We start from the raw sequence: 72,089 nt of genomic DNA, 5'->3' as shown, positions 1-72,089 counted from the left end.
TAGAAATTTATTATAAAAAGAAGAATGTCAGCAACAGGGAAAAGTAGGAGATACCAGCCTTAGTCTTGGAAAAACAACTAGACAGTTACTTATAAAGGTATATATCCCTGGGAAGGCTCAAGTGTTCAATTAAAAACAACAGTCAGGTGCCTGGGTAGCTCAGTCAGGCAGCTGCATTCATCCCAGGGTCCTGGGATGGAGCCCCACATTGGGCTCTCTGCTCAAGAGAGCCTGCTTCTCCCTCTCTCTGCCTGCTGCTCTGCCTGCTTGTGCTGTCTATCCCTCTGTCACATAAATAAATAAAATCTTAAACAACAACAACAAAAAAACAACAACAATGCAGTCACCCACTGCATTCAGTAACAAAGAAAAATCACCTGAAAAACAAAACAAGTACACAAAACCTTGGAATTTGCATGACGTTTCAGGAGGTGTCCAAGAACAAATTTAGTGTATCATTTTATCATTAATTAACAGATAGAATGTATAATATTCACAAATATACCACAAACGTAACTATATTGAGGTAAATTTGCAAGGAAATTGTTGAAGAAAGACATGATTAATATTTTTCAAGTTTTCTAAAGGGTATCAGAGACCAGATATTAAAGAAGCATATGATTAGACAAATGATATTCATTGTATTAATTATATAACAAAAAAAGCCATGTCCATTTTCTTGTGTTTGCCCCTTAGGATGCCCCTTCCTCTTGCATTTTGCCCTTTAGGAGGGGAACCAGAATATGGACTTTATTTGCGGAGCTTTCTTACCCAGCGATTTCCGATTGGGTTTAGCCAATAAGAAGTGCTGGCAGGGAAAGCGTCAGGGAAAGGAGAGCCTTAGTATGTATTGCCTTGACCCTTCCCAGCGTACTCACCTTAAGTTGGCTTTGAACCCCAAATGGATGCAGCTCACCTCTCTCTGAGGATGGCAAGCCTTACCACTACCGTTTCCCAAAACCCACTCTTCTTTGTGTAATCCTTAGTCTGTAAAAATTCTTCACAATATCTTTTTCTAGGCGTGTCATCTGCTTCCTATGAAAACCCTGACAGATTCAAGGACAATTCTCTGTAAATAAATTTATAACTTTATCAAAATTATAAACTTTCAAAAGTTGTTAAATCTCCAGGAGAAAATGTGTTTTGTGTTTTTTTGAAAATGTGATGTTTATAGAAATTTAGAATTATATAGCCAGACTGGCACTAAATATTTAATGTTTAAATAATTAATAATAAATAATAATAATAATAATTTATGTTTAAATATTAAACATTAAAACGATGATTGAAACAGTGTGGTAATGATTTAAAAATTGCAAAGATAAAGGGCACAGAATGTGCCAGAAAAAACCCTAAATGTGTCTATGTGTGTGTATCTATATGGTGGAGAAGAGGAGAAACAGAGAGAGATTATAGTATCACAGTACAATTGTTTCCAGATTTTTCCCATAATCAGTATTTTAGGAAAAGCCTTTAATTTGAGTCATGCCTCCTCAACCAGTGATGAAATAGAAATAAGAGAATAGAGAAACAAATTACAGTATATAATATGATTATATTTGAAATCATGAGAAAAACACTGAGCCTTGGGCATTCACATCATAAGAGGATGGGGACATGAAAAGAAATCTGCAAAGGAATCTGAGAGGGAAAGAAAACAAGATTTTATATCAGAATTGGTGTAAATATACAACAATGGTAATTGTATAAATAATTTGTAATATAGTCAGTTGAGATCATTGTAAACAGTTGATAAAAATCAGGTTTAGGAAATAATGATAGGGAATATAATTTAAATAAATAAAATAGGTGACATGATACATTGAATATACTTTCATTTTTATTATTCTCTGTATGTTTGCATATAAATATATTTTGTATTATATATAAATGTTATAAGATGGATATAATCGATTAATATATGATGTTGATGTTTATACTTTTCCATATTTTTTTAAAGATTTTATTTATTTATTTGACAGAGAGAGACACAGAGAGAGAGGGAACACAAGCAGGAGGGAGAAGGAGAGGGAGAAGCAGGCTTCCCATTGAGCAGGGAACCCGCCCGATGTGGGCCTGGATCCCAGGACTCTGGGATTATGACCTGAGCCGAAGGCAGCCGCTTAATGACTGAGCCAGGCGCCCTGTGCTTTTCTATGTTTTCAGAATTACCCACAATAAATACTCACTATTCTTATGATGATATAATAGATGCAACAAAATACAGAATTCAAAAATAAAACCCAAAACTAATTGACTAAAAATCAGGTTTTGTCCAGAAAAAGTTTCCTAGAACTATCTAGACCAGAGCAAGATATCAGAAGCCTAGAATAATGAACATTTTTTTTTAAAGATTTTATTTATTTACTTGACAGACAGAAATCACAAGTAGGCAGAGAAGCAGTCAGAGAGAGAGGAGGAAGCAGGCTCCCCACTGAGCAGAGAGCCTGATGCAGGGCTTAATCCCAGGACTCTGGGATCATGACCTGAGCCGAAGGCAGAGGCTTAACCCATTGAGCCACCCAGGCGCCCCGAATAATGAACATTTTGAAGTCAAGTCTTAGTTAACAGGTAAATGAAAATCATGGATATTGTGTTCCTGATGTTTTACAGGGAAATTCAGTTCAAATTTTCTTTGTAATTCGTCAGTCATTTGAAAGAGAGGAGGTTCCTTTTTTAGGACCTAACTTATTATAAATGTGTTGGGAGCAACTGATTCCTCAAAACTGTACAATAAGTTTTTGAGAATTTTTTTTATTAAAGTAAAACGATTTTTAGGAATCTGGTGAAGTTCGCAGCTTAATGCAATATAATCACAAATATATAACCATGATCCAATTTTCCAATATTTTGTAAATAAAACCATACCACCACCACCGAGACTTCCTCTCATGCTCTGTCTCAGATGCAAATGCTCCCAAAATAACCACCATGCTGACTTCTATTATCATTGGTTAGGTTTTTTATTTTTCCCCTTCCTGTTTGGGACTTTATGTAATGAAATCATAAAATCTGACCCAAAAAAGGGTCACAACCGAATTTGTTGTGTTTCATAGTAGCTTGTGAATTTACCTTGCTCTGTAGTATTCTGCTGTATGGATATACCAACATTTGTTTATCCATTCTGTTGTAGATGTTGGTCCCGGCATAGGGTTTTATAACTGCTGCGAACCTCCTTGCCCATGTCTTTGGTGAACTCTTGTACACATTTCTGTTGAGTATAATCCTAAAGCAGAATTGTTGGGCCATAAGACATGTGTTTTCAACATTAGCAGATACTGCCAGTTTTCTCGTGTTTCTATGAGATTGTGACCTCATCAGCAGAATATGAGAGTGTTTTAGTTCTTCTGTGGGCATAGAGGGGTAGCATATTGGTTTAATTTGCATTTATCTTGAGATGAATGTGGTTAAGGAGATTATGCTGTTTACAATTTGTGTATCTTTTTTCATGCGGTACCTGTTCAAGTCTGAGGAATTTATCTCTTGGGTTTCCTCTTATTCGTTTATCGATTTGAACATGCCTTGTGGATATGATATATACATTTTTTTCCACTAAAATGTGGTTTTGTTACTTGCTCCCTGGAGGGTATCATTGGAAGTACATGGATTCTTCATTTTAATAAAGTCCCATTTATCATTTTTTAAATAAATATGTTTCGAGGTACCCCTTAAATATTCTTTCCCTGCCTAACAATCATAGAAATATTCTATATTTTTATCCAGAAGTTTATTAACACCCATATCTAGAAATAATGCTTAAGTATGAAATCTGTTTATATTCACTTTTTTTATGATACAAGAGAGGGATTGAGATGCATTTTTTCCATATGACCATTCTATACCTCAGTCCCTTGTTTTTTTCTTTTTGTTTTGTTTTCAGTCCATTGTTTTTAAAGTATTCATTTTATACTTAGATAGAGATGTATATACACAAAGATCTCTATTTCTATCAATCTGTTTTTGTGTATATATGCATCTTTATGTTTGTTTGTATGGATATACAAGTTCATACACAAACACATGTATGCATATTAGCATATATGTGCCATATCTGAATATACAGACACTCATATATAGCTTATTTCTTGCTAATTATGAATAAGGGGTTATTCTTCTTCTCATTACTATAAAATGCTCATTTTTAAGGTGCAAAGTACTTAATTACTGATGAATAAATGTATTTACTAACAGGGTAGAATAAACACTACTCTGTTACCTTTTAGAGATTTTGAGTGTTTGAATATTTTAATCTTTGCCACTACCGTGTACACTTGATGGGACAGATGTATTGAACATGCTGAGGAGATGACTCTTGCCTATTCGAAGTCCCATGACATCTAAGACCATACAAGAGAAAGACAAGGGTCTAATTTGTTCATTGGACTCTGATTCCTCTGCTTGTAATCTCGTTGGTTGTAACATGAAATGTTAAATTACTCATTTCATAATAATAACGAGCACACTTAGGAATTCAATCAGGATAGTAGGTACAGTGAAGTGAGTATGAGCACACATAGTGCACCAGAGTTTTCAAAGGTGTTAATGAGTGACAGACTATTGCTTTCTTTACAGTGTTTGACTTTGAAGAATAGTAGACACAGACAAGTCAAGGCAAGCATTAATTATTCTAGCAGTGGAACAAAAGTTAATATTAGGATTTGGGTCTTAGTCGTTGAACTTCACTAACCTCTAATGTCTTTTCAAGCTAAGAACGTGTAAATAACATTACACTGAAAAATGTAAGCCTCAAAATGAGAGAATGAGGTAAGTTATTATAACATTACTGTAACATTACCATTTCATAGAAAGTGAGGCTTAAAGGAAAATAGGCATACTTTAAAAAATTTATTCAGGACTACGAAATATTCACTAAGTGGCAAGACAGTTGCTTATATAATCACGGCAATGTTGAAGGAAGGTCAATGTAAAAGGATTTTTGAAATTGTAATTATTTGAATTTTGGACCATAACAATGTTTCTTACAATTACATACAAATAATACTCTTCAAAATGATATAGATATAACAAGGTCGAGAGAAGAGTCAATATTTTTATACATCAACAGTTAATTGCTTTTGCCTGTACTCTGATCTTATTTCAGTCTTATTATTAAGCTCTGATTAGAAAGCATATTTCATATCCATCTTGAATTATATCTTGCACTTAAACATCTACATCAGTATGTTCTTTCTTTCTTTCTTTCTTTCTTTTTCTCTATTTAATAGGCTACATGTTAAAGAGGTGTCTCTTGATGAAACACACCTATTCATTTTGAAAGGTGACTTTCTTGACAATATCAGAAAAATAAAAGACTCTCATCATACATGAATTTCAGACCGTATTTTATTATCTTTCTCAATACTTTATCAATCTGACCTTACTCATCCTGACAATGTCTCATTTTTTGTGTAAAATAGAAAGAATAATAATGATATATTTGAATGAAATAAAAGATTCCATAGATTGAAGAGAGCTATGAATCCTTGTGTAAAATTTTCACCAAAACATACAATAAACTAACACCATGAATAATTCACCACTGATTCCAAAATACGTCCCATGTAGACTTTACTAATGAGTTCTCTTACTCTATATAAATGTTATTCTTCATTCTACTCATTATTCTTTTTAAAGATTTTATTTATTTATTTGACAGACAGAGATCACAAGTAGGCAGAGAGGCAGGCAGAGAGAGAGGAGGAAGCAGGATCCCTGCTGAGCAGGAAGTCCGAAGTGGGGCTTAATCCCAGGAGCTGGGATCATGACCTGAGCCAAAGGCAGAGGCTTCAACCCACTGAGCCACCCAGGTGCCCCCATTATTCTTTATTCTATTAAGTATATTTCAGTCTTATGAATGTTATTATCAGAACATACATTGTTGAAAAATATTTTATCGAGGTATAATTGACATATAGCACTATGTAAGCTTAACCCATACAGCATAATGATTCAATTTACATACATTATAAAATGAATACCACAGTAAGCTTACTTAATAGTCATCATCTCATAGAGATACAAAAAAAAAAAAGAAAGAAAGAAAGAAAGAAAGAAAGAGACTTTTTTTTCTTGTATTGAGAACCCTTAGGATTTCTTAACTTTCAAATGTACCATGCAGTTGTGCTGACTGTAGTCATCACATTGTATATTGTATCTCTAACACTTTTTTATCTTATAAATGAAAATTTGTACCTTTCACACCCTTCATCCATTTTGCTTCCCCACACCCCACTCCAATAACCACAAATTTGATCCCTTGGGGTTTGATTGTTTTAGAGGGCACATATAACTGAGATCATACAATATTTGTCTTTTTTTGACTTCTTTCACTTAACATAATGCCTCCCAGGCCCATCCATGTTGTTGTAAATGGCAGGATTTCCATTTTTTTAATGGCTGACTAGTATTTTATTGTATGTATATGTGTGTGTGTAGCTAGCTAGCCCATATCTTTATCCATTCATTCATTGATGAGTACATGGACTGTTTCCATGTAAATAATGCCATTATAACCATGGGGTGTAGATTTTTTTTTGAATTCCTGTTTTTGGTTTCTTTTGGTAAATATCCAGGAGTAGAATTACTGGATCATATGGTAGTTCATTTGATTAATTAAGAAGCCTCCATAATGTTTTTTACAGTGGCTGCTCTAGTTTATGTTCTCACCAACTCTCACCAACTGCACACAGTACCCTTTCTCCACATCTCACCAGCATTTGTTCTCTCTTGTCTTTTTGATAATAACCGTTCTAACAGCTATGAGGTGGTAACTCATTGTGGTTTTCATTTGCATTTCTTTGATGAATAATGATGTGGAGGACCTTTCCATGTACCTGTTGTACACCATATATCTTCTTTGGAAAAATGTCTGTTCATATTCTTTGCCCAGTTTTTAAGTGGATTAAAATATTTATTTATTTATTTATTTATTTATTTTGCTATTGAGTTCTATTAGTTCCTTATGTACTTTGGATATTAACCCCTTACCAGCTATATGGTTTGCAAATATTTTTTCCCATTCCATAGGTTGTCTTTTTATTTTGCTAACTGAGTCTTTTTTCTTAGCATTTTTTATGTACAATCTTACATTCACTCTTTGCAAAACATTGGCTTTTAATTTTAATAAAATATATTTTCAGATCTTCTATTGTAGTTTTCAAATTCTATGACACAAGAATTTGGTTTCAATGTCTATGACACATTCTCTCTAACTCCCTGTCATAATCCCTGCATGCAGTTAAAAGACACTTACTGAATATACTATATGTCCTGGACAAAAATGTAGGCATACTAGTCTCAAGAATGAGCCCACCAAACAAGTTCTGGTTCTCCTAGAGCTGATGTCCCTTGAGGAGAAGCAATGATATTAATAAAATAAGAAAATAAGAAAGAGCCTAATTCTATATCTTGAGAAGTTCTAGAAAGGTAATCAAATATGTTAACAAGATAGAAAAAGAGAGAAGGAAAAGAAGCCTCTTTGAGGTGATATTTGAGTTGAAATCCAAGTAACAGGGGTGTCTGGGTGGCTCAGTTGGATAATCATCTGCCTTTGTTCCGCTCAGGTCATGATCCCAGAGTCCTGGGATCAAGTCCCACATGGGGCTCCTTGCTCAGTGGAGAGCCTTCTTCTCCCTTTCTTTCTGCCCCTCCCTACCACTTGTGCTCACTCTCTCTCTCTCTCTCTGTCATAATTAATTACTTAATTAATTGTTATAAAAATCCAAATAACAGATAAGTCACTCACATGACATTTTGGAGACTTCATGTAAAGAGGTGGGGACTGAAGCAGCCTTGTATCAGAAGCCCACCTGGTGTGTTCAGGAAATAAAGGGACCAACTAGGGCTGGAACCTAATGATCAAGAAGGAGAGAGAGAAATGAAATTAGGGAGCTCATGAGAAACAGTGGCAAGAGGTTCCGAATGAAACAAAGTTGCATTCAAATTTAAGTTTTAGAAAGGCACTTTGAAAGGGAAGGAGCTGAAAATCTTAGAAAGAAAAATATATTTATCAAAATTAAAAAGCAAAAAATAGAATATATAATGTAACTATTAGATTAGTTAGTATTTATGGGGATCCCACTGATTATAATTAATGTGCTAAAATACTGAAGCAGGAAAATTTCGAGATTGTAATATGGATAATCAAAAAGAAGGAAAATAGGAGGGCGATGTAGAAGATAGACTGAGAAATCGAAAAAATGGTCCTACAAGAAATCCAGAAGGAAGAATAGAGCTCATTTGTGTGTTAAGGAATATAGTTGATCCTCAAAACCAAATCCAGACAAAAATTGGGGATTAATAAGATCCTTGTAAAATGCATGTGACTATTTGGAGACTGTTCTTGCTAATACCAGGTTAAAAAAATACCTCATTCTCACTTCTGCTCACCACACTACCACTGTCCACAGACTAATTCCTGGGTGAATTGGCCTTTATTCTCTTCACAACAATTAATGATGCTGTGAATCAGAAGCAAGTAAGTGCTGGTAACCCTCTCTTAAATCTACATAATTCTGACCATAAAAAAGAAAACTTTGGGGGCTCCTGTGTGGATCAGTTGGTTAAACAATGGACTCTTGGTTTCAGCTCAGGTCATAATCTCAGAATCATGACAGAGAGCCCCAAGCCAGGCTCGTGTCCATTGTAGTGTCTGTTTGTCCCTCTCTCTCTGCTCCTCCCCCACCCCCAACGTGAATAAATAAAATCTTAAAAAAAAAAAAAGTGGAAAACTTTTACTAAGAAATCTTTGCTTTGTGTGAAACCTCCAACTGATGTCATCTGACAAATATCGTTGCAAATTTGGGTGTGACGGACTGTTTTCTGCCTTTCATTTAACTGGCTGGTCATCTTATCCAGGGAGTCTCCAAATGGCAAAGATCATTTCCTAAGTGAGGTTAAACTATCACGGATTTTTTTTCTAATTCAGATAAAAGGAAGCCAGCTAAATTCAGGGTGTTACAGGAAGGCAAATAAAGAATGAGAGCATGAACAAATCTCTCTCCTCTTCTACTTCTTCCTAAGGGTATATTATGATGGTTCCTGATTGGCCAAAATATTTAACTTAGAAAGAAATCTAAAAATAAAATGTCTTGAAGAAAGTGATTTTATAGTCTTCATGCTTTTAACCCAAGTTCACAATTACTGGAATGTATTTCTATTAATACATTGTATTTAGTTAACATGAGGTAGACTACATTTCTCTTTTGTCAGTTGTTTTAAGTTTGGTAAGCAAAAGGGCTTTCATAGTGGTTTTGCCTTAGATAAAACTTGGAGCCCATTAGACAAGTGTGATTATTTTTAACACCCTTTGTTTTACCAGGTGGATCAGCAAACGTTCATAATTCTTCCTAGTCATCCTAGGAAACCAAAAGAAGGCTTAGTTATAAAAGATGCCAAAAGAGTTTATTATTCTGAACCTGGAGTTTGAATTTGGGAAAGACACAGTGAGGAGATTTTAAAGGAGACAAGATATGCACTTAAGTCATAAATATCTAAAAGAAATAAATGAGGTTCACATTTTCATAATGCACAGTAATGAAACAATTATTTGCAAAGTTTATCTTTAAAAAATATAGATTCAAGAACCTACTAAAAAAGACTAGAAAGTTAATATTTGGATGATAAAAAGTAAACTCTACTATATAGGCAAAAAGTAAATAATTATTTTAGAAAAGTAGAAACTAAAATTCTCATTTTCTTTTTCTCTTTTTTTCTGGGATACTATTCAAGTAACAATTTGCATAAAAGGACTTAAAAGCCACCTTTACTAATATTAATCACATAGACCTATAAACTGACACACACATTCAAATATATAATATAGATATGTAAATTTATAAAAATATATAAACAGATAATCAAGTTAAAGCTTCCAGCATTTTAAATACCTAACAACTGTATCTATCAACATATTTAACAACTATTTAAAATAAGGCAATATTATTTAATGTATTGACTGTTTTAATGAGTTATGACTGTTACTTCAATAAGGAGATAATTTTCTTGCATACATATTTATAAGTTTCTACTACAAATGTATCCTGTGGTTTTAACACTTGTGTAGTTTCAGATACTCATATTAATTAAAATCTTTAACCCAAAGCAATTTACTTTGCTTTATCCAAACACAAGAGAAAACTAGACAGGAAAACCCAAACATTTTTTTCATGAGCAAACATTTCACATCACTTAATTTTAATGTGGTAAAATAAGCATTATTTTAATACTATTCAAAGGCATTTGTATAAAGTTTTATAGCCTTCCTACTAAATAAGGAGAAATTACAACCAAGTTCAGCAATCACTGATTTGTTTCTTATTCTTGCTTAGAAATTGGAAAGCTATCCTAAGATTACATTTTAATTAAGTCAATTGAACACTTGTCTAAGATTTTAAAGTCAACAAAAGGACCTGTATACACAATTTCACTAACAATTTATTTTCTAATTATTTGCATTATTATGAAATTTTATAAGCTTTAACTTTTCAAAATATCCTTCATTGTAATTCCCTATTACTGAACATAAGTTTATATGGTTTTTAAAACATTAAACATAAGAAAACAATTATAGCATATTTGACTCATAAAATCAATACAGTTTGGAAAGTGTTCATAAATAATTTAACTCTATTCATCTTGTAGTAGAATATGGTGATTATGTTATTTTTACATAGTAAAACCAAGGTAGAAAAATAGAATTGTCTTTGAATCAATACCGTTAACTTACTTTAATTTGCCATGTTGAATATATAATATCTCAACTATTACATTTAATATTATTTTAATATAATTTATAAACTTCTAAGTTAATGACCACATTTAAGGACTCTGAATCGTGCCAAAATCTGCATGCCCTGCTTTTCTTAGGTTGAAATCTAGTAACCAAAGCTGTAATTAAAAAAAGAAAGAAATCACAATTAACCTCTTTTTTTCTTTCAGTTAAAGCTTTTAGAAGGAAGAAATTGAAAGAGGAACAAACATACATACACTATTATAAATTTAATGTTTTCACTTTACTTTAAGCAAGAATGCAACAACTACATTTGTACTAACTCTTCTGTTTGCAGTACGAACAAATATCCACGTCAAAAAGACGAGGGTTTTTTGTTTGTTTCCTGTTAAAGTTTTGTTAACTTCTAAATCACTTTCATGACCTTGCCAACTAGCCATTTTCAGCAAAATTTTTGTATCTGCTAGCTCCACTAAAAGAATAGACATATGGTAAGAGAGAAATGAATTATCAAGGACAAGTCTGAAACTATCAATATCAACATTTCTTTTTGTCCTGGGAACTGGGAAATTTTTAGCAATGACACACAGATCCAAATGTAACCCAGATTTTAGGTCCACATGAAGTAATGTTTCCCTTAAATAGAGATTGCATTCTTTGAAGATTTTATTTATTTGAGTGAGAGTGAGTGAGAGAGAGAGAGAGAGCACAAGCAGAGGGAGTGGCAAGCAGAGGGAGAAGCAGGCTCCCCACAGAGCAAGGAGCCAGACGTGGGACTCGATTCCAGGACCCCAGGATCATGACCTGAGCTGAAAGCTGACACTCATCTGAGTGAGCCACCCAGGTGCCTTTAAGTAGAGATTGAATTCTTAAGAAATACTGGTTTTATATTTTGCTAGGGCAAACAAAATAAGACCAATTATGATGGTTTCAATGAAATCATCAAAACCAGGCAAATTCCCTTGAAGTTATGGGAAGGGTGGTTTTACCTTTGACCTAGTAGAGGTGAAAGGTCTCAGATGTATGCACTATATATTATCGAGCATAACATCAAGTGTTTCAGACAAATCATAGTGGAAACTCTAGTTTTGCTAAAGTCCATCAGTCAAAGAACACTAAGAACTTCCTTGTAGTCGGAAGAATTCATTAACCTGCCATAGAAAACAAGAACTTACGAAAGGATGGAGTGTCTCAGTAAGAGAGAGTTATGAGGTGATTTTTATATAATTATGACTCAGCATAGTTACGTTTTAGTGGAATTCAAATTCAAAAACAGAAGGAAACCTTTGCTGGGTTAGGATCTGTTGGGAATTACAACAATTAAGAGATGGCATGTATTAGTAAATTTTATCAATAAGTAGTAATAACATTGTAATAGGGTTTCAGAAATGAGAGTAGTCAGACATATTACCTAGAAGAGGAATATGTTTATTTATATGATGTCAGTGTTCTTGGTTCTGTGTTCAAACATGATTAAAGAGTCATCTTGTTTTTTTCGTGTTCTACCGTGGTCAAAATGGGTCTGATTATTGCTGATATTTTTTAGATAGAGTTTTGATTAAGAGGAAACATCATGGCCTAGGGACTACTGTCTTGCTGTTGGCTGTCAAAGAGGGTGTTGTCATTGTTCTTTATGTGCTTTGTCTTTTTAGTACTGTTGTTGTCAGACTATGGACTGTGTTTGCCAGATAATATAAATGATTAATATGTTGCTTTAAACTATAACTCAGTTTCTTAGTGGAGAAAAAGAAGATGCAAGTGTGAGATGGATAAGATTTGAATTGGAAGTACCAGCATAAAACCCCAATGTATTTCAATTAAAAAAAAAAAAAAGCTATGTATTTCATTGTTCTATCCACTGAATAAGAGTAGAAACAAGGGTCAAGCCAGTTTTAATAAGCTCATTTAGTGACCAGACTGTGGTTTATATATACAAGCTTCCAATTAAAGAAAGCAAAAGTTTGGGGTTTTTTTTTTTTTTTGTAGATTTATCCATTCATTTGAGAGAGATTTTATTTATTTATGAAAGAGAGAGATAGCATGAGCAGGGGGAGGGGCAGAGGGAGAGGTAGACAAGCAGACACTCAGCCACTGAGTGCAGAGCCCGATATAAGGCTAGACCCCAGAACCCTGAGACCATAGCCTGAGATGAAACCAAAAGCTGGACACCACGCTAGCCACCCTGGCACCCCAAGAAACCAAAGGCCTTGAGAAACAATTGACTCCAGACTTGGGGCAGAAAACAAAATAAACACTGAATTTTTTGTCATATCACATAGCAAAGAAGCTATCAATGACAACTGAGGGTTTGTCAAGAAAAAAAAAATTTCCATCTTGATGTCTGACCAAAGAAAGACCATCAGATTTTAGGTTCTTTAAGTAGAAGCCTCTCCCACAAGTTAAGTCAGCTCAACCGGCTTTATTATCATCACCTGAACCTTCCTTTTAGAAAAAGAAACCATACTTTATATTCAGCCAGATTGTCCATATGTTCTAATATCCTCCCGTCTTGGGTTGCTGCTCCTGCTGCTGTTGCTGCTGCTGCTGCTGCTGCTTCTGCTTCTTCTTTTAAATTTTTATTTATTCATTTGAGAAGGAGAGACAGAGAGATCGTCAGCGGGGGGAGCAGCAGAGGCAGAAGGAGCAGCAGACTCCCCTCTGAACAGGGAGCCTGACGGGGGGCTCAATCTCAGCACCCTGAGATCATGACCTGAGCTGAAGGCAGACACTTAACCATCTGAGGCACTCGGGCACCCCTTGGTTTGCTTAGTCTCAGAAGGGACTGAGGGGTTTGATTGCAGGAGAGCTACATTTCACTGGGGCACTTATTGAGGAAATTTTTAAAGCCTTGACTTTAAATCCAAAATACTCATTATTTGTAATCGTCTTCAGGAAAAATACAAGAAAAGAGTAGAATTGAAACTAAAATGTGCCAACGTTCCCAGGTGCTCTAGAACTCTGTGGCCTAAACCTGTTAACCTAAGCTCTTCCTTTGTGAGTTAATAACATGCTGAACCTTGAATTTGGGGATTTCACTACTGATCTTTGACTCCCCTAATGTAAACTAGTATGAGTAACTCCAGTAAAAACTCATATGGTGCATACAGGTTTATGATCAGTAGGCAAAGGAGCATTTTCAAGACACCCAATATGATGACCTAACCAGGTCCTAATAGCCTGAAACCAGGAGACTTAGTCCCATGATAGAAACATCCCCGAGGTCATTGTAGAGTCTCAGTGGAAAAGACCTTGTTGAAAACTGTTAATAATCACAATAATATAGCTCCAGGAAACCAATCCTTGGATTCCCACTCCCTAAATTAAAAAGTATTTGCTCTTCTCTATAGATCTGTGGCCTTTCATTTCTTCATGAAAAATTAAGATGAAGATTCTTAGGAATCCTCCAGAAGCCTATAACCTTTGGGAGAAAAAAAAACCTAACCCTGAATGATTTTATCAAGCAGATGTTGACATGACATAAACAGATTTAACCCAAGATGATGGTACAAGATTCCAGATTATATTTCTGATACATCGTCTCCTTGTTTTCTTTTTTTCTTTTTCCTCTTTGGTTTACCACTAATCTTACCTAGTATTATGTGATGGCTACTCCTCAGCAATTTCCTAAGTTTGTTTCCCTCACTTTATTTATTAATCCAACACTTTACTATTGTAAAAATTTTGATTACAAGTCAAAGTATTTCTGCTAAAATCATTAAAGCAGAACCAGACTCACCTAACGTGGGGACCCAAATTGGGTCATCTGTTGTGTTTCCACTGTATTCACTCCAGAATTTTGATCAAAAACTTTTAAGGGCACTCAGAAAATCTAACTGTTTAGGTAAACAATATTTAATTCATTTTTGTTATGGTAAATGATAGATATATGGCCAGCATTATCTGTGACCATTAACCCACTAATCCACTGTTTCTTTGGTAAATAATACTTCTGTATCAAGTAATTAAAATTCATTTGCTTAAGTACTTTGGTAAGCAATTTAGAAAAGTAGATGATTAGAAAGATAGATAGATGATAGATGATAGATAGATAGATAGATAGACAAACCGATCATCCATAAATCAAATGAAATATCTATATTAGATGAAAAGAAAAGTCACCTCTCTAGAACTGTCCCAGAAAAACTGTGGGATATCTGTTCATTTTCATAACTTGGCTTTCAGACCCTTGGTTTACAGGCTCTTATGAATACTAATAATAATTTTGCTGAGGTAATTGCTTATAATGGTATATACTTTTTTTTAAGTCTTAAATGCTATTCGTCAAGAACTGGAGAATCTCAGATTTCCTCCTACCTGTAAGCTAACCAGGATAGCTCACCACGGTTCTGTGGATACTAGCAGAAGACGCGAGACTCCCAAGTCAGAGAGGAAGGACTTTATTATTCAGGACATAGCACTCAACAAAAGTTTCACTTTCACATCCCTTCCCTTTGTACCCAACTTATAGAGATTGGCCCACATGAATGGTACACACACCCCTGGTTTGCATCAAGGCTGAGAATCTTTTTGTTGCGGAAACACCAGACATTTTTTAAGAGTCTTCAAGCAAATTTTCAAAAACTCTGCCCTATAAGGAAACATCTTTCTTAATAGTGGAGAGTGTGCTGCTATGGAGGTAGACACGATCTCTATATTTAATTTCAAGGCAATACGCTATACAGATACTCTTTTTTTCACTTATTTATAAAAATTTTTTAAAAATTTGTACATTTAACATACACAATATGATGACTGACGTACATATACATAGTGAAACGGTTAATGCAGTCCAGCTAATTAGCGTGTCATCTCACATGGTTACTGGTGGTTGTGTGTGATGAGTGCACCTGAAATCTACTCTTTTAGCATATTTCTAGTATTCAGTACAGTACTAAGTACTGTACTGTACTGTAAGTCATCATTAGACCTCTAAATGTACTCGTCTTCCGTAACTGCAGCCTTGTTCCTTTGACCAATGTCTCCCTAGTTCTCTGACACCCTCGCCCCCTGGTAATTACTGTTCTACTTTCTGCTTTTATGAGCTTGACGTTAAGTTTTAAGGTCCCACATGTAAGTGAGGGGACACAGTCCCTGTCTTTTTCTGTCTGGATTATTTCATGTGGCATAATGCCCTTGATGCCCTCCTACGTGTCACAAAAGGCGGGATTTCCTTTTTCTTTAAAGCTGAACAATATTCAATTGTTTATATTTATCACAGCTGCTTTATCAGTTTGTCCATTGACAGACACTTACATGGTTTCTATATTGTGGCTATTATGCTATTATGCTTCAATAAACTTGAGAATACAGGTAATTTTTTAAAAATTTTTTATAAACATATAATGTATTTTTATCCCCAGGGGTACAGGTCTGTGAATTGCCAGGTTTACACACTTCACAGCACTCACCATAGCACATACCCTCCCCAATGTCCATAGAGAATACAGGTAATTTTTTGAGATCCTGATTTCATTTCCTTTGTTTATATACCCAGCAGTAGGATGGCTGAATCACATGGTACTTCTATTTTTAATTTTTTGAGGCACCTCTGTACTGTTTTCCATGGTGGTTGCACCAACTTACATTTCCACCAACAGTACACTGGGTTCTTTTTTCTCCACATCCTAACCAACACTTGTTATCTCCTGTCTTTTAGATAATAACAGTCCCAACAAGCGTGAGGTGATATGTCTTTGCAAGATGTTGAGCATCTTTTCATGGACCTCTTGGCTATTTTTATATCTTCTTTGGAAAAGTGTCTAAACATGTACTTTTCTCATTTTTTAATCAGGTCATTTGGTTTCTTGCTATTGATTTGAGTTTTTTATATATTGTAGATATTAACCTGTTATCAGATGTATGGTTTGCAAATTTTGTTACTTTCCATAGGTTGTCTCTTTATACAACTATTCTTGAAAAGAAAGGACAGAAGTATAAAAACTATCCATGCCTCTTCTTAAAAGACATGCAGAAATGAAAGGCACCCATGGAAAACTGTCTCCCAACGCCTTAGAGCAGACATTACCACATCAGACTATTCAAAAGAAAATCATGCAATGGAAGAAACAAGGTGTAGTGTAGTGTAGTCTAACTTCATATAACATATGAAGAACATTGTTGATCTGAGCTCTACAGAAAACTCCTCTGCCCCTACTTGATTAAACTAGGAATTACGAGAGGGGGGATATTTATCTAGAAACCAGCAGAGGGCATCTAGGCCATGATCTCTCACCCTAAAGAGGAATAATTTTCAGAGAGCATTAACAATATCCAGACAGCGTTCCCTACTTGATCATGCAAGAATGAAATGGAAGTAAGATTGTTCAATAATGACATCTGAACAAAGTCCGTATATAATCACATTAATACCCTAGTATTTCCTTCCTCCTGCTCATGTAAGTTACTGCTGACTTATTAACAATGATAACCTAGCCAGGTGATATTCTTCCAGTCTTTTAATAAAATGTTTTAAGAAAACCAATCATCGAATTGTCCTACCTAGTCAGACAACATCGAATTGTTTTCTTGGATGTCCTCCAAAAACTTGAAGAAAATACCAAATCATATAATAAACATCACCCAACTCTCTCTTGCTGAGATATTCCACAGTTTGTTCTAGTGTGTTCTTTCTTCTGCAGCAATTTACTAACCCTAATTTTCTTTGCATTCGGGGACATCGTTGGTAAAATTTGCCTAGTGGGCTTCCAAATGCAGGTACTATCAGCAACATTATAATAACTAAACCAAGTTAAAATGTGCGTTTTAGAACTTAGCTCTTTTTAACATTTTCCCTCTCAGTGAGCATCTATCTCCTTGTGGATATTATGTCATTTTACTGGGTTATTTAAGTCATCTGAAATAGTTCCATTCTGTTTGACAACGCTGTGAATTTACCATATAGTTGGATTCTTTGGTTTTACTTTGCTTTTAACTTGTAGGCATTGCTTTTGTAAAAAAAAAAAAAAAAAAAGTCATTAATATTGTATCATAATTTTGTAAAATATTATTATGGTTCCCAAAACAAGTTTAAGAGAAATATATTCAGAAGTATAGATCTTATATTTTTGTGCACTCCATCTAGTTCCCTCTTTTACCCATATGTAAGAATTAGAGCATACTTACGCACTTTTCACCATTTTGCATTTTGTACGTATGCTCTGTTATGTTACTTTCCTTCTGATACCATTCCTGTGGTATTTTGTTTGGAACTTCATAGTGCTCCACTTTGCTTACTATGGTGTATCATATTTATTTAACCAGTCCCTTAATGACCAGTGAGGGTTTTGTCCTATGTTGGGCTATCACACTTAGGACAGCAACAGAAAGACTGCATATCTCTGCTTTGTTGCAGATTAGCATTCAGAATAGAAAGACAAGAATAATATTAGTGGGTCAAGAAGTAAATGTGTATGACATTTTACTATTTCTAAATTTCCTTCCATAGAAGTTGTACTACTTTAATAGGAATTTTACTATTTCATGCAGGCATTACACCGTGGTACCCAATAATACTGCAAAAGAATATTGCCTTCTCAGGCCCTCACCAGCAGAATTCCATGTCAGGTTTTTGGACTGTTGACAAAATGACAGGTAAGAATTGATACTTAATGGAGTTTTCTTTTATTATGCATGTGGTTGGCATTTTTATAGGTATAAGTTCTATTTTCATTATTTTTCCTATAAAGAGTCTATCTATATATGTTCTTTATTTTCTGTTAGATTTTATCCTTTTCCTCTATATTTGAGGCTTTCTTTATATTCAGGACATTAACTTTTTTTCTGTTGTATAAGTTACTTGTATCAATAATATTTTGATATCACACATCTTTTGTAAAGTTGTATTTTACTCTAACATTTTTAAGCTTGAAGTATTTTATTAATTAGTCTATTTTGTTTCTCCACAACAAAATGAAGCATAAATTATATATTTTTATAAGTAATTATTATTTTTTTATTTTAAGTTCTCTTTTTTAATGTGAAGTGTAATTAACATATAGTGTTATATTAGTTTCAGGTGTGAAATATAATGACTCAACAAGTCTATACATTACTCAGTTCTCATCATGATAAATGCACTCTTTTGTTTGGTTTTTTTGTTGTTGTTTTTTGTTTGTTTGTTTCAAGAGAAGAATTTAGTGACTCATCCCATGCGACTCCTGGTGCTCATCAAAACAAGTGCCCTCCTTAATATCCATCCCCCACCAGCCCATCCCCCACCCACCACCGTTCATCAACCCTTATTTATTCTCTATAGTTAAGTGTGTCTTATGGTTTGCTTTGCTCTCTTTTTCCCCCTTCCCCTGTGTTCTTAGTTTTGTTTCTTAAATTCCACATATGAGTGAAATCATATGGCATTTGTCTTTCTCTGACTGACTTGTTTTGCTTAACATAATACTCTCTAGCTCTAACCATGTTGTTGCAAATGGCAAGATTCTATTCTTTTTGGTTGCTGAGTAATAACCCAGTGTGTGTGTGTGTGTGTGTGTGTCTGTGTGTGTGTGTGTGTGTGTGTGTCCCTCCCATATTCTTTTTCCATTCATCAGCTGATAGACATTCGGGCTCTTTCCATAGTTTGGCTATTGTTGGTAACATTGCTATAAACTTTAGGTGTATGTGCCCCTTTAAATCTGTATTTTTGTATCCTGTGGGTAACACCTAGTAATGCAATTGTTGGGTCATAAAGTAGTTCTATTTTTAACTTTTTGAGGAATCTCTGTGCTGTTCTCTTTCTTTTTTTAAAAAGATTTATTTATTTATTTCACAGAGAGAGAGAGAGAGAGATCACAAGTAGGCAGAGAGGCAGGCAGAGAAAGAGAGGGAAACAAGCTTTCCTCTGAGCAGGGAGCCTGATGCAGGGTTCGATCCCAGGACCCTGAGATCATGAACTGAGCCGAAGGCAGAGGCTTAACCCACTGAGACACCCAGGTGCCCCCCGCCATGCTGTTTTCCACAGTGGCTACGCCGGTTTGCAATCCCATCATGATGAGACACCCCCACACACCTTTCAGAATGGTTAGCTAAAATTAGCAACAGCAACAGCAATAACAGATGTTGATGAGGATATAAGTCATCAGAAAATAGTAAAACATTGCTTTTTGAAGAGCAACTCATAGTAAGATTGTCAAGGGAATAATTAATCGTGCCTGAACCAAACCAAACCAAAACCAAAGCAAAAAAACCTTCTGTGACAGTAATAGTTCTATCACTTTGTTTCACGTTTACATCTCTAGGAAAGTTATCACAATAGGATTTAAAATGCATTTAAATTTTAAAGAGTAGGTAAAGGATGGATGTGAACTAAGAATGAAAAAGGAGAACCCTCTAAAACCTTGCTCAAACATATGTTCTAAAGCAAATGAACTTCAGAAAAATTATACATTAAAGTTGAGAATCTGGCAGTTTCCACAGGAACGTATGTCCAGGTACCATTGGAATATGTCCGTGAATGACCAGATCACACACACTTCCCTCTGTAGTTTTCTAACCTGGTTGGTCATCTGACAAGGGCTGAGTAGTTTGGAAGAATCTGAGAAGTTCAATGTCCTGGAGCATAGATAACAAATGGAAGGATACTTGAAAAAAAAATGGATAAAAATAAAATGGTCTAACATCTAAATAACACAAGTTTAAAATAAGATATTAGAAGGAATAGATCTAGGGGTATCATTTAATCAAGTTAATGATTTCAAAAAATGAAAGAAAGAGGAAGAAATTATTCATCTGGAAAAGCATGATGGAACTGCTGTGAACCAAAGAGAAAGAGAGAAAGCCTTGACAGCAAATGGCCCTGGATAGAGGTTGCCTGCAAAGGAACTTTAATTAACCTAAGAGCTGAATTTTCAAGGGCAAGAAGGGAAGTAAAGGAAATTGTTATATCTTTAATGTGCTGAAAGAAAACACATTTCAACCTAGAATGTTGTAAGCTGTGAAATTATCTTTCAAGAGCAAGAACAGAACAAGGACAGAACAAACACAGAATAAAGACATTATCTGACAACCCAAAAGTGAGATTTTTTTTCCCATTTCAAATAGCCAATAAAAGTGAACAGGGACAATTACTTACAAAATAGGGCAAAAATAGTTTAAGAAAGAATAATGAATCTCAACATTAAGCAAAATGGAAAAGAATTAGAAAACAGCACAAATAAGATATTAGAAAGAAGGCAAGGGCCTTCTTTCTTTCTTGGGTGGCTGAGTCAGTTAAGGGTCCAACTCTTGATTTAGGGCAAGGTTATGATCTCCGCATCATGAGATCAAGCCCCTCATCTGCTTCTTTGCTCAGCAGGGAGTCTGTTTGAGACTCTCTCCCTCTCCCTCTGCCTCTCTGCCCCGCTTATGCATGCTCTCTCTGTCTAAAATAAATAAATAAATCTTTAAAAAAAGATAAAAGGGCTGAGTTCAAGAGATATACCTGAAACACAACATCAAAAACTTTAAATAAATTCTAAATAGTATTAACCTAGATATATATTAATGAAACAAGATGGGATTGGGAGGGAGACAAACCATAAATGACTCTTAATCTCACAAAACAAACTGGGGGTTGCTGGGGGGAGGTGGGATTGGGAGAAGGGGAGCGGGCTATGGACATTGGGGAGGGGAGGCGAACCATAAGAGACTATGGACTCTGAAAAACAACCTGGGGGTTTTGAAGGGTCAGGGGTGGGAGGTTGGGGCAACCTGAGGGTTTTGAAGGGTCAGGGGTGGGAGGTTGGGGGAACAGGTGGTGGGTAATGGGGAGGGCACGTTTTGCATGGAGCACTGGGTGTTGTGCAAAAAGAATGAATACTGTTACGCTGAAAAAATAAATAAAATGGAAAAAAAAATTAATCCTGATACATAACTAGTAACAGCAAAATAGAAATTAAAGCAAAAGTGTCAGCATCATGTGTATTAACATCATATGAGATTAAAAAAAATTTAAAACTGCAGGAAGATATAGGAATGTAATAGTATTGTTATCCTAAAGCACGTGATCCTGCAACAAACACATACGTAGAGAGATCGCATTCATTTGAAGTATAGAACTCTCCTAGTTCATAGATCACAATACAGTCATAATGGAAAATGAAAGGAGTCAGAATTTAACAATAAAGGATGGGATGCCAATTAAAACATGTAGAAAGTTTACCAAAATGTCGATTGGGTTTTTTTTTTTTAAGTTTTTATTCAAACTCTGATAGTTAACATCTGATTAGTTAACAGTGTAGTTTGTTTCAGGTGTACAATATAGTGACCAGCCCCTCCCAACCATCAACCGTGCTCATCACAAGTGCCCTCCTTAATGCCCATCACCTCTATCTCACCCCCATCACCATCAGCTTATTCTCTATAGTTAAGAGTCGGTTCCTCAGTTTGTCTCTCTCTCTCTTTTCCCCTTGCTCATTGTTTTGTTTCTTAAATTCTGCATATGAATGAGATCATGTAGTATTTGTCTTTCTCTGACTGACATTTTTCACTTAAAACAATACTCTCTAGCTCTGTCCATATTGTAGCAAACGGCAAGATTCCATGCTTTTTTATTTTTATTTATTTTTTTTAATTTATTTGACAGACAGAGATTACAAGTAGGCAGACAGGCAGAGAGAGAGAGAGGAGGAAGCAGGCTCCCTGCTGAGCAGAGAGCCCAATGCGGGGCTCGATCCCTGGACTCTGGGATCATGACCTGAGTGGAAGGCAGAGGCTTTAATCCACTGAGCCACCCAGGCACCCCATTCCATGCTTTTTTAAAGGACAATACCTAGAGATGTTTAGAATCGAGATAACTTGACAAAATGTGTAGTGAAAGAAGCCAGAAACAAGAGAACATTCCTTGGATATTAAGGAATTCCTTGGATATTGAGTCCCAAATAGTCGTTCCTTCAGGCATTGTGGATTGGATGTGAGAGGGCCAAAGGGGGCCTGCTGGTGAAGGTGTGTGGTCCGCGGTGGTCTATATCCTCAAGTACTGTTCAAACTATGCACCTTAACATCGTGCACTTGCTTTATAAAATTCTGTCTCAATAAAAATAATTAAGTGAATAAATGTAAATGACCGCTGTATAGCGGTCTTATCCAAAATTTGTGAAAAAATGTAAAGCAACATAGAGGAAAATGAAGGAAACATATATGAAAAGAGAAATCATAATGAACTACCCCCTTTTAACAAAAAGATAGAAAACAGAAGAGTAGGGAAAACTGAAGAAATTAAAGGAAAGAAGTAGTAATGGTGACTCAAACTTAGTGAAAACACATGGAAATAAAAGTACGGATTCTTTTCACAAAGACTATGCAAATAATCTTCCATGATTAATAAAGAAAAATGTATATAAGGTACAAGATATGTATTTTAAATAATATAAAAGGCTTCAATGTGGGTTTATAATTATTAGATCTTGAAAAGAATATTTGATTTTTATCAAATTGAAAAGCTAAAATGGGAAAAATGTAATTCACTCAAACTGACTCAGGTGAAATAGAAAAGCAAATAATTTTATAATCATTGAGAAAATTGAACTTCATGTCAAAATCTTTTCACAAAGAAAAGTAACGGGTCAAATAATTTTAAAGACAAGTTTTACTGCTCATTAAAGTAATAGATAATTCTGATTTTACTGATCTATTCCTCAATGTTATGAGATTAGTATATTTTTGATACACAAACCAGACAAGAACATTAAAACACATACAAATTATAACCTGATCTCTTTTGTGGATTTAAAGGCAAAAATACTAAGGTTTAACCATTAGCAAATGAACACAGCAGATATTATTTCTGGATCGATTTAGAGTCCTACCAAGAAGGCAAGTTTGGTTTAACATTTCAGAATAAAATGATGTAGGTGTGCCTGGGTAGCTCAGTGGGTTAAGCCTCTGCCTTAGGCTCAGGTCATGATCTCAGGGTCCTGGGATCAAGCCCCCCATCGGGCTCTCTGCTCTGCGGGGATCCTGCTTCCTCCTCTCTTTCTGCCTGCCTCTCTGCCTACTTGTGATCTCTGTCTGTCAAATAAATAAATAAAATCTTTAGAAAAAAAAAGAACAAAATAAAATGATGTAAGCAGGCAGATTTAAAAATTAATAAGAAAAATATAACTAACATAATAGGTACTGAGCAGGTACTGAGAAAAGGATAATGAAATCTAATGTCCAATCTTGATAAAAGCAACAAATACAAGTTATTTATTTACAAAATACAGGCTGTATCACACAATTTACTACAAATGTTATACTTACTAGTTAAATTTTACTGCATTTTTTGAAGATTAGGATTGAGACACAGATGCAAACTATTTACACTTCTGTTCATCTTTACTCAGGAAATCCTAGACAGTTTACTTAAAAAAAAAAAAAAAGATTTACAAGAGTGAAAAAAATTATAATTATTTGCAAATGGAATTCTTGTGTACTTAGCACATGCAAGGAATTTATAGATTATTTGGGTTAATAACAAAGTTTAGCATGGTTGATTAACAAAAAATCAACACGTGTCAACAATTATTTATTTTCTAACATTTCCAAAGTATGTTTTGATACTTGCCAACAATCAATATTTTTTACAACAGAAATAAAAAATAAGAAGTATCTAGGAGTAAATCTAGCAAATGATGTGAGAGGCCTTTAGGAACAAAATTATAAAACTTTATTGAACCATATGAAAGCGAAATACCATTAACTATCATAAAGATGACAATTTTTTCCCAATTGAATCAAATAAAATAAAGTGAATAACTGTAATGTAGTATGTTTATACAACAGGATAGCATATGGCAATAAAAGTGAAAGAACTATAGATGCCTACATGAAAAATGTCAAATAGCAAAAATATAACTTTGAATAATAAAAAAAGCTTCAGAATGATCCATTTTACAAGTATTTTTGTAAAGTGAGAAAACAAGCAAAATTTTAAAAAATGCACACGTTCCTTAGGACTATAAACCTGTTATTAGTTTGCTTACTTTTAGCTGCCCTCAATACGCAAACTTCGAGAATTCATTTCTTTCTCATGTTAAGTGTCTGGAGCCTGCATTGCTCTTGGACAGGTAGCTTTACCTTGCATGGTGACTCCATTTACATGGTGACTTTATCATCCTCTAGAATCACGTATTTCTTTTCATCCATCTGGTTGATGGGGAAAGCGAACATGGAAAGACACCCATTTCCTAAGCACCAGATTCAGAAACGACCTGTATCACATCTAACCACATTGTATTTAGGCAAGGACTTGTCGTTATCACCCACCTACACACAAGGGAGTTGGGAGATAGAGTCCTTGAACTGACAGCCACTTCCTAGAGGTAACTTTACACCAAACAAGGAAGCACACATTCTTGTGTAGGTCAAGGCTCTTTGTTATAAAATGCAAATGAAAATCTCAAAAGAAAAAAAGATAGTGGGGTGCTCGGGTGGCTCAGTTGGTTAAGCTTTGGGACTCTTGGTTTCAGCTCAGGACATGATCTCAGGATCACAGGATGGAGCGCCCTGGGGGCTCTGCATTCATCTTGGAATCTGCTTAAATTTCTCTCTCTCTAGGGGCATCTGGGTGACTCAGCCTGTTAAGCGTCTGTCCTTAGGCTCAGGTCATGATCTCAGTGTCCTGGGACCGAGTCCTACCACATCAGTCTCCTGGGGGAAGCCTGCTTCTCCTGTCCCTCTGCCACTTTCTTCTGCTGATTCTCTCTCTCTCAAATAAATAAATTAAATATTTTTAAAAATAAATAAAAAATAAAAATATTCTCTCTCGCCCTCCCACTGCCCCTCACTGCCTTTCGTTCTCCTTCACTCAAAAAAAAAAAAATTTTTTTTTAAAAAGAAAAACATAGGGATGAATAATAGAAATATAAACATTGTGGGTATTTTGAGACAAGTTTGGAAAAGTAAACATAGTGGGTCCCGTGGATTTTTTGAAGATACAGATAATATACATTATGTATGGGGTAAGTACATAAATGTTCATATTATTAGTATTGAAAATGAGCATAATTTCTATGAATACTATATATTTGTTTAACTATATATTTGTTTAACTATACCTATATGTATATATACTATAACTATATGTATATATCCATAAACACATAACTATGTGTTTATGGATATATACACATACGTGAGAACAACAAAAAATGAAAGATAGGATAGAAGCAAATATAAAAATGATAATTGTAATAATAAATAACATTGATTAAGACTTACTACAGTAGACTGAGAGTTGTTTGAAGCACTTTAAATGTTTGGTTTAGTGATCATAACAAATCTATAATAGCACTGTAATTCCCTCCATGTTAAAGATAAAGTGAGGGGTGCCTGAGTGGCTCAATGGGTTAAGCCTCTGCCTTTGGCTCAGATCATGATCCCAGGATCCTCGGATCGAGCCCCACATTGGGCTTTCTGCTCAGCGGTGAGCCTGCTTCCCCCTCTCTCTCTGCCTGCCTCTCTGCCTACTTCTGATCTCTCTCTGTCAAATAAATAAATAAAATCTTTAAAAATAAAAAAGATTAAGTGATGCAGAAGGAAAATTACTTGCCAAAGTCACCCAGCTTGAACGAGCCAAAAATTGCAAAGCTAGTAAAGTGGCAAAGGAGATCCTCCATTATCTCTCACAATTGTAACAGTTTTTCTAAAAGTGCATTAATGAAGAGACAAGCCTTATCAGAGTAAAGACTTTCTCCACTTGTGCTCTGAGTTTCTCCCTGTTCTCTGTCCACTCTTGGCTTCTCTGAGGACTTTCTCATGCCCTCTCCCCTGTATGGCTTATCAAGTCCTGGTTACCGCCTCCCCATATCACATAGAATCTCTCACATTCAGCCAACCCAGTTCTTTACTTTGCGCCCCGTTCCACAGTACTCTACGGAATAGGAATAATCCCCATTTAGAAAGAAGGAATAGACACGGAGAAAGTTTATTGGGCATGAGAAGGATCTCAAAACTGTTAGATTATTTAGCCCGGACAGAAATACGAGTCAGATTTCCTGCTGATTCGGTAGCTATATCCAGCCAGGGTTGGTGAATCAAAGGATGTAACATGAGGTATTTGCTTGGGTCCAAATATCACCCACATGAGTGTAGTTAACAGGTTGAGGAGAATGTACCAAGTTCCTCTGCGCATCCCCTAAGAGGCTTCCCCCAAAGAAGAAGTTATAATTTTACCAAAACCCAAATCTGATTACGTCATCACTGTTGTCTTAGCCAACACACTGAAATACTTAAGTCTCTTGAACAAGGACAAGCCTGGGAACCCTCCCCAACACCATCAGAACAATGGACATTTAATCACTTTTGCCAATGGTCACTTCTGATGATCTCATTTGTTCTACCATTTTGTTTCTGTTTTCCTTCAAGCCACAATATTAAAACACAAACATAACTATTCTTGATTATAATTTTGTAAGATCTTTCAAACTTTCGAACTTTCTTCTGTTTAATTAGAATAATATCCATAAAACAAATTAGACTTCTGAAGACACCCACAAAATATTAAATTTATTTCTTAGTGTGCTACAACTATTTTCAACATTAAAATACACGTACTCATTGTTCTTAACCTTCTTTTTCCTATTTGAATTTTTTTCCCAAAACTATGCTCATGATTATGGATTGAAACAGAGAGAAATCATGAGCCCAGATTGAATAGTCTCATTGCTGAAAAGTCTTCATGATTAAAGCAGTCTGGCATCACTAAGCTTATATTATCAACACAAAAAGCTAATTTTCAAATATAGAAGATATCACTTCAAATATTTCCAGTCATCCATGAATGTCACTCTGATTACTTAACAAAAGAAAGTTAAAGTTTAGAATTTTTACTAATGAATAATGTGTAAAAGATATTTCACTATTGATGATAACAGCTATTAACATTTCCATAATAAGAGACAGCTCTGTGTGTGACTGTGTTGGGGGGAAACTTGTAGGAAAAAATATGTATTGCTGAAGTGAGGAGTATTTCCATGAAACTTTTTTAAAAAGCTCTTCTAAATCTCTAAATGTAAATTATGTAAATAATCCCACCACATGAACCAGAGGTGAAGATGATCTCAAGAAACAAAAACATTAGAAAATAAAATTTTAGCTTATTAAATATTTTTATGTCTCTCTTATGATCTTAACTGTCCTTTAAATTAGATTTTCTCCACTATATGAAATGTATCCAGATTTCACTAGAAAACTTATATTCTTATTTGTTAAAATGTTTTTATAAGTCAATTGTAAATAATTTAGCATAACTAGAACATGGGCAAAATGTCTGAAAATACATTAATGAGTTAATCTCTCATATATTTACTTATTTTTAGTATCTCTATTATATATTTCATAAATCCAAACTTTAAGATAAATGAGTGTTTTTGATAAACTTGAAAAATATCAAATAAGAGTGCCTTAGATATATGAATATATTTCAAGAAGTACTTATAGGAATATTTGCTACAAAAAAAAATCCACTGTCTTCATATAAAATAGTATGTTTATTATACTTAAAGTATTTTAGAACTAAGAAAATAGCTTATAAATATTAAAGGTAAATAGTTTTACAGTATAATCCAATTTCAACAAATATTATAAAGAAAAAGAAATTATGACAAGCCGATGGATTGTGTGAAGCTTATACATCTTAAAAAGCTGAATTTCACATTGCATTGATAGGAGTATAAATTATATTTGACCAATATAAATATTTCCTTAATGAGTTAATAATATAAATTTCATTAGTTAAAATGGTTCATTCAGATGTCATAATATTCCTTAAATATTATTTCTTCTCTGTTTACATTCAAATGATAAGATAAACTAATATTTCATACATTCTCTCCTTTCATGGTGACAAATTTAAAAAAGAAAAGTCCATCCACATCCCCTCTAGTAGTCATCAGTTTGTTGTCTTGAATTAATAGTCTGTTTCTTGGTTTGCCTCCTTCTCTTTTTTTTCCCCTTTGCTTGTTTGTTTCTTAAATTCCACATACGAGTGAAATCATGTGGTATATTTCTTTCTCCTCCTGATAAAATTTGCTCAGCTTTATATTCCCTAGCTCCATCTATGTCATTGCAAATGGAAAGATTTCATTCTTTTTGATGGCTGAGTAATATTCCACTATATATTCCATTTCTTTAGCCATTCCTCATACTTGGGCTGTTAGGAGATAATTCTGCTGTAAACATCAGGGTGCAAGCATTCCTTTGAATGATATTTTTGTACTCTTTGGGTAAAGAATAGTGCAATTGCTGTATCATAACGTAGTTCTATTTTTAACTTTTTGAGGAACCTCCATGCATACACCAGTTTACATTCCCACCAATAGGGTAAGAGGGTTCCTTTTCTCCTCATCAACACTTGTTGTTTCTTGTATTTTTTATTTTAGCTATTCTGACAGGCATGAGGTGATATCTCACTGAGTTTTGATTTGTATTTCCCTGATGATCAGTGATGTTAAGCATCTTTTCTTGTGTCTGTTGGCCATCCGAATGTCTTCTTTGAAAAAATGTCTATTCATGTCTATTTCATGTTTTCTGCCAAGTTTTTAATTGGATTATTTGTTTTTTGGAGGTTTGTTTTTTATATATTTTGGATACTAACCCATTATCAGATACGCCCTTTGCAAATATCTTCTCCATTCTGTAGGTTGCCTTTTAGCTTTGTTGCTTGTATCCTTTACTATGGAGAAGCTTTTTATTTTGATGTAGTTTGTCTTTGCTTTTTTTTCGCCCTTGCCTCAGGAAACATATCTAGAAAGAAGTTGCTACAGCTCATGTCAAGGAGGTTACTCTCTGTGTTCCCTAGGATTTTTATGGTTTCAGGTCTCGTATTTGACCCTCAATCCATTTTGAATTTCTTTGGGTGTGAGAAAGTGGTCCATTTTCATTCTTTTGCATGTTGATCTCCAGTTTTCCTAACACCATTTGTTGAAGAGACTGTCTTGTCCCCATTGAATAATCTTTTCTGCTTTGTCAACGACCAATTGACCATAGCGTTGTGGGTCCATTTCTGGGTTTCTATTCTGTTCCATTGATCTATGTGCCTGTCTTTGTGTCAGTACCATGCTGTCCGGATCACTATAGCTCGGTAATATAACTTGTGATGCTTCCAGCTTTGCTTTTCTTTTTCAAGGCTGTGTTGGCGATCAGGGTCTTTTGTGGTTCCATACAAATTTTAAGATTGTTCTAGCTCTGCGAAAATATGCTGTTGGTATTTTGATAGGGATTGCATTTGAACCTGTATTTAGTTACTTGTGCTGGTGTTTATAGGTTAAGTTCAACTACAATACTTTACAGTATCCTAGTTTACTCATAGTATGACAATACCTCACCTTATTTAACTGTTCCTTTAGGTGGGTTTTATGTTTTCTACCCCATTATAACTAATATTACAGTGAATATTATTGCACATGTCTCCTCGAATACGGGTCTCAGTGTTTATCCAGAATCCATATTTTTGAATTATATCTAATGCACTTCTTCAGCTTCCTTAAATATTGCCAATTGCTTTCCAAAATAACTGACCAATTCATATTCTAACCAATGTGAGAATTCTTGTGTCTTCATGCATTGGGATGAATCACATTTTTAAATTATTCCATACAAGAGGGATTTGATCTTCTAAAATATACAATTTCTTGATCAGTGATGAAATTAAGTATCACTTGCGTACTATAACCATTCAATTTTATTACTTTACCTGACTTTTTCATATTATTTGTCCATATTTCTGTAAGTATGTATGTTTTTCTTATTACATCTTTGTAATTCTTATATTCTGCTTCCTGCTTTTCTATCAGTTACATGTGTCATGAATGCTTTCTTTCAAGTTCTACTTGATTCTCACCTTTTTATGGTGTCTGAATTTCATAATACTAGTCTTCCACCTTTCCTTCGGAATACATTTGCTTATCAGTGTGAAAGTACTATTTTTAATTTGAGCATTTGGTAATAGCAATAACTGCAGACACTCCATAATGTAAATTTCAAGCACCACAGTCTGACCATGACCTTCGTTTTCCAATTCAAACCCGAATTTCAAGGATTCACTATTCCCAGTGATATCCCTCCATCTCTTTCCCTTTATGTACTGTCTTTTCTTTCTCACATTCTTTAATTTCCAAGGTCTACATTTATAATGAGTCTCTTAAGTATACAGCCTCCATAATCTTGTTTCTCTCTGAGAAACAAGTTGTTTTAGTAAAATACAACCATAGTTAAAATCCAATTCTATAGTTCTGTTTGGCTAGAGAAAAATAATCATGCTCAACATCCTCTCTTTAAATTTATGGCAAATAAATTTTCTCTCAACTTTCACTGTCTCACTCAACCTTCAGTTGAGTGTTATGTAATGTCCAAATAATGGCTGATTTTGTAGATATCTTTTTGTGATTGATTTACAATTTAGCACAGGTAGTCAGATAACCTACTTTGTAAGAATTATATCCTTTCAAAAATATTGATTTTGTGGCCCAAACTAGAATCTGTCTTGGCAAGTGTTCTGTATTCACTTGAGAAGAATGTGTATCTTGTGAATGTTGAATGAAGCATTCTAAAAATGTCGTGAGGAAGTATGGTTGATAATGTTTTTCACATATTTTATATCCTTACTAATTTTCTGTCTATGTGTTTTATCAATTATTTTGAGTGAAATATTGTGGGTTATTTCTCCTTTCAGCTTTATGAGTGTCGGTTCATGTATTTTAAATTTCTATTACTTGCTAAATGAACGATTAGATTTGCTATGTTCTCCCAATAAATTGACCATAATTTTATTACTCTCTTTACCTCTACTATCATTGTTTGTTCTGAAATCTACTTTGTTATTAATAAAGTAATAGAGAACACCTAAATTTTATTTTTATTGATGTTAGTATGGTGTATTTATTTACATACTTGTACTTTTAACCACTTTGTGACTTTATAGTAAATAGGCTTCTTACTTGGCAGCATGTAGTGGGTGCTTTTTTTTAAATTTCAATATGACTGTCTTTGCCTTTTAAATAAATTGGTAAGACCATTTACATGTAATGTGATTATTGATATGTTTGTGTTTAAAACTACTGTATTGTCATTCATTTTCTCTCTCTCCCATCTATTTTTTGTTCCATTTTGTCTTTATCCTGCTTTCTTTGGAAATAATTAGTGATTTTTTTCTGATTCTTCTTTATTTCCTGTGTTGATTTATACCTTTCTGGTATTATTTTAGTTGTGCTTTATGGTATTTGTGATATTTATCTGGTATTTAAATCTTTTTTTTTTTTAAGATTTTATTTATTTATTTGACAGAGAGAGAGGTCACAAGTAGGCAGAGAGGCAGGCAGAGAGAGAGGAGGAAGCAGGCTCCCTGCAGAGCAGAGAGCCCGATGCAGGGCTCGATCCCAGGACCCTGAGATCATGACCCGAACTGAAGGCAGCGGCTTAATCCACCGAGCCACCCAGGCGCCCCTTATCTGGTATTTATATATATTATTTATGATATATATATGCTATTTATGGTATTTATAATATTTATGGTATACATTTTAACTCCTCAAAATTTATTTTCAAAGGCTAGTATGCTACTTAACATAAAACACAATATCCTTATAAGTATATACTTCTAATTATCCCTTCCCAGACTTTACTCTTCTGCTACCATATATTTTTTTTCCCAATCATTAAATTTATTTATTTATTTTTTCAGCGTAACAGTATTCATTGTTTTTGCACAACACCCAGTGCTCCATGCAATACGTGCCCTCTCTATTACCCACAACCTGGTTCCCCCAACCTCCCACCCCCGCCCCTTCAAAACCCTCTGGTTGTTTTTCAGAGTCCATAGTCTCTTATGGTTCACCTCCCCTTCCAATTTCCCTCAACTTCCTTCTCCTCTCCATCTCCCAATGTCTTCCATGTCATTTGTTATGTTCCACAAATAAGTGAAACCATATGATACTTGACTCTCTCTGCTTGACTTATTTCACTCAGCATAATCACTTCCAGTCCCATCCATGTTGCTACAAAAGTTGGGTATTCATCCTTTCTTTTTTTTTTTCTATTTAATAAACATATAATGTATTTTTATCCCCAGGGGTACAGGTCTGTGAGTCTCCAGGTTTACACACTTCACAGCACTCACGATAGTACATACCCTCCCCAATGTCCATAACCCCCTCCCCCTCTCCAAACCCCACCTCCCCCCAGCAACCCCCAGTTTGTTTTGTGAGATTAAGAGTCATTTATGGTTTGTCTCCCTCCCAATCCCATCTTGTTTCATTTATTCTTCTCCTATCCCCCTGACCCCCCATGTTGCATCTCTATGTCCTCATATCAGGGAGATTGCTACCATATATTTTATTTCAACAGATGTTGAACCCTACAGTATATTGGATTATGTGTGTGTGTGTGTGTGTGTGTAAATAGTGAATTCATTTTAATTATTTAAATAATAATGATAATCTTTGTATTTACTCATGGATTTTCTATTTTTGCTGCTCTTTGTTTCTTTATATAGATCCAGGTTTTCGTGTGGGTTTTTTTTTTTTTCCTTCTGTTTGAAGGATTTCCTTTAATATTTCTTCCAAAGAAGCTTACCTTGTGATGAATTTTTTAGCTTCTGTATGGCTGAATGAAGTCCTTATTTCACCTTTATTTTCTTTCTTTTTTCTTTTTTATTAGCATATAATGTATTATTAGCCCCAGGTCACCTTTATTTTCTAAGAGATATTTTCTCTTAGTGAAAGATTGTAAGGTGGTTTTCCATTTTTTCCTAGTACTTTAGAGTTGTTGTACTACTGTCTTCTCACTTGCACTGGAAAATTTTGCCATCACATCTTTAAATACTTTTTGCTACCACCACCATGCCCACCCCTTCACAAACACACTCTGTAGAACTTGTTACCCACATATTTGGCTGCTCAATGCTGTTCTACACTTCACTGATGCTTTGTTCAATTTTTTTCTTCCCATACAATCTTTCTCCCTCTGGCTCAGTTTTTATTCGATTTCTTTGCTATACCTTCAAGTTTACTAATCTTTGCTTCTGAAGCATCTCATCTAGTATTTATCACCTTTAGTGTATTTTGTTTCTTTTTTAGAAGATTTTATGTATTTATTTAGTGAGAGAGAGCACATGTGAGCAGGGGGAGGGGAAGAGAGAGAGGGAAAGACAGCATTTCTAACAGACTCTTTGCTGAGCACAGAGCCCAGCATGGGGCTCCATCTCCAGACTCTGAGATCACGATCTGAGCTGAAATCAAGAACGAGCCACTTAACTGACTGAGACACGAGGTGCCTCATCTTTAGTGTATTTTTATCTCTGACACTGTAGTTTTCATGATTAGAAGTTCAATCTTGGTCCTTTGTTGTTTCTTTTGTATCTCTGTGTAACATATTCCATCCATCTTTGACATAGCTTCTTGATGGAGTATACAATAGAGTAATCTAGTTTTTAAAGTCCTTGTCTAGGGATGCCTGGGTGGCTCATTTGATTAGGCATCTGACTTTGACTCAGATCATGATCTCAGGGTCCTCTGAGCCCCATGGTGGGCTCCCTGCTCAGCAGGGAGTTTCCTCTCCTTCTTCATCCCTCACCCCCGCCATGTGTTTTCTCTTTCTCTTTTCTCTCAAGTAATAAAATAAAATCTTTAAAAAATAGAGTGTTTGTCTATTCTATTATTTGTGCCATTTCTAAATCAATTTTGAGTGATTTTGTTCCCCAACATGAGTTATAGTTTTCTACTTCTTTTGCCTGACTCATAGTTTTTAATTAGGTGCCAGATGCTGTTCATTTTATTTTTGTGTCCTAGATAGTTTTTAAAGATTCTTGACCTTTGTTTGCTAATTTACATGGAAATAATTTCATTCTTTTGGTCTTGCCCATAAATGTTCCTAGGTCAGAACAAAGCAGATATAGTATAAAGTATGGGTGTTTTCCCTGCTACTGAGACAAAATCTCCTCACTACTCTATTAGTTGTCCCATTAACTGGGCATTTTGCATTCCAGTTGGAGGGTCTAATCCTTTGAGGTGTTTCCGTTGCCAACTTCTCAGTTTCCTCACACAATTGTGCTGATCAGTCCAGGACTATATACTTGAAGGGGACCCTCTGTAGATCTCTGGAGTTCTTTCTCTGTTCTTTTCCTCCTCTGATACTTGGACCTGCACACTGTAGATGCCTTGACTTGCAACATACTCATTCAGAGTCTGGGAGTCCAGGGTCTATCCCAAGACCTCAAACACTTCTGCAACAAGCTAGAGACATTGTAGGACTCACTTTGTTTATTTCCTATCACCATATTTCATTGCCTGAATTCTAATTTCTTGAAAGCCACCAGTTCTGGTCAATAACAAAAATTCAACTGAGTGAATTGATAAACCAATTAGATCTTAAAAGTTTAAGATCTAATTGGTTTATCAAATGATTCATGAATCAGGCAGCATCCCATCCAACAAGAGAAAGGAACTCCTAATAGAAAGGGCTACAGAAAAGAAGACCATTTTAAAGGCAGGATAAGGAAGTCATAAAAAAGGTGGTGTCTGGTGAGGTATCTTTCTTTGGGAGACCAAAGGATCTATTAGGGAGATGATCGCATCTTCCTTCAGGGTGTGGAGGTGGGGAGCAGTTAGAAAGGGCCTCTGTGGCAGGTTACCTCACTGGTGTTGGTGAAAACTCCAGACTTACTGGTTAAGATTATAGTTCTGGGGAAGACTGAAACTGCAGATAGGTCAGGTATTAAATCTTAGTCTGGTGTCCTGGGCTTAACATAGGTAACTCCGTTTGGGCCTCTTGCTTCTTTTTAAAAGCTCATATGAAAAATCTGGATTTTTATTTGTTGCCACAGCCCACGTGACAAATTGACCAGGAAACGCGAGGGTAAGAGGATGGTGAAAAGAAATTAAAGAGACAAAGAGATGGGGGCAGGAGGAGCATAGGGAATGATTTCCACCAATGCCGAGTTTATTCAAGGCAGCAAGGCATTATATAGCCAACAATAACTACTTTTAAATGATTACAAAAGAATTTACTACATGCACAAAAACCCCTCCAGACTTCCCCATTATCTACTTCTCACGGTCTAAATGCAGACTCTCCAAGGCCAGTGGTCTCTGTCTTCAGATAATTCCTTAATCAGCTGCACGGACTCCAAAGTGACTCAAAACATACAAGAAGTAACAACAAACCTGAGAGTGATTCATAAGCAGTGCTGGAACAGCAAGGACCAGTTATGAATTTATGACCCCAACCAAATTGCTCTCATCTAACAAGTAAACGTGTGGGAAATCACGTAGGCGAGCGCACAACACGTAGCACAGACCCTTTCTCGGTGCTACTCAACTTTTCCATCCTAAACCTTTTGTTAGGCTATTCGGACTTTAAAGGAGACACAAGTCAGGGCCTGGTTTGGTCCTCGTCTCAAGTCTTATCGCGGCCTCCCACAATTTGTTAAAAATAGAAGTGGAAGTTGTAAATTCCACCCCAATTACTGTGTCGTCCAATTAGGTGGAAACTTGTTGTATGTTCTAAATGATTGTTAAGCAAGGTAATTACTTCTATGTTGAAATCCCTTTTGTCATTACTGTCATATAAAACCCATTATCTTCCAGCATTAACTGCTGCTGTAAAAACATTGTTGTAGGACTACTTATCATTACACTTGTGAATATATATTTTTTTCTTTCTGACATTTGCTTTAAAATACTTCTTTATTCCTTGTGCTCAGCTTCTCAACAGGCAACGGCCTATGTGGAATTTTTTCACTGTTAATATACCGAGTGCTATTTCAACATCAAGATTTCCTAAGAAAAATACTCATGTTGGAAATAACTGAGTTTTAACTCTGCATATCACTTCTTTGCTCTTCCCTCCATTCTCTGTCCTCAAACTTCTCAGAAAAATATTGGCTTCTGAATTTATGTCTTCCTCTTTCCTACCTTTTACATTTTTAAACTTTTTTATCTTTTGATACTTAATTCTGTGTGATTGTTCTCAATTTATGTTCTAATTTGCTATTTTTTATACTGCCTAGAGTCTATTCCTTCTATGCATTTTTAAATTTTAAAGGCTGCATTTTTCATGTGGAAACAAGTTTAATTCATTCACTTTCTTATTTCAATTACTCTGCTTCATTCGATTGTGTTTGTATTTCATCATTTCTTATTTTTTATGGCTGTGATGTCTTCATTTATTTCTTTGATAATAAATTTAAAATACCAGAATTTTCTTCACATGAGCATTCATGAACAAAAACATGTTAGTGCTCTGTTAAAATTACTTATCTTTCATATAATTGGATTTTCTTCTTTCTATTTGCTTTTGCATGATCATTTTAAGTGGGTAGTATCTGCTTTTTCAGTTCACTTTTACTTGATTTTTTTCATTCTGTTCTTCTGTGCTCACCCCTTCTTATATAGGAATTATGGAGTTGCCATGTTCAAAGGCAACTATCTTCCTGTCACATTACACATTTCTACCCTCACGGTGACAGTCATATGTTATAGGTAGACTCTGTGCCAGCTGATAATTATTGTTTATTTCTGTATCATCCTTTCTCCTTAGGCTCAGAGTTCTGTAGCCACAGGCTGCTTACTGAGAAACAATGCAAGCACATTCCAGCTTCACACCTTGAGTCAAGTCTTAAAGGGAGCCCCTCTATTCCTTTTCTAACCTACTAGATTCAAACCACTACGACGCTTTCCTGCTGTATACACAGTAGACTCAGTCTCAATCACCACTTTATTTATTCCCTTTTTTCCCAATATACAAAGACAACATTTCTGAATCTAAAATATATATATAATATAACTAAATATATATAATATTTGCATATTATATGTATAACTAAATACATAACTAAAATTGATATGCTTGAAGTAGGAGTTGTAATCAAAGCATGCCATTATTTCTGTCAAATCTTTAACCAGATTATTCATTATAAGAAAACCATCATACCAACTAATAATTGCATTTATAACACTTTCATTCATTGTAACACTTTTCTAAAAACAGCAGATTAAAAAAAAACCTCTGAAAGAAATTAATAACAAAGATGACTTTCAAGCCTCTCTTACTATCTTCATCTTGTAAACTGGGAGACAAACATTAATAATTTTTCTTAATTGAAATGACATGATTTTTTAAAAAAATTTTTAAAAGAAAACCATAAAGAAGGTCAGCTATTTATAATCTGAAACAGAGAAATTAAACTAAAATACCTAAGTTATATATAGATGTCTGTTTCCAAAGAATTAGCTATAAAAGTACTTTTTCAAACTTCTAGCTTAGAAAGTATGTATCCAATTAACCATTACCTTAAAGGCTTTTCTACTTGCACCTCTTGAGGTAGGGGTCAAACAGAAGAGTTAATTGGAAATTTCAAAGTGGAATTTTAGGACAAATTAAAGAATTGCTCTCAGAAATCTGATTCATTAGCGATACCTTGTAATTGGCTTGAAGCTGTACCCCACCAATGACTCCATGTAGAATAGCTCTATATTGACTAACAACACAGGGTGCTAAAAGATAGATTAGTTTAATTATTTCATTGAATGTATGGTCTCAATTTGGTAAGCCTGTTTAATGATGAATTAAAAGTAAAAACATATATGGTGTTAAGAAAAATGGCCTAATTGTTATTTAACCTTACCAACGGGATAATCTCAACCCCAAGCACAGAGTTAACTGTATTCTGACATGCAGCTCAGCTACAGGCTACTATTTTAAAAAGATAAGTTATGGATGACTAAAGACTATTGTTATCTTGAATAATTTATTACCACTGACTTCCTCTATTCCATCAAATTTCACATGAAAATTGCTCTTTTCGAAGAAGACCCTAACATTAGCTTGCTACCTATCATTTTGTCACTTCTGAAATCTCGCTGGGATTATCACACAACCAAACAAAAAATGGAAACTGTATTTTGGAAATGGAGCATTTCAGGGTAGTCTGTTCTGTCAATTGGCTTTTTAAAAAAAGAGGAAACACATCCTGTTTCCCCCAGACCAGTAAATAAGCAAGAGCTACATGCAGCAGTGTGAGAGTATTAAGACATTTCTCAAGTCTTCTCAAATGAGTCCAAGGTGGGGATGGGATGGGGGAGAAAATTGATAGAAAAACATTGCTATAGACACCATAACAAACAATAAATTTAGATAATTTAAAATTTAAAAAAAAAAGGCAAGAGGCAGCATTTCAGCAGCAAAGTGCTCGATAAAAAGTATATTGTAGAGGGTAATACACGAAAGTTGGGGTAAGAAGAGGGAGGAAAAATGGGTCAGCAGGATGGGCGAAGGCCTCAAAGGAAATACGGCGTCATCGTTCTGGGAGGAATAACACGTTCTGAATCTGGAACTGCCCGGAATAACTTTGGTTCTCTTGTATTTACATCTTTGAAGACCATGATCGAAGCAATATTTCCACAACGATAGCAGTAATTAGGAGCAGACCATACTGTCACAAGCTTCTCATCAAACATAAATTTATAGCCTTCGTGCACTAGTTGGTGTGCTCTGCAGATGAGTTTTAAGTTGTTGATATGAACAAACTCATTTGTGACCTTTGCGCCAAAAAGCCAACCTGCTCCTCGGGGACTGATTGCCCAAGTATCCACATCTTCAGGATCTGACCAAACCAGTTTCCATTTACCAAAGCACCATTTACCATAAGCACCAGTGAGTGCTTAGGTTAACTTGAAATAGGACAAAAACAAAACAAACAACAACAACAAAAAAGATCCTGACTCCATTGAATGATTCCTTTGCCCTTTGGCATAAGTCCGTTTTATCAAAAGGGATGCAAAAAAAAAAAAAAAAAAAAAAAAATCCCTGGGGAAATGTTACCCAGATGTATGGGGGGTGGGGGTTATGCTTAGGCAGTGCAGAACATAAGAAAGAAAATCCCACATATTAAACTATATGACACATACACACACAAACGCACAAATTTATTTCTTAAAAAACCTGGGATTCAGGATTTAGTGATGGTTCAGTGCAACTTGTAGACCTTTAAGTCCATGAAAATTTTTCTCAAATGTTTTGCCCTTTGTCCTCAAAACAAAACTTTACTATGTTTAAATGCCATGACCTTTTTTGGTTTATGGCTCTACCCTTGTTGAAGATAGACTCTGATTTAGAGAGCAGAGAGGGACTGAACAGCTTAGGTAAGATCACCTTTTTCTCTGAATGAATGAAATAGATCTTCCTGAACAAAGCATTTTTTTCTTGGGACAGTGAAAAGCCCTTTTGTTTACTCATATAATAAAGTTTGAGGGTATTTGGTAATTACCAAAGTATTCTACTCAATTGAAGTTGAGGAAATTTCTGTAAATTGAACAAAAATTTCTTTTTTTTAAGATGTTTTCTTTAGATGTTTTTCTTTAGATGTTATGTTACTGAGACCCATCCCTATTTTTTCATGCCATATTAGTTCCTTCACTTTACCATATTATCTTGCATTATATCATGATTTATTCATATACTCACTTGTTTTAGGTTCTTCTGTGTTATGTCTTGTGAAGGGTACTGCCGTCAGCTTTCTTGTACATGTCTTCTCTTTTATATGTAGGATTTCTTCTGGGTCATCTACCTGTGGTTGGGATTGTTGAAGTAACGTGTAAAATGCAATACTGCTTCTTAACCTCAGCAGCCCGAGGGACAGTGAAGGCTAGAACCATAAGTAGCTTTATTTTGATTTAAAAACTTAACATCAAATTAAATCTCAATTCATTTATTTGTATTTCCCTAAATTTTACACTATGTTACAACATGAGAAATTTCAATGGCTAGAAATAGAGCAGAGAATGGAAACTATGAAGTTCTAGGGCACCGGGGAGATTGTCCTTGCAAAGAATGGTTAGGGTAGGCCCTAGATAACACTTGTAAGATAATACTTGATCCTATAAGGATAACACTTGATGCTATACTTGAAGAAGGTGAGGTAGGGACCATGAGGAATAAGCCATGAAGAATCTGGAGGCAGAAGGAAATGAGATCCCAAGGTAATGGCTGGGGAAGCTCAAGGAAGAGGAGAGGAGTTCATATGGCTCAGGAATGTGAATAAGGGCAAAATGATAGAGATGTTTCAGGGTAACAAGAGAGGCATGTGGACAGCTCCTGTGGAGGCCATTGTGAGGTCTTTGGCTTTTACTCTGTATGAAAGGATATGATGTTAATCAGGGGAACACTATGATCTGACATGTCTTAAAAGACCACTCTGCATCATACTTGAGGAAGCACAGAGAGTGATGAATGTGAAAGAAAGCTAAAAATGAGTCTAAGGATACATCTTTATATTTATTACACTCCATGTTTGGGGGCAGGAGGCGTGCTTGTGTATTGCTGGTCCACACCTGGAAAGGAGGCAGTGTGGACTTTCACTGCACTCTCTAGAGGGAACAAGATATAGAAACATGTATTTAAAATAAATGAAGATTCTGACTTCAACAATCCTTATAGTAGTATTCTGTGCATGAAATGATCTCGCTCTAAGTCCAACCTACTCAAGAATTCTTTTTTTTTATACCTAAAAGATGACTGATGGATGATATTAAGGGTTAAAACAGTACTGCTCTCTGACAGTTGAATGAAGATGTCATTGGTCATGCGAGAGTGAACATTGAACAGGAAAGAATTTGGTCTGATCGTGAAGGCATCTGAATGTATTATTGTAGTGTAAAATAATCTCTGTTCTCTTTCTGAATCTAGATGAGGCATTTCTTCAAGGTCTGAGCAGAAAAGTTTTTTCTAGACTCTTACACTTTCCCTAAAGATTTTTTTTTTTTTTTTTTTTTTTTTTTGCCAGAGGTCATTCAGAAAAGTTTTGTCCTTGAAAGGTTAGCTAAGTCAATAGATTTTTATTTGAAGTTGCAAGCACTCTATAGCATTTTCAGCTGTAGGTGCTGATTTCTGCAGTGGTATGAGACATGGTTCTTGTAAAAATTTTCATCTATATAGTAGAAAATCAAAAACAAGTATTGTAGAGTGTATTACTTTCTGTCGAAGGTTATTCAGATACTGCTGAATGATGAGGTTCGTTCTCTAAGCAGTTAATGTCATTCTCAAGATCCTATTTGATAAAAATAACAATGACAATAGATGAAATTTACAAATCAGTTCAAGAAGTTAAATGGTCGTGAATCGGTTATTTTATGATTTCATGGAAAGTAGAAAACATGCAAAAATTTTTAGGCAGTTTCAGGAAGCCTCAGGAAATGGGAGATAATATTTTTATTTACAGAGAATTTATGAAGCTAAGTTTCTTTAGGATATGTTAGGAAAGACTAGAAGAGGTTGGATCATGTCAATAAATATCAAATTGTTTTGAGATACGAGATCTTAAGATATAAGTTTTGAATCTTTTATCTATGTACCTATCCATTTATCTTCCTTACATATAGAATATAAAGGCTAGAAAAAAAAAGTGGAAAGTTAAGGAAGGAACTTCAGAATTAAAACATATGCAAATTATCAAGACTCTGAAACTCCAAAAAGGGGAGAAAAATGATTAAAAATGAGCCGACATAAGGAGAGCATAAAAACCAGGTACCCCCTTGTACCCCTCCGTTTTGGTCATGCGCAGTAACAGATGTGCTTAGACACTGAACACAATCCAGAGGTTCCATCCAGACAGTAACATTATGTAGGCAGCCGCTGTGAATAACCAATAAAAAGGCATTTGAATGTCAAAGAACTCCCTCCCTGTTCCTTTATTTCTTCCCATAATTTAATAACTTAATTACAAATGTGATGAAAGCATGAAGGAATGGCCCCCGGGTCATTCTCTTTGGCCATGTAACATTCCCAATACTTTAACATTGCTAAGTCCACTGGTGTGCATGCTATTAGGGGGGGGAAAAAAGAGTGTTCTGGAGAGGACATCATTTGCCAGCCTGCGAGGACGATCTTTGTTTAGAGAAAGCAACACTGTACGGTTTGGTTGGTGAGAGGATTACAGAAACGTTCAAAGCCAGGCATCTCCTCTCAACTAGGGCAGCGGCACTTGGTTGAGACAGTCAATAGCATGCTGTCACTCACAGAGATGGAATCAGAAGGTGGGATACAAAGAGGCAATGACATTAGGTTTTTTCTGGCAGCCCTGTTGGAATCAAGACAGGGCTGACAACTGTTAATGTCCGGTAGTGACAACAACAATAAAAACATTCTAACCACACTAGTGCTGAGCTGCCAAGCCTCTGGTCTCTTGAAGCCTCTGATTCTGGTGAGATCCCAGAATCTGCTTCTCTGGGCTTCTTCTTCTATGAACTACTTCGTGTATTTCTAAATTGATTTTCTGCATATATGGCCAAAGTCAATTTCTTTTTTTTTTTTTTTTTTTTTTTACCTGTTTTTTTTTTTTTTTTTTCCATTTTATTTATTTTTTCAGCGTAACAGTATTCATTCTTTTTGCACAACACCCAGTGCTCCATGCAAAACGTGCCCTCCCCATTACCCACCAAAGTCAATTTCTAATGCCTGTAACCAGCAGCCAAACCAGATGATGCAAGTGTTGAGGAGTGTTTCCCAGATATCGACATTTTTTTTAAAATCATTTGTGGATTTTAGTAGCTTTTAGACTATCATTAAAAAAAAATCTGGTGATATGATAATTTATGCAGTGCTTTCTCTCAGAATTTGTCACAGAAGTGTATTGTACGAGATGGGTGAAATGGATTTTAATAGGTAATTTTGTGTTATTTTTCCCCTTTGTGATTTTGGGTGTCGGTAAGTGGATTCTTGAAGTCAATAAAGTGCTTTCATTAATTGGTTCATAGTAGCACATAATTTTACTTATGTAACTTGGAAACATTTATTTTAATTTCAAGCATTCAGTAAGCAAAAATCATCTGTACTTTATTTTGAGGTAAGTTTATTTTTATAGGATTAAAAATGAAAGAGCTATCTTAGAAGAAAGAAGTAATATTTTCATCTTCTTTCTCTTCTTTGACTTTTAAACTCTTTAAGTGGAACCAAGTATCCATAAACACTAGGGAGACCTGACCTTTCTGTGACAAGCATAGAATAAGTGCATGAACCTCAGGGGGCATATTTGAAAGGAAATATCCTAAAGGTAATTAAATACATTTTTCAAACTAGGGGGGGAAAATGCCTGTGTGGGGCATATTTTTAGTTGAAACTCATTTTTTTAACCTAAAAATACAGGAGAAAGATTATTATTGCAGGTTTTCAATAGGAATTGCCTTGAGAATCCTTCTCTTTGAAGCATTTCCCTGAGTTGCATAGAAAATTTGCAATAACAAAGTGATTATTATCATTGCACTCATTTTTCCCCTCATATTTAACATACCCTGTAAGTGAATCTATACCAAACTGAGTACAGTTCCCCTTTAGCTAAAAGTGTACTTTCACCTTTGCTTAAACCAGAATAGAGAATTTAAATTAATGGAGTAGTGAGATCTGTATGGATACAAGGAAAGGTTGAAAACTAGGGCATCCTGGATTTCTTAGTTCCAATCCCATCTGATCTCTTCTTTTGCCGTGGTACAAAAGTTGGCCTTCAGATGACCAAGCATAAAACTGGTCCAAATCTAAGTAGAATCTCATTTTAAAAAATGAATACTAAACTCAAGCTCTTGAATATAGGAATTATAAAGATGCCCTTATGACCGCAGGTTTCATAGATGGAGACAGGGCAAAGTGATACGGCGAAGAAATAGTTACATATGATATACTTCGTTCATCTCGTGCACAATTTGCTAGTAACTTCAATGTCAAGATGCTCTTTACACAATGTTGTAAGTACAGCTGTAAATATGTGCTATATCTTTTAAATCTTGATTTTTATGGCCATTATACATAGTAGAGTTGTGAGAATTTCACCAGGGATTTGTGTCAAGTTCAAACAGCCCTTGAAAGATTTTAGTAAAGAATGGATATCCAGATCCAGGATACTGAAGTATTTCATGAAAATCTACATTGAATAGAAGTAGATTGTGTAGCATGACCCAGGATTCAGAAATGCAGTAAAAGAAGGTAATCGAGAAAAATGCAATGGAAGAGATAGCTATGTGGTGCTAAATCGTCAGATTGGGATCATGTAAATGGAAGTAGCTTCTTCAATTAGCTATGTGCACCCATCAAATAGGAACTCTTTTTTGAGCTCTTAGTTGATCAAACAACGCAAGTCCTAACATTTCTTATCACCTTCCATACACTTATTTATTCAAATTATATATGTAACAGATATATATATATATATACACACATACACACATATATGTAAACTTATATATTCATTCTTATTGTGTGCAAAGGTGGCTTGAAGTTCAAAGAAGTATGAGCACTGACTCAAAGTGAAATTACCTATTGGGTAATAAGCTGAGGAGATATTGCAAATCGAAAGTCAATTTGATGTTTAATTATTCCTCTGTAGTTAAGATTGCCAATCAAAAATATTGCCACTTTTCGCCAATAAATTATTGAGTTTTTAAACATTTAAAATTAAGGGAGTTTTATACAAAACAAAATACATCTTTGCAGAGAAGAATTAAACCTTATACATACTGTTCTATATAGTAATTCACTATAAAATTAAAAATTCCCAAACTTCTAATAAATGATATGTTTTATTTGCTTTATGACACACAAAGGTGAGCAAACTTGAATTAACATATGAATAATTTAGTGTAAAAGTTGTAACAAATTAAGGTTAATCCTACACTGAATATAGAAACTTACTATCCTCTGGAACAATGCTTATAGCTGAAGTATATAGACGAGACGCATAACAAAATCAGTTACTGAAATTTTGTTTCAAGGTTCGTTTGTGAATTTTGATGTATTCTAAAGAATTTGACCATCTAAAAGGGAAATACAATAGGCAAAATAGTTTTAATTTTATGAATACATATTTTTCTCCTTCATTTTATTAATAAGAATATTCTTCCTTTTTTCATTCCCCCCCCACCCCGGGAAGCAGTTGAGCTTTATTATCTCCATTATTCAGGTGACAAATAGAGAAGTCCAGAGGTTATGGCAAAGGCTACTGATATAAGCAGCAGCAGATTCACAGTATGGAGAAGTATTCCTAAGCAACTTCGTTCAAAAGCCATAGGGCAAAAGTATTTGATGCTCTCTTTTACGATTTCATGAATTTTCCTACTCCGTTCTACCCCCTTGCCAAAGTTTTAAAGGAGAGTTGTGCAATTAGGCTTCAAAATAGCTCTTTAAAATTAGCAGTGCAAAATTTGAAAGGGTAAAAATAACAATACCGTACGAACTGGCTTCACTGTTCCAAGTCAATTGAAATATATGTTTTCAGCCATTCAAGTATGGTTTTCTTTGAGATTTCAGCTGAGATTTCACTGAATAAAATATGATTCAAACATAATGCTTTAGGATAATTTTCTAAAATCCAGGGGAAAAAAAAAGAAAAAAACCTGTCACGAGAATCAAAAATTAAGAGTTTGTTTAAACTAGGACTACTAAAATTAATACATAAATGCTGTCATAAACACACACACATACCCAGACATACAAATGTATGTGTGTTTGAAGAACATAATGGAATATGTGAGAAAATTCTAAAATCTCTGTAATAATTGAAGATATGAAAAAATTTGTGGTGGTTATGGATGTCTAGAATTTCTAAGTGGCCTAAGAAACTGAGACATGATAATTTTCTTTTTGACAAAGAATAAATTAGAGCACATCATTTTTCTTTTGGACAAATGATTATCTTTTCTATAATGTTAACAATACAAATTACATTATGTCAGACCTTACATCAGCTATTCAAAGCTCATTTTTCAATTAAAATTCTCATGAGCTACAGGCAAAGTGAAAATTAGTGAGTTGGAAAATGTAGGTGAGAAACTCTCCCAGAAAACTTTTTAAAGAAATCTCAGGTAGAAAGAAAATTTGAGAAAAACAATCCATACAAAGGATACAACTCAAAGGATTAAGTTCTCAGAGGAGCCTTGGATAAAGAAAGGGACTGGAAAGGATCGTGTGTGTTTATAGAAATAATATCCAGTGTAGCAGCCCAGAGAAAAACAGTTTAACATAAATGTCCTAGTGTGTGTTCCCCATAAAACAGTGCCCAAAGCATATGGGTGCATCGATCCCAGGAGGCAAAAGGAAAGAAGGGGTGAGCTGGGATAGGGAGAAACTGGTTTGCTATCGAGCCACCAAAGCCCCTTTCTGCTGGAGAGCCTGAGGACCTCCATCAAATGTGCTTCAGACATGTCTTTCCTAAGGACAGAAAGTTGGGACTCAATCCACTGACTCCCAGAGTGGCCTTTTGGGGGTTCACTCCTGAAACCTGTGGATGGCCCTAGACTGAACAAGGTTTTTTCCTAAGGCAGAGAAGCAGAGATGCCAGATACTGAGGTGAGTGGCTGCCAGGACACCAAGAGACTATCTACCATTGCTGCTGTTGAAATTGAGAGGATGCTGTCTAGGACTCAGAAGTGTGTCTAATACATTTACACTTAAATGGCAGGCTCATAAAACGCAAAAAGGAGAAACAAGAAATAACTTGTGTTATACATATGCTGGGGGAATTTAGGAATATCGCAACAATCTCCCAGAAAGAATACAAAAATACAACCCATAAAAAGAAAGAATATAAGATCCACATCAGGTTTCTCAACGACAACGCTGAACGGAAGAATAAAATGAAGCAATATCCCTAAATTGCTGTAAGTAAAGCACTTTACGCTATCGTTTAAATGCATAAGTGCCAAGTAAAGAGACTTCAGGCATTCAAGTTCTCAGAAAACTTATTGTACATAGAACATATCTGGGAGGGAAAAAATCCTATTTTTTTAAATAAATAGGCAATGGCTTACAAATATAAACAGACATGAGTGTTTGGGATCACGGGAAAATAGAAAAGATGTGTTGGGTTTTTAATGTGGGAAGTGAACATAAGAATAAGTTTTACCATTGACGAGGAAAAAGGTAGAAAAGCAGGTCAGAAAGATTAGAAGAATATAATGGGCGAAAAATTACCTTTAAATCTAAAAATTGCTAATTATGTGAAATCCATACATTTCAAAAAGAATATATATTGGGAGCACACACACGATTATACAGCTTAAAAACTACTGATAAAAGGAGTGTTCATCCTAGGTTATCAATTATCAATATTATTATCAATCCCAGATTGAGAGAAACACTAGCTGGACGTTTATAGTCTTTCAATCTTGATTCATACCTTTCTTCACCTTGGAATATAGTCATGACCATGAATTCTTCCCCTTTGTTTGGTTTGATGATTCTACCACATATGCCTTTATGTATGGACTGATTGATCTATCACCCATCAGTAATCTTGTTGCTTTTTTATAGTTGATATAAATGGAATCTTGTATATCATATGACCGGCTTGCTTTCTAAAGTTATTTAAAGTATATTTTGAGCATCGATCATGTTTAAGCACACAGCTTTAGATCATTCGTTTTTACTGCTCCATAGTATTCTATGGTATGATTACTCCATAATGTAATCCTTGTTCTCCTCTTCCATACATTCTATTATACTGTTAATGTAAATTTAGGTAGCTGCTTGCCTTTTTTATCCCCGTATTTTGATCAATGAGATACAGGGCTTCTAGAACGAGATTTTTCACAAGGACTTTACCACAGGGCGTTAGTAAAGTGAAATACAAAATGGACACGAAACTTGAAAATTCCCGTAGCAAACAATACTAGTTAAGCCACCTAAGCAAAACCGAATGTAGCTTATTTCATGAACATGGGCAAAACATAGGTCATTTCATTTTATTAAGAGATTTTATTTATTTATATATTTGACAGAGAGAGAGAGAGAGACAGCAAGAGAGGGAACACAAACAGGGGGACAGAGAGAAGGAAAAGCAGGCTTCCTGCAGAGCACAGAGCCCAGTGGAGGGCTCCGTACTAGGACCCTGGGATCCTGACCTGAGCCTAAGGCAGACACTTAAAGACTGAGCCCCCCAGGCACCCCTGTAGGTAATTTCTTATAAAGGTCTCTGATAATCATAAAATAAACTAAATCATCTTCTTAAAATCATACAAAATAATCACTTCTAACCAATCCCCAGCCACCTGCAAACTTTCATTGTAATAGTCAGTCATCATAAAACTTAAATAACTTCCCATTCTCACGTTATAAGCCTTCCTGTGTTGTCATGCCTCTGAATTTCATATCAGTTTTGCATCGAAGACTTGTAGTTCTCCAAATGTTGTTCTCTGTACAATAAACTCTTATTAAATACTATTTCACTGATTCAATTTTTACTGGTTTTGGAATTTTGACAGTGCATTTGATTCAACCCCATTAAGAGTTTCTACATTATTTCTCGATGTGATTGTACCTGTTGATTCTCTAAAATCAGTGGTGTATACTGGGAATAGTCATTATACCACATTCCAGCCCTTCTGTATGTGGCAGGGTTTTTTTGTTTTGTTTCCCATGAAAAGAAGTTTGTTCATTTTGGTACAGAAGAATTAATCAGTATTTTCTATTATGGTTTGTATCATTTACATTTGATTTAGGAAATCTTTACTACCAAGGAGGAGAAAATACACTTTTGTAATATTTTCTAATCATGTTTTGTCTGTTTTCTCTTTCCACAATACCACATACCCTTAATACTGTCCATACTCTTGTTCTTTATCTTTCAGGAAGGGCTTGGCTATTTCTTACTTTTAATCCTCTCTATTAAATTTTAGAATCATCTTATTGAGGTTTAAAAACTAAAAAAAAATACCATTGAGGTTGTGATTAAGATTGCATTCACAGGGGCGTCTGGGTGGCTCAGTGGATTAAGCCGCTGCCTTTGGCTCAGGTCATGATCCCAGGACCCTGGGATCAAGCCCCACATCGGGCTCTTTGCTCCGCAGGGAGCCTGCTTCCTCCTCTCTCTCTTTACCTGCTTCTCTGCCTACTTGTGATCTCTCTCTCTGTCAAATAAATAAATAAAATCTTTAAAAAAAAAAAAAGATTGCATTCACATGTGGAGAGAATTGACAACTTGACAATATTGATCCTTGCAGTCAAAATCGTAGTAAATTTCTTTCTATATTTACAGCTGCTTCCATGTTTGTTTTTTTTTTAAGATTTTATTTATTTATTTGACAGAGAGAGAGATCATCAGTAGGCAGAGAGACAGGCAGGGAGAGGGGGGAAGCAGGCTCCCTGCTGAGCAGAGAGCCCGATGCGGGCCTTGATCCCAGGACCCTGAGATCATGACCTGAGCCGAAGGCAGAGGCTTTAACCCACTGAGCCACCCAGGCACCTCCATTTCTTTTATTAACATTTTATTCTCTTTAAGTAAATATTCTCCTGGAAGAGTTTGCATGTCTTAGGTAATTTATAATATTGTTATGATTGTCATTTTTGGATCACATTTAAAATTCCTGTTCGGCATCTGTAACACTGCAACTGACTTATCTATTAATAATACACAGAACGGGACACATTTATTTATTAATTCTAAAACTTCCATGTCATTTCTTTTGAGTTTTCTGCATGGACAACCAGATGACCTGAAAAAAAAAATTGTTTAATTTCTTCATTTTCAATCAGTTTTTTTTCTTCTCTTTTCTTGCCCTGAAGTTGAGGGTATTTACTACAATGTTGAATAAAATTGGTGACACTGTATCTACTCCAAAATAACTGCTTTCTTTTAAGATTGACTTAGTTTAATTTTAGAGAAATAGAGAGTGTGTCAGGAGGGAGTTGGAGAGAGAGGGACAGAACCTCAAGCAGATCCAGGGCTCAATCTCACGACCTGAGTTATCACAACCTGAGCCAAAACCAAGAGTTGCCTGCACCACCCAGGTACCCCCAAAGTAACTGCTTTTAATAATTTACCATTAACTATTGTATTTGTGTTACGATTTTGTGATGCTCTTCATCAGAATGTTCTATATTAAATACTAATAACTTATTTTAATCACGTATCAATATAAATTTTTACTGAAAACTTTTTTGTGTATTGAGATAATTACATATTTTATTATGTTCTCCTTTTATCTGTCTAAAGGGAATCAACCCAATTGTATCAGGTTTACCTTATTTTTTTCCTTCATTACTGGTTTCATTTTGCTGGTGCAGTACTGTGTATTAATGACTAGACTCGTATTTTTTTATTCCTATTACGTTTGTTGTCACCTTTTGGTATCAGGGTTTTATTAGCCTCATAAAACAAGGTGACAAATACCCCTTCCTTTCCTATTCTCTGCAACAGTCTGTGTGAGGGTGGAATTTCTTTCTGTATTTGGCAAAATTTCCTTCTAAGGCCACTTGGATCTAGTGTTTCATTTGTATAAAGATTTTATCGAGATAAAATTGATACACAGTACTGTATAAAGTCTACAGCATAATGATTTGAATAACATGTGTTCTGGAATGATCACCACAATAAGTTTTGTTAACATCCAACATCTCGTATAGATATAAAATGCAAGAGGAAGAAAAAAGTGTTTTTCTTGTGATGAGAACTCGAAGCATTTATTCTTTTAACAACTTTCCTATGTATCATACAGCAATGTTAACTGTAGTCACCACGATGTACATTATACCCCTAGTACTTATTTATCTTGTAACTAGAAGTTTGTAATTTTGACCCCCTTGCTCCAATTCCCTCACTCCCATCCCCCACCTCTCATGACCACGAATGTGATCCTTTTTTTAATGAGTATTTGTTTGCTTGTTTTTAGAGTCTATGTTTTAAAAGGATCATACAAAATTTATCTGCCTGATTTATTCTGACCTTACTTCACTTAGCACAATACCTTCAAAGTCCAATCATATTGTTGCAAATAGCAGGAGTTCCTCACTTTTATGGCTGAATAATACTCCTTTGCATATATATATATATATATATATATATATATATATATATGCAGTAATATTTCTTTGCACATATGTATACACACACAAATTCTTTATCCATTGATGGGCACTTAGGTTGTTTGTATGTCTTGGTCATTGTAAATAACGTAACCATGAACACGGGGGTGCATATATCCCTTTGACACAATGTCTTTGTTTCCTTCAGATATATTCCCAGAAGCCTGATTGCTGGATCACATGGTACTTCTATTTTTAATTTTTTGAGGAACTTCCATACTGTTTTTCATAGGGGCTGCCTCAATTTACATTCCAAACAACAGTCCACAAGGGTTCCCTTTTTTTCCACATCCTTGCCAACACTGGCTATTCCTTGATTTTTTTGATAATAGTCAATATAACAGGTATGCTATGATATCTTGTTGCAATTTTGATTTGCATTTCCCTCATGATTAGTGGTATTAAGCATTTTTCATATATCTGTTGGCAACCTGTATGTCTTGTCTGGGAAAAAAACATTTATTCAGATCTTCTGTCCATTTTTTTAACTTAGAATTTTGTATTCTACTTATTGAGTTATATGAGTTTTTATAATATATTTTGGATATTAGCCCCTTACCAGATACAGGATTTGCAAATACTTCTCCCATTCTGTAGGTTGTCTTTTCATTTTGTTGATGGTTTCCTTTGCCATGTAGAAGCTTTTTACATTTTTGAACAAAACCAGATTCCTTAGAACCTTTTACTTGGAAGTCCTTTCTCTGCATACATGTAATTTTTGTCCATATCTATCCATGATTTTTAACCTCACAGTTACTCAACCAGTATTTCCTTGGGAATATTTACCTATTGGCAGGATTTTTGTTTTATTGGTTTTTATGTGGGTTTTTTTTTTTGCTTTTTGTCTATGACTCTTCATGCCTATGCTCCATCTGGGACAACTTTTCTCATGACTACAGCACATCCTCCCCCCGCCCCCAGTTGACTCACTTATTTTATTGAATTAATTTTTCAGAAGGGAAAAATTTATATCAACTTTGAAATTTTTAAGGCATTTAAAAGTGCACAATAAAATATCGTTTTGGTCAGTGTCAGCCTGTCCATACTAGGCTATCAGCTTGGAATGCCTGGAACACACATTAGGAGCATAGTACTTGTGGCAAATTCCAACAGATTTTCCCCAACTAGGTCCACTGTTGTGGCTGGACTGGCCCTTCTAGTTCTTCTTCTGATCACAAGATAGACCTTGGCAACAACCATCAGGGAACTTTGCAAAACTAAATGTCATCACTAACAACTCTAGGTGGAACACAGAACACTTGGGGCCATGCAGCAAGGTCATGGGGAGAGAGAGAGAGAGTCTCAACCTGGGGCTCTGCATTTATTAGAGTCAAGTATGGGGTGCCTAGCGTTTCACAATTTCACTTTTTTGGTGAATTTGAAATGTAACAGTGGAAATTAAAGCTCAGGAAGGGAAAAGTGAAGTGATGAGTTATGTGTCACCCAGGGCTAAAACGGGAACTTCATGGGGCAGGCAGACTGGCTTTCTTGTCTAGTTGTGTATCTGGCAATGTGTTTATTCAAGATGGGTGTCTGAATCAAAAGCTTAATGTCAGGCACATATATATATATATATATATATATATATATATATGCATGTATGTATGTATGTATGTATATATATATATATGTGTGTGTGTGTGTGTGTGTGTGTGTGTGTGTGTGTGTGTGTGTGTGTGAAAGTGTTCATCTGTGGGGAGGAGGGGGCCCTGGGAGGTTTTGATGGTTAGGCATCTGCTTTCATCTCAGGTCATGATTCCTGGGATCTAGCCAAGTCGGGCTCCCTGCTCAGTGGGGAATCTGCTTTTCCCTCTCCCTCTGCCTGCTGCTCCCCCTGCTTGTGCTCTCTCTCTCTCTCTCTCAAATGAATGAATAAAATCTTAAAAAAAAAAAAACACTGTTCCTCTATACCACTAGAAGCCAAAAGAGACTTTATATTCAGAGTGTAACAGAAAATTGTGTAACACATTCGTTATAAATATTTTAAATGATATTGTGTTGGCAATAAATGCAATCAATTTATTTGCTTGAATAATGTTTATTTTCTTTTGAACTGGCAAAGTTGTTTTGCTTGGTGCAGAATATTAGATTGACAGCTATATTTTTTTTTCTCAGCCCATTTTCATGGTACCCTATTGATTTATGGCTTCCAAAGGGTGTTGTTATGAATCAACTGTCAGATTAATTTTGTTCCTAGGTGATCAGCATTTTTATTTGACTGTCTTTAAGATTCTCTGTTGTTTATGTTTTACAGTTTTGAAGGATAAATCTATGTGTGGCTTTCTTTTTATTTGCTAAAGTAGATTCATTGGAGGTTTCTGAAGCTGAATATGACATTTTTGGACAGGTCTAAAAAATTATAGTCATTTTATTATCAGATAATTTCTCTTCTCTTCTGTCTATATTTTATCATTGTAGACTTTCAAGTAGCTATATGTTACACTTGTTCATTATATCCTACATATTTCTTAACCTTTTAAAATCTGTCCCTTTTTTTTCTTGTCTTTCAGATGTGTTCTGAATAATTTCTTTGTATCTGTCTTCCAGCCACTTATTCTCTCTTCAGTGATGACTAATCAGTTTGAAATTCTCCGACTGAATTATATAGATAGAGATACCTACATTTCAACTAGTAATATGTAGTCCTGTATCAAATCTATCTGGTCATTTTGTATCAGACTCTCAATCATATTTTCAAAATTTTATTTATGAAATCCTATTGTATATAATTTTCTTAGAGTTTAATGATTTCATTATTAGTCTTTGAAGGCCTAATTCTGTTTGTATCACTTTTGTCTTTCATGTGTGGTGCCCGTGTTTTTTTGTTTTTTTTAAAGTGCCCGTGTTTTAAAAAGCTATATATTACTCATGATCTTTAAAGCTGCTTGTGGGAGTTCCTGATGAATGAGTTATGGTTGCATCTGTTCAGAGACCATTTGCATGTATTGAGGAGGACCTTAACAATCTTGGAACACTTTGGATTTATGGTTTGCTCATACTTGGAATACATGTGGTTATAACTTGGAATACATACTTGGAATACATACATATATACTTGGAATACATGTGGTTCAAAGTTGGGCTTTCATTTTCTTGATACCCCAGCTTTTATTATCAAATTCTGATGAGAATTTTCTTTTTTCTATTATCACTCAGCACCAGATTAAGTCAAGATCCATTTTTGTGGATGGGATTAGTTCTTATTCATCTGCATGTTCAGTGTGAGCCTTATATGGAACATTCCAATTAGACGTTTCACGTTGGACAGTACTGTACTGTCTCTCTTTGGAATGTGGCTCTGCTTTAAAAATGGAAGCTCATGCATGATTTACCTGATATCTTCAAAGTGAATACCCTGGGGTTTCCTTTCATTCCAAGGTCACTGTTTTCAATTTAATTTTGGTGTCTGCATTTATCTTACATTCTTGCCATGAATGTATTTTGTTTATGGTATTTGTTTATGAAGATTTTAAATATGTTATCTGAATTATTTGTCTTTAGTTTTTGTCAGGGCTGTAATCAGTGTATTGAGACAGTGATAGTGTTAGAAAACATGGTATAACATTTAAACCAAAATAGAGAAAAAACAACCCATACGTAAACAAGTCATTGAAAAGACCTCCGTCCACCACAGAAAGTATAGAAAATAAGAAACCAAATCAGAAAAGCATGATATTTTGAAGGTCCTTAAGACCGGGTTAGAACTAATTCAGAATAAAGCTTTAATCTATTTAAAGGTCATTACTGGAAACTATGACTGAAAGAGTACACAAAAATTACCTCCAGCACCTGACCAATAACAAACGTAATTCATCAAGGAGTTGTCCACAAGATAAAAATACTTAAACTGATATCATTGAAAATATATTAAAAAATAGAATTTGGGGCGTTTGGGTGGCTCAGTGGGTTAAGCCTCTGCCTTTGGCCCAGGTCATGATCTCAGGGCCCTGGGATCCAGCCCTTCATTGGGCTCTCTGTTCAGCACATAAGAAGCTCTCTGTCTGCTTCCCCCTCTTTCTCTGCCTGCCTCTCTGCCTACTTCTCACCTCTCTCTCTCTCTGTGTCAAATAAATAAATAAATAAATAAATAAATAAATAAAATCTTAAAAAAAAGTAGAATTCAAGGCCAGTGTGAACCAAACAAATCGACATTAGTATTTTTTTAAAGATTTTACTTATTTATTTGATAGAGAGAGATCACAAGTAGGCAGAGAGGCAGGCAGAGAGAGAGGGGGAAGCAGGCTCCCTGCTGAGCAGAGAGCCCGATGTGGGGCTCGATCCCAGGACCCCAGAATCACGACCTGAGCTGAAGACAGAGGCTTTAATCCACTGAGCCACCCAGGTGCCCCAACATTAGCATTTTTAATAAGATAATTTTAATGCCAGAAAAACGGAATTTAACAAAATAATAATTTAAATGGCTTAAAGGTATATGTGCCCAACAGGTTAAACTGATATAACCATTAAACAAGTTATTGCTTTCATAATCTTCTTTAATCAACATTCTTAAACTCTCAGTGGCTAACAACAGCAACGTTAATTTTTCTTATTGACACACATCCAATCTGACTGTTGAACTCAGCTAAGATCAGCTGAGCTTGGCTTCTCTCTGTCAGTGTGGACGGGTCTGCTCTGCATGTATCTCCTTTGTGATATCAGTAACTACCCAGCCCAGTGTTCTCATGAAGGAATTCAGAAGTACAAGAAGTCAAGGTCAAGCTGATCAAGCACATTAAGCCTCCCCTCACATCATGTCTACTAACATTTATGGATCAAAGCAAGTCACATGACTAAGCTCAATGCCAATGGTAGGAACGCATTCTCTACCCGTTCTGCTATGGTGCCCTTGATGGTTACAGGCAAGGATGTGGAAGTGTAACTGTGCAACAGAGAAGTAAGAATTGGACAAAGGATTCAGTCTGCCACATATTTGAGCATAATTCTGATTGAACTTTCTAAATATGCATATATGAAATATATGTTATATATAATATATAATATACATTATATATCCATATAATAGAATTTCATCTGGCTAGAGTACTCTTTAATATAACAATTTTCAGAAGTCAGTGGGACACCTTTTATATAACCCAGAAACTTTATGCCAAATATAGAATTAAAGCCAACACAAAAGAGATTTAAAGAAACTCAAGGGCTCATAATCTATTTTTACACATACAGGCTTCAAAAGTACGTGAGAACATATTAGTGTTCCTTGTTCCTCACATACCAAGAATTGCTCATTAGAATGTAAAGAATAGAGGGGTACCTGGGTGGCTCAGTTGTTTAAGTGTCTTCCTTCAGCTCAGGTCATGATCTCCAGGTCCTGGGATGGAGCCCCCACATTGGGCTCTCTGCTCAGCAGGGAGTTTGCTTCTCTCTCTCTCTCCCTCTGCTCCTACACCTTGCTCATACTCTCTCTCTCTCTCTCTCTAATAAATAAGTAAAATCTTTTAAAAAATATAAAGAATAGGGGCACCTGGGTGGCTCAGTCAGTTAAGCATCTGACTTTGGCTCAGGTCATGATCTCAGGGTCCTGAGATCAAGCCCCTTGTGGGATTCCACACTCATCAGGGAGTCCAGTTCTCCCTCTCCCTTACCCTCTGCCCCTCCCACACTTGTGCCTCCACAAGCTCACACTCTCGCTGTCTCTCAAATTGATAAATAAAATATTTTAAAAATATATAAAGAATAATAACAAATCTAGAGAATTTTAAGAAATATATATAACCTATATAATGAAGATTTTAACAATTGTATTGGGAGAATTTTCAATATATGAAAGGTAATACACAAAAAACCCCCACATGTTCAAAAAACATAGACATTTTGGAGAAAAATCTCCATTTTGTCCAAATTAAACTATAGCTCTATAACCTGTAAATTATAGCAGCAATATCTTCTTTTGCATTCACGTTTTGGTCCATTGTGGATCAGTGATGGTCTTACTAAATATATCTTCATTCAGGAGCCCAGGTGAATGAAACTGTCCCTATCTGGGACAATTTTGTTTTTGTGGCCAAGTCAAAACAAAGATGGTGGAAACGTGACGGCTCTTAAAATTTCTCCTTGAAAGTGGCATATCACTTCTGCTCATGTGCCATTAATGAAAGCAAGTCACATTGTAAAGAACGTTGTCAATGTGGTAGGCATGTGTAATTTCCCACAGGGATGAGAACTGAAAGTCATTTTATTAGTTTCCTACTGCTGCTGTAACAAATTACCATAAATTATTATTTTATAGATTTATTATCTTACAGATTTAATATTATAGCTCTAGAAGTCAGAAGTCTTAAAATCAAGGTATCAACAGGACTGCATTTCCTCTGGAGACTCTAGGACAGATTCCATTTCCTTGCTTTACCCAGATTCTGGAGTTGCCTGCATTTCTTGGTTTCTTTGTGAATGGCCTCTTTGTCTTCAAAGCCAACAGCACAGCATCATCAGGTATCTTCTCGCTCTCTCTCACCTCTGCATCTATCATCACATCTTCCTCTCTCACTCTGACCCTCCAGCCTCTCTTTAATAAGGATGCTGGTGATTACACTGTTCCCACCTGGACAATCCAAGATCATCTCTCCCTCTGAAGATCCATAAACTAATCATATCTTCAAAATTCTTCTTGCCATATAAATTAATACATTCATAATTCCGGGGATTGAGACAGGGACATCTTTGGGAGACCATTATTTATCCAACATAACAGCAGGGAGGAGGTAAATGGTTTGAAAAATAAGCAATTTGCACACCCTTCTCTTGGTCACAAAAATTCACTTCCCTCTCTTTTGCCTGCATATATGTTCATCCACCTCCCTCCCTCCTGGACTCCCAAAGCACATCCAAGAATCTAATCTAGTATCAGAGTTAGTGTCCTGTGTCTGAGTCAGATTTGCATAGAACTTGTCTTGATCCAGAGGTCAAAGAATTAAAAGAACACACCCAATATATACAGCGTAACTTGAAAGAACGCTGATTCCAGAAAGGGAAGAATACAAGCAGCAGAGCAGAACTAACTACGTACCCGTTCTGACATCTCCCTGGGGGAGGGAGCATGGTGGTTTATCTAGTCTTTTCAACGCCACTTGCTTCTGCTTTTTGGATGTTCTTCTTTGGTTGTGTCTTTTTTTTTTTTTTTTAAGATTTTGTTTCTTTATTTGACAGAGAGAGACAATGGGAGAGGGAACACAAGCCGGGGGAGTGCGAGAGGGAGAAGCAGGCTTCCAGCTGAGCAGGGAGCCCAATGCCAGGACCCTGGGATCATGACCTGAACCAAAGGCAGATGCTTAACAACTGAACCACCCAAGCACCCCCTTGGTTGTGTCTTAAAAAGCTATCAGAAAGAAGTCTATCATTGGCAGCTAAGCTGATTTTCCATAATTTGGAGTATTTGGGATTCAAGGGCAGTCACTGGTCGGTTGCTTAGTGTTTTATATCTCTCATAAACGTATCTTCCTCCAATTAGTTCCATATATTATAGCCATATGCAAAAGTTTTGGGTAACTAATGCTCTCTCATCATGATTATAGGTACTTTGTTCTTAAAAGGATCACTGTTCCTTAGATCTTTTCCTCTGAAGGACTTTTGACCAGTGGTTGGTCTTTACTGGGTACCAGCACTGTCAGAATTTTAAGTGGTAACAGAGGAAATAACCTCAATTTAGTCCTTACCACAGGTTGAGTTTCTATCTTGTTATCTGATGGCCTCTTTTTGTTTTGTTTTTCACAGGTAAATGAAGGTCAGTTGCATTTCTCTACCCTACAAGTCCCAGAAGGTGCACTCAATGCTTTTATTCTAATCCTATTTGTAGGGGATTTGCTTTTCTAAACTCGTCTTGGAGCAACCGGTGAGATGTAGCCAATGGTAACCAACAGTACATTTCCTGACTCTTTCAATGAAAGCCATGGACTCATTTACTACATTTATCTGCTCCCTGAATTGCCACAGAAAACACTTAGAAAATGTTCCACCGCTACAATGCGAGATTCCTCAGATATCCCACCCATGAAGAGAATTTTGGTTATGAATCATACAGTTGTAGCTTATACAATTTCCAAGGAAGATGTTTTGTGAATATAAAGATTCTAGGTTTGTTTTCCAAAAAGCAATCCTAAACTGCAGGCGGTCTGCTGAAAGCATTCCACAGATAAAGACTCTCCCTTGGCAATATAATTAGTCTATTTGCCAAGAGGTCCAATTATTAGCATGTTTCCAGGAAGATTAGCCTGGGTCACCTGCCTTCCTTCTCAGAATGTCCTACAGGTAAGGAGAAAAAAATGGGTCATAGTCCATTTGCCTTAGCATACTATCAGATAAGCAAAAGTAACAACAAAATTGAGAAATTGATACTTATTAGTTTTTCTTTTGCTTTACATCACTGTAAGTTAATAAAATGACTTCTTAAAATCCATTTACTAGTTTGTTAAGGAACGAGAAACTATATGCACTTCTTGATTGTGAAAAGTATTGAGTACTAATTTATCTTGTGGGACAAATATACTTATAGGCAAAAAACTATAAGGTAAGAATATACATATTACAGGATTAATTATAAAAGAAACTTTTAATAGCCAAAATAAACTACATTATAAAAACAGGCATATTAAAATGTGGCAAGTCCATATCAACATGAAAAACTGATTATCATGAACACCCACATGTAGAAAGATTCAAGTTATACATCCAGTCTTACTTCTTTTTTTTTTTTTAATTTTATTTATTTGACAGAGAGAGAGAAAGAGAGAGAGAGAGCATGAAAGCACACAAGCAGGGGGAGTGGCAGCAGGAGAGGGAGAAGCAGGCTCTCCACTAAGCAGAGAGCCCAATGCAGGACTCCATCTCAGGACCCTGGGATCGTGACCTGAGCCGAAGGCAGATGCTTAACCCACTGAGCCACCCAGGTGCCCCTCCAGCCTTGTTTCTAATCGCCTGTCCTTATTCTCTGTTTCAAAACATCATATGAAGATTGATGGGCTATTGAAATTGCTTATCATGTATGATAAAAGCAGTTATTATGTTTTCTTTCAAATTTAGGACAACAGGTAATAGAATTACCTATAACTGAATAAATAAATCCAAATTTTAATGTAAAGAAATATCCAGAGTTAATGTTCCTCAGGGCTATAACAAGTACATACTCAATCCAGGAAAACTAGTAGGGTCCTGAAAAGATACAATAGATAGATAACAAAGACATATTTTCCTGTTAAATTTCCTTTATCTTCTATTTGGAGCACAAAATGAGTTATAAATCAAAATTTATTTAATCGATAATAATAGAAATGCATTTTGTCTCTAACATCTGATTTAAGTATCATTGCTTTAAAATAGTTCATTAAAAGAAGGGAGGGAAAAAATGAAGGGGGGAAACCAGAGTGGGAGAGGAACCATGAGAGCCTGTGGACTGCGGGAAACAAATGGAGGGTTTTGGAAGGGAGGAGGTTGGGGGGATTTGTGAGTCTGTTGGTGGGTATTAGGGAGGGCATGGATTGCATGGAGCACTGGGTATTATATGCAAACAATGAATCACGGAACACATCAAAAACTACTGAGGTACTGTATGGTGACTAATATAACATAAAAATTTTTTTTAAATGCAATAGTTTATTTTTATCTAATCAGCTCCCAAACTCCTAAACCCAGAGTAGGTCCTAACTATGGTCCTCTGCCTTTGGTTGGATTCAAGTTAATGTTAAATTTTGATGATAGTGATTATGATAATATTTTTGATGTTTCTGAGGATTTTGTGATAATTTGAGTTGACTAGTGATAGAATTTTTATTTAAATGATACTAAATGTTGCCTTCTTCTTACAATGCACTTCATTCTAACATTAAAAAAAATCTGTAAAATTTTTCTTTTTCTTCATGTTGATAAAACTACATCCAAGGACAGCAAGTAGATATAAATATAATGTGTTTTATTGCCAGCTCTTTTCATTTTATCCATACAATGGAAACCCAAGAGCAGAGCCTTCAAATTTCAAATGTGAATGCATTTAGATACTGTATATATGAGGAAATTTCAATGCAAATAAAAGTTTTCAGAATACTTTAGTTCATATATAATTGCTGTAAACCTTGGATATGATCCATTCTGCTTTTACTTTATTACTCTCTCCGTATGTTGAAAAGGTAGAAAACTATAAATTATACTGCAACTCTAGGAATAGAACTACTCCAACCTATATTGTTACAATACAATCAAAACTGTGAATTAACAGCCTCAGAATTTAAAAAAGAATAAGGTTTTCAGCATATTTAAGATACCTAATTTAGAATCTATTTTAATAATCTTCTTTTCGGGGCACCTGGGTGGCTCAGTGGGTTAAGCCTCTGCCTTCAGCTCAGGTCATGATCCCAGGGTCCTGGGATCGAGCCCCGCATCGAGCCCCGCATCGGGCTCTCTGCTCAGCGGGGAGCCTGCCTTCCCCTCTCTCTCTGCCTGCTTCTCTGCCTTCTTGTGATCTCTCTCTGTGTGTCAAATAAATAAATAAAGTCTTTTTTAAAAATTAAAATAATCTTTTTTTTAATGGAATTATTCAAGAGTTGCTCATGGTACTCTCCTACTTGGGGAGGGGAAGAGAAAGACATCAACATGACCATTATTAGCAGAATGTGTACATATAGTGAAATTGACAGGTTTTCAAGTTGTAAGGAAGGCTTACTTAGTGAGATAGAAAACCAAATTTTAATATCACAAATCTCTAGTTTATTTTTGTCATATAAAATGTTTCTTATCGCCCTCTTGGTGGCATTTCCTTAGTTTTGTTTCAGCATTAAGGTTATTAAGTTTGCCTTTTTTGTTCTCATTACTAGAATATTTTATAGGTAAATCCACTCAAGGAACCTATTGTGCTTTCTGATCAACGTGGAAAGTGATGCCAGGCTATAATAAGCAATTTAATTTTTAATGAGCTTATTCGTGCCCAAGGTCATAACAAAGGTAAAAAAAAAAAAAAAGTTAAAATAAAACTACAGCAAAACACTAATGATAATGGCCCAAATATGACCAGGGCAAAATAATATTTGGCAGAGAGCACTTTCAAAGCATCCTAGTGCTAATTTTTAAAATTTGCTTCAGAATAGTAACTTAGCTCAAGGAAGGTAGAGCATATTAAATAGCATAGACAAGATAAAAGTGCATGAGACTTTACTCCTAAAAGAAGTAAGCTAAGGTGTTTATGGAATTTAAATTTCTAAGCTAAAAATGTTTAACTGTCTTTTACTAAACGGTGTCATTAACCCATTGTTATTTCCTAAGGAGATAAAAATTTTGGCACATTCTCTATGTTCTCCTGCAATTAAAAAAGTTTTTAACCTTATAGCAGCTATGATGTGATAGTACTTTAAATAGTTTAGTCTGTTCTTTAATCATTCGTAGATGCTTGAGATGTTACAGAGAAATTTCTTTCAATTAATAAACATTGAACAAGCCAGAAAAATATTTTTAAAATAATAACATTCATTTTATATTTTAAGTCATGATGTTTATGAGTTTGCATGTTTTCATTTTTATCTGAATATATTACATGTTAAAGAGGAAACACAAGTTCTCGGTTAAAACTTACTTGGGGTGCATAAGGAATAACACGAAGACATTGGGAGACGGAGAGGAGAAGTGGGTTGGGGGAAATCGGAGGGGGAGAAAAACCATGAGAGACTGTGGACTCTGAGAAACACACTGAGGGTTTTGGAGGGGATTGGTGGAGAGTTGGGTGAGCCTGGTGGTGGGTATTCAGGAGGGCGCGGATTGCATGGAGCACTGAGTGTGGTGCATAAACAATGAATTTTGGAACACTGAAAAAAAAAATTAAAACTGCTTTTGAGAAAAACTAAGACCATTTCTCATTAATAGATATGTCATCCCCTGTTTGTATATTTGATTTCTTCAAGAATTCTTTCAATTCTTTCATGTTAATGGTGACTGAGCAATAGAAAAACTTTGAAAGTACCTTTGGCTCAATAAAGACCTGACTACATTGATCCTACTGTTCCACTGATAAAGAATGACAATTAACTAACAAAATAGGGAGACTAGGACAAAATTGGGGAAAAGTTTCAATTAGCTGATTTTTAAAATTCCTTTACACATTATCTTAAGATCCAATAATTTTATATGCTAATATTTTATTTATTCACTGAGGGGTAAAATCTAATGATTTTAATTGAAACAGGGCTTGTTCTTGGTTTGTCCATGAGGCAAATAAAGGACATAACTGTTTTGTTCTTTTGTTTTGCAGTCAGCTTATATATTCATGAGAAAAAGAGGACAGAAGTTAAAGAGAACCATAGTCATCGACTCGACAGAATTAGATCACTGCATGGAGCTTAGAAAGGTTCAGGTGTGATTTTATTTAAATAGGATTAATACTTTTTTGACTCCATGTTAAAATTTAAAAGCTGGTGGCAGTCCTCTTCTTTTATTGAAATATAATTGGATTAGTTTCAGTTAAGTATTACATTGCTGTAATATCAGTAACACTGAAACAGGTGTCAAAAACTCATGTTGACAATCCTTAAAGATTCAGTTTCTCATTTCCTTTTTTCTTCATTCAAGTCCCCAGATTTTCAAAACAAAACTGGAACAGTAGAAATGTCTTTAAATTTTAGATCTAAATATGGTAGAAAATACCAAAAACATCTGGAAAATATGTATCATTTCCTGAATATAGTGACAGATGACAAAACAACCTGGCATTGTATAAGAATAACCCTGAAAAACATTAAGTGGGATTCATAACTTTCTACCAAATCAGTTTTGATTTGTCAACATAATAATACTTACAAATAATACTTAAGACTGACCAACTTCACATTGCCTATGCTCTGACAATTTTACACAACTTTTTAAATGTTACCAGTTTTATAAAGTTTTTAAAAGTTTGCACTTCAAACTTTGTTTTTTGCACAGTTTGTGTATTATTTTTCTTCTGCCGCATAACAAATTACCACAAACTTGGGAGCTTAAAACAACACCCATGTGTTAGCTCACCGTTCTGAATACCGGAAGTCTAGACACAGGTTAGCTCTGTCCCCTGCTCAGGGCCACACAGGTGAGGTGTGAGAATCCGTGTTTGTGCTCCTTTCTGGAGGCTGTGAGGAAGACTTCACTTCCAAGATCATTCAGATCCTTTGTTGACAGATTTTTGTTTCCTGCTGGTTGTGGGACAGATGTCCCTGTTCCCTTGCTAGGGATTAGCTGAGTCCATTCTCAACAACTAGATGCTTGCTTTCAGGTCCATGCCTTACAGCAGCCTCCATATTCAAAACCCAAAATGGAAAACCTCTCTCCTGAGTCTGATCTCCAACTTTTGGCTATGTGACCACTTGGAGAAATATTTTTTTTTTAAGTGCTTCTTTAATTAGGTTAGTCATGCTCTAGAAAATCTCCTTTCTTAAAGTCAACAGCGCCATATAACATAACCCGATGATGGGAGAGAAATCCGTGCTCTCAGTGTTAAGCAGGTTACCTGCACCAGGGGAGCAGAAATGGTGGGGCCTACTTTAGAATTCTGTTTGCTTCAGATTGCCTTTTAGTTATTTTCCTATTAATAATTACCTGAGCAATAGAAAAAATACATATCACAGAAAAGTGAAGTCTATTTCAGACATAATTAATTAAAACAACTTCTAAATTATTATCTGTTTGAATGTGTGGTTGTGTGCTTGCCTGTGTGTGTGTGTGTGTGTGTGTGTGTGTGTGTGTGTGTGTGTGGTTCGTGATTTTTATTCTGTTTGTGCTAAGACTAAAAGGCCATAATACAACTAAGATCTAGAGAAGATGAACTTAAACAGGAAAGACTTCTGGGTATCTTTTGTCACCACTTACCAGAGAAAATTAAGGGTTTACCCTAATAGATGTAGTAATTTTTTTTTTATAATTCAAACAACCATATGTTCACTTTCAGATTCTTATGATATCATTATTTAATGTTTATTAAATGCTATAAAATCTATGAAGATTCTTTCATGAAATACATACTTTTAAAAGGCAAATCTGTAACTTCAAATCATAATATCCAATCTTTTAATATGTTCAGGTTGATATAAAATGGAATTCCTCATTTGCGTGATTAAGTGTAGCATGGCTGATGAGTCAACATTGATATTCATTGTCCACAAATAATTCAAGGGAATTAGAGAGTAGATGAAAATTTAATTATCAGACCCTTGCTCTCGTTCATAATAAGAAAAAACAAGATCAATGCAAAATAACAGCCCGCTTTATGTAATGTGGAAAGTGTATATAAGAAAAGGCTAATAATATTCTCTCCCTGTGGGGCTTTACTGAAACTTCTCATAGTGTCAGTGAGTTTTTTCTGACATTATTTCTTGAAGTGTGCGTGTGTGCGTGTGTGTCTGCATGTGTAAAACAAGACAACATACGGACTGTTGAATTGAAAATGATTTTAAATATCATGTAGTACAACCTCGTAATTCTGTCTAGTCTTACCATGTAATTTTACAAGTCGATCAATACTATCTACTCCAACCCCCAAATTTCACAAATGAGAGACCAGAAATAGTCCTACAAAATGGAGTGATTTACAAAACACAGTGGCTCCTCCTGGACTATAAACCATGGTTCTATTTTCTACATTTTTATTCTGTTCATTTTTCAAACATATTAAATGCATATGAGTATTTCCTAGCATCCAGAGTCTAACATATATCTCTATCCCTAGGCATATTCCTGAGAAGTCTCATAGGCTGGCTTAAGAAATCCCATGAAATACCATACTTTGCTCCCGTATCATTCTTCATTAGTGCTTTTCTTCTATATTTGATCCTGGGAACACAGACTTACCCCATGTGTCACACACATACACACACACACAAAGGACAGATAACAGTAAGTTAGCAATAGACTCAGTTTCTACTTTGTCATTTTTATTCAAATCTTTTACTTAGGAAAAAAAAATTCATGGGCAAAAAAAATACAAATAAATGACATTCAAAAATATTTCAAGAAATAGACAAGGAGTGGGATAAATTTGTTTTTTTTTGTTACCATATGTCTTTTAATATTTCTGTAAAGCCTGTTCTTTATTCTCTATAAGCATTTTCCTTATATGGGGAAGGAATATGAATATTTTTATGTTTCTTTTTGGTCAGAGCTTTCCGAGCAAAAATTACTAAAAAACATGAATGGGACCAGGGAGAGAGACAAACCATAAGAGACTCTTAAAAATCAGGAAACAAACGGAGGGTTGCTGGAGGGGAGAAGGGTGAGAGGAATGGGGTGTCTGGGTGATGGACATTGGGGAGGGTATGTGCTATGGTGATGCTGTGAATTGTGTGAGCCTGATGACTCACAGACCTGTACCCCTGAAGCAAATAATACATTATATGCTAACAAAAAAAAAAAAAAAAAAAGAAATTGAAAAAAAAATGTGAATTAAATGTCAAGCTTTGGAAGTTAAAGGATGACTAAATAGACAGAGAATTTCAGAGTTCTAGATTTATTCCTGCAGAATTATGTCTGTTTCCCAAGGGATTATAAACCAGGGACTTTTCCTTTCTCTTCCTGGAGAGATTATTATACATTTTTTTAGAAAGATGAGGAAGGGAGAGTGTCAGGTGGGTACCACTTACTCTAGAAGACCCCAGACTCACAATTTCGAGAATTCTCTGTTATGGCACAGACCCCGCCCACAGAGCCACTTGGCTCCTCTCACCTCGCCCTGAAGGAGGTAAGGCTGCTTAGGAAAACTGTGAAGTTATTCCTTGTATGTCTACGTCTGATTCAGAAACCTGTGTGTGTTTTCCAGACCAAATAAATACAGCATTAAAATTATGTCAAGTGCTTGTTGTTAATCAAACTTTGTTAATCCTGATTGATTAATTAGCACTGTAGACTAATATCTAATGGGAGAGACAGTGAACAAAGAAACGTTTAATAAAATATTTTGATCCATTTCATGAAAGAAATAAGCAAGGAGCGGTAGTGAAAAACAGGAGGTGAGAAATATACAATTATTTTTCTGCCCTCATATAATATTAACCATAACTACATTATAACAAGGATAATATTGTATTGGAAATTAGTTTTTCTTGGCTTCCCTTATCTATTGGCCTGTGAGATTTTTGAGAATAATGAATAACCTTGTTCCGTCTATCCCTAATCAGTGTTTTCTGGAATTTAATATATATTTCTGGGATTAGTAAGTTAATGGATAACTCCACTGTTTCAATTTAAAATTTCTAATCTCGGGGTACCTGGGTGGCTCAGTGGGTTATGCCTCTGCCTTCGGCTCAGGTCATGGTCTCAGGGTCCTGGGATTGAGTCCCGAATCCGGCTCTCTGCTCGGCAGGGAGCCTGCTTCCCTCTCACGCTCTCTGCCTGTCTTTCTGCCTACTTGTGATCTCTCTCTGTCAAATAAATAAATAAAAAATCTTTAAAAAAAATAAATAAAAAAAATAAAAATAAATAAAAAAGGAAAAAAATAAAATAAAAATAAAATTACTAATCTCGTGGTGCCTGGGTGGATTAGCCCATTAAAGTCTCTGCCTTTGGCTCAGGTCATGATCCCAGAGTCCTGGGATCAAGCCCCACATCGGGCTCTCTGCTTGGCCGGGAGCCTGCTTCTCCCTCTCTCTCTGCTTGCCTCTCTGCCTACTTCTGATCTCTGTCTGTCACATAAATAAATAAAATCTTTTTAAAAAATGAAAAAAATAAAATAAAATAAACATAAAATTACTAATCTCAGGGCACCTGGGTGGCTCAGCAGGTTAAAGCCTCTGCCTTCGGCTCAGGTCATGAATAGAGCCCGGCATCAGGCTCTCTGCTTGGCCTGGAGCCTGCTTCTCCCTCTCTCTCTGCCTGCCTCTCTGCTTACTTGTTAAAAAATGAAATAAATAAATAAAATTCCTAATCTCAAGGAAATTTACATTTACAATTTTCTTCCCAACCCATCTAAGTATATCATCTCTAGAGCTGTTGAAAATTTGGAGAACAAAATATCTCCTGATTTTATAAAGAATTTTTGACTAACAATAATGTAGTGCCATTTATTTCAGTTAGACTGGATACACATTTAATTTCAGAGTCTCCAAGCTAAAATACCAGGAAGGGAATCCCAATATTCAAATTAAAGGGAAAGATAACTTCAGAAGAAAATGAATCCCATCTGTTTTAGAGGCCCCGATGACAGAGATAAAATTAAAATGTAACTCATACCTGCAAGGACAATTGTTTATATGAAATATATATGGGCAATACAAAAGGAGTAACCTTTTGTATGACCCTGCGTGAACTTTATACCAGTTCTTTCTAAATTTTTTTTATATTCATTTTCATCTCCATGTACATACCAAAAAGTTACTTTTGGTAGAGTTATTTTCCTTAAGTTTCATTTTCCATTTCACAACCTTGACGCTTTCGTGTGGAAAGCACTCCAAAGGCTGTGGTTTACGCTCTAGTGCTCTAGTCTCCGCAGAAGAGTCCCACTTGGTTTGCTCGTGTGTGCACTACCTCTTCCGTCAGGCCTTCTTGTGGGCTGTAAGAGCTGTTTTCTTACTCAAATGTAACTCCGGTTTTCTAGGTGTATCATTTGGAGACACGCCTCCAGCTTTCTGGTTTTATTTATGAAACAAATAATCATGTCTGTGCCTATGTGGTGTTGCTTACACTGAAGTTATCTGTACACAGTGGACTGAAGAGAGCGATTTGAGCTCCCTATGATGAATCATTATACCACTCCTGGTATCACATAATTAGAGATTTGAGTTCCTTCTGTTTGTTTGCATTAACCTTTCTTCATATCAGAAAAAAAAAAAAGGTCTTAGGAAAATTATAGATGAAGTCAGGAAGATCGTGGAAATATCGAAATTTTAGCTTCAAGATGTAAGGATATCTTCATGTTTCACAGCTTCTTAAAGATCAAAGCAGAATAAATTGGTGATATAAATGCCAACTGTTAAAATGGGAGTGGATAAAACACAAACATACATCACTCAATGATATTTTCCTTTGCATGATCTAAGGACTCTTGATACACGGACTGCTGAATAATGTATTTATATACTGTTCCCCCACCGAAACAAAACAAGATTGCATTTTAGGAGTCACATAATAATTATATATTAGTACAGAGACTAATGGAAACAATGCATTAAAATACTTATTAAGGGGTACCTGGGTGGTTCAGTTGGTTAAGCATCTGCCTTTGGCTCAGGGCATGAATCTGGGGTCCTGGGATCGAGTCCCATATTGCTCAGCAGGGAGTCTGCTTCTCCCTCTGCCCCTCCCCCTGCTCTTGTTTTCTCTCTCTCTCTCGCTCACTTTCAAACAAATAAATAAAATATTTTAAAAATAAATAAAATACTTTGTTAAATACTAAAGGGAGAGCAGTTAAAAGTGAGAACTTCATCATTGGACTACCTGTGTTTGTATTCCAATCCAACCGTCTACTAACTGTGTTCCTTTGGACAAATTATTTAACTTCTCTGCTTCATAGAGATATAATAATACATCTTCATAAGGCTGATTGAAGAATGAAGTAATTGAGTTATCCTGTAGTTTTTACTCAAGTTGAATGTAAATTTAAAGAAATACCATTGATTTTACACCATTAGAAAGAAAATAAATGCTTTCCATTTCAATTTTAAGACTCACCTTACAATGGTAAAATGCATTCCAATGAGAAGAAATGGTGCTGCTCCTAGAATAAAGTCTTTCACAAATATAATGAAAATTACTGGTTATGGGAAAAGTGCAAAAGGGAGAGGAGAGGGAACCCTAACGCAAGCCAAATGTCATTAAGTAATAACATTAGAATTCTTAATGAAGTTTACCTAATCCTGAAATTATTTAGGAAAATAGAAAATAGAATTATCCTATTAATTAAGCTTTCTGTTTACTTTTATGGGAGTCTTGTGTGCCATTTTAGGATGAGAAATTTTAATGAGATTCAGAAAACCTGAAATTGACACGAATCGCAGTTAAACTAAGGGTTGGGACACTTTTGAGGAAAGAGCTACCGAGTCAGTGGTAGAAGGTAAATTAAGCTCAATCTCATTCATAGAGTAAGCTACATTTTAACTGATAATCTACAATGCTTTTTCTAAAGAAAAAAAAAAATAACTACTTTCAAAATTGCAATATTCTTATGTTCTTTTTCAAATCTTACTGTAAACATTCCTTAGTGTACTACAATTTATTTCCTGCTCTTTATCATGAGATGAAAATTATTTCCTTCAAATGATCCCTAACCTTTTTAAAAGATTTAACTTTTTATTTATTTAGCATACACAATCGGGGGAGGGTAAAGGGAGAGAGAGACTCTCAAGCAGACGCCATGCTGAGTGTGGAGCGTGACTTGGGTCTTGATCTCAAGACCCTGAGATTGTGACCTGAACCAAAATCAAGAGGAGAAAGCTTAACCAACTGAGGCTCCTCTTTCATCAGTACCTTTTAACATCAAAAAAAAAAAAAAAAAAAATCACAACCTCCCAATCCTTTTTAATCCGTGCTGCTTAATGCATTGGAGTGCTTGTTATTTTTTTTTTTAAAGATGTTTATTCATTTATTTGAGAGAGAGAGCACAGAGGGAGAGGGAGAAGCAGACTCAGAGCTGAGCAGGGAGCCTGACTTGGGGCTCGATCCCAGGACCCTGAGATCATGACGCAAGCTGACGGCAGACATTTACCCGACTGACCCACTCAGGTGGCCCTGTGCGGCAGTACTTGGGCTCCTGCAGATGGACCTGCTCACACAGTCTGCTGGAGGACTGCTGACACCCACAACCAAACAAAATGATGGGTATCACTTCAGACAGCAACAAAGGCGATGAGCTGATAAAACCGTCGTATGATACACAGTGATTAGGGAGAGTGGGCAGCAGGATACAGAATGTCAGAAAAACATCTCTCTGTGTAGGTGACATCAGTGACAATGGGATTGTTGAAACGGTGAATGCGAAGATCAATGGGAAGAGAACTCCCTGGAAAGGGAATAGCAAGTGAAAGTGGGTGTGGGGGGGGGGCGCCTGGGTGGCTCAGTGGGTTAAAACCTCTGGCTTCGGCTCAGGTCATGATCTCAGGGTCCTGGGATCGAGCCCCGCATCGGGCTCTCTGCTCAGCAGGGAGCCTGCTTCCCCCTCTCTTCTCTGCCTGCCTCTCTGCCTGCTTGTGATCTCTGTCTGTCAAATAAATAAATAAAATCTTAAAAAAAAAAAAAAGAGAGAGAAAGTGGGTGTGGGTTCGAGTCACCTTTGTTCGAGGAGATAAAAGAAAAACAGTGTTTGCCATGCAGAGAGAAAGGAGGAGATAAATGAGACAAGGGAGAGTCATACAGGGTTTGTTCATCTTTTCATTTGTTTGTTTTCTCTGCCCAGGATCCCAACCCTACCATCTCCTACAAAAACAAGGAGGATATCCACATTCCCTGTATCCTGCCACTTCTGGGTCACACTATCTAAGTTCACATTATCTAATAAAATGTCTCTAGTGAAGAACTGGGATATTAAGCAATGAGGAAATGCAAGGACAGTTGCTATTAATCTCAAAGCAGAATTCTCAAGTGGTAGGAACCCCGGCACCCAGGGGCAGAAATAATGGAGTCTAGTGGAAGC

The sequence above is a fragment of the Meles meles genome, chromosome 2, assembly GCF_922984935.1.
Source record: "Meles meles chromosome 2, mMelMel3.1 paternal haplotype, whole genome shotgun sequence".
Taxonomy (NCBI): Eukaryota; Metazoa; Chordata; class Mammalia; order Carnivora; family Mustelidae; genus Meles; species Meles meles.
Note: the sequence above shows the minus strand (reverse complement) of the source record.